Source organism: Zalophus californianus, chromosome 15, assembly GCF_009762305.2.
Source record: "Zalophus californianus isolate mZalCal1 chromosome 15, mZalCal1.pri.v2, whole genome shotgun sequence".
In the NCBI taxonomy this organism is placed as follows: Eukaryota; Metazoa; Chordata; class Mammalia; order Carnivora; family Otariidae; genus Zalophus; species Zalophus californianus.
Window position 1 is genome coordinate 69,995,769 of NC_045609.1, and position 72,089 is coordinate 70,067,857.

At 40.4% G+C, this 72,089-nt stretch overlaps 1 long non-coding RNA gene and 1 pseudogene across 1 annotated transcript; one reads left to right on the forward strand and one right to left on the reverse strand.

Annotated features, from left to right (window-relative positions):
• The first annotated feature begins 15,003 nt into the window (after nt 1-15,003).
• LOC113918792 lies at nt 15,004-44,908 on the forward strand. The gene is made up of 3 exons (XR_003518685.1): nt 15,004-15,095; nt 43,231-43,334; nt 44,570-44,908. It is a non-coding gene; the product is annotated as an uncharacterized LOC113918792 (long non-coding RNA).
• Nucleotides 44,909-71,416: 26,508 nt separating this feature from the next.
• LOC113923774 lies at nt 71,417-71,883 on the reverse strand (annotated as a pseudogene).
• Between the last annotated feature and the right edge of the window lie 206 nt (nt 71,884-72,089).

Here is a 72,089-nt window from a genome sequence, read left to right on the forward strand (position 1 = left end):
TTTATCAGAATAACATTGGTTATCAGGGCAGGTGTAGTCTTATGGAAATCAATCTTCAAATTGAAGATGGTCTGATAAAATGGCTGAGAGAGTGGTGATGTTTCTTTCTCCCCCAACTTGACAAAAGAAAAACACATCTCACACTATTCTAACTCTTACCAAGAACCATTGCCCCAGGGAGTAGAAACCTCTAGGGCACTAAACAAAGACACATTTTGAAACGCTGTTATTGGTGTGGAGAAAGTGAATGACTAATAATTTAGAAATCCATCCTTTTATAAGATAGTTTCTAATAAACTTTGTTTTCAATAAAATTAAGGGACAGTTCAACCTGATCTATCAATAAATAGATCATTAATAATTATTGTTAATGATAAATCCCTGTGATTTTTTGTATGTAACTCAGAAAGAGGGCAAAGAATTGAGTGGCATTGTTCTAACAAATCTTAAATATGGCTTGTCATTATTAACATTTTAAAGACAAAGAGAGAGAAATAGAATGTTGAATCCTGCTTCATTCAAACAATGTTATTTGTTTAAAAATATTTTTCAGAATTTACAATATATTTGTTGTTTTGATTAATGTACAAAATAATAGTTTTAATGATATCTCACACACACACAAAAGTTAATGCTTACAACCTTATGCTCACAGGCAATAAAAAGTTACATATCCATTTATATGTAATACTTTTGATGCAGAAAAGCATAATAGGGTTTTCTATAAAACAGTTTCAGGCTTAAAATACATTACATTAGGATAAAATTCTGGTGGGAAGTGGAATGAAATTTAAATTCAAGGAGAAAATGAACTGATGTAAAATTTTCAACTGTTAAAGAACTTATTCTTGTGTGTATGTGTGTGTTTTACACTGAGGATAGTGAATATCACATTGCTAAAGTAATAAGAGTCCTCTGGATACATTTAAGATAACAGGGTAACAATTTTATTTTAAACTGTTAATACTGACCACACATGGGAAATGATATCTTTGTCAGTTTGGTGAGTGAGATGGCAGATGGGCATGTCTGCCCCCGTTTTGTAATAAATCACACAGCGCAGGGGACCATGATGAAAGCCATCCCTACCAACTTAGCAACACTTCTATGTGTTTGTACCTCACTTGGTGCAAAGGAGCCTCTCAGTAAGTCCTGGCTTGATGGATCAGTCTAGCTAAGGACCTCAGAGAGATGGAGTCCTTAGTTCAAAACACAATTGGAATACTCAGCGGCTGCAGCCAAAAATGTTGTCAGCCAGCCAAGGGGTTCTTGTCTTCTTTCCTCTCTGCTGCAGCCTGGCAGGAAAAAGGCTTGAATGACACAGGAAGCAACAATTCAGATAATGCAGTATGAGAAAGCCTCAGAGTTTTTCTGAATCCTGAACCTACGAGAATGAGATTCAACGCAGGGACTGGTATATTTGGTGTAGCTGGGGCTACTTAAGTGGCACTGGTATTTCTTCTGGAGACCTCGGAATGAGAGACCTGGATTTTCCAAGGCAAACCTTAGAAAACATATGGTGGGTTCAAGGTGTGGGGATGAGGGAAATCTCTTTGACTTGTTTCTCTTAATTTCCACTCTTATCCTAACTTCTCTCTGTAAAAAATAAAAAGAAAGGGTCATTTGCAGAAAAGAAGAGGAGCATTCTTGGTTTAACTTCTCTCTTCTTTCTGTTGGAAACTAGAATTCTGGTTTGCTCATCCTGGCCTTAATGTTTAGAGCAAGTTCCCACGAGGAGAAGACTGTGATTGTACAGGGCATCCTGCAACCAGATGGGGAGTCTAATTCTGGGGGTTTGGTATCCATAAGTCTATGTGGCTACCTATCTGAGCCATGTCCTGCAATGCAGATTCATTGGCAATACAGCTGAGAGTTTGCTTTCCAACTATCTGCTTTTGTCACCTCTGACAGGGAAAGGGGGTCCCTAAAACCTCCAAATAAGGGTTCACCTATGGAATCAAAGTAAGAGGTAAACGTGGCTGGTCCAAAGATCATTTTTATCAGGACCTGGAAAGGATGCAGTTATCATCAAGATTTCCATACAAGAGAGGTCAATAAGATGAGAATGGGGAGAAAGAATGGAAAAATTTTGAAATGCTAAGCAGTGGAAGGCTTTCCCCCCACCTGTCTCTTTGTTTATCCACATGTTCCCCATCTCTGTAGGCCGGCAGTGTGGCATATGTTTTAAAACCTGACCTGACCTATCATGAGTCTTCCACTGTGAAATGGGACAAGATGACTGAGATCACAGGGTTGTTGGAATATAGTGGGGATTCCTCTCATCTGTTTATATACAAATAGATGGCTTTAAGGACATAAATACAAATTACTGCTGATTGAGAAAACCTGGCCCATTGGCAACTGACTTTTTGAATTCACTGTTGTTCATCTCCCAGACTGGTAGGTTTATGCCTCTAGTGATGTGGTCCAAAGCATGCATGTCTATCATCCTCTTTGAAGTGTGTCCACCACTGTGGATACAGGAACTCTTATGAGCACACACCCCAGAGGATAAGTTCTAGCAGAACTTTAGACAGCTTTAGATCATGAACTCTTTAGAGGCAGAAGCCATGACCTGATAAACGTGATACTTAGTGTCAGGAATCAGAACTCATGTGAGGGACTTGAGATTACTCCTGGTAGATTTGGATTGTTCATTTTTCATTTGTTCATTCACTCATTCAATCAACAAGTATTTACTGAGTGCCCACCATGCACCATGTGCTTATTGTAAATTGTGGAAATAGTCAAAAATTTCTCCCATCTTTGTATCTGCTTTCCCATCCTATAGCCCCTTTGCAATGTGACTTTGAAGCTTCCTCCATGAAAAGAAAAGACAGTATTTCTCCACTCCTTTAATCTGGGCTTGGGTATTAGGCTTGATTTGGCCAATGGGGATATTAGCATGCAATGATGCAATCAGGGCCTTGAAAAGTGCTTGACCATTGGAGTTTACCCTCCCTGGTTGCTCTTGGGAACTCTTTGACCATCACCCTATGAATGAGTCCAGGCTTATCTGCCAGATGAAGAGCACACAGCTATCTCCATTCCTCTTGCTGACAATGAGCCAACCCCCAGATCTATGAGTGGACAAGTGACCATATGCTGACAGCAAACGCATAAATGAATCCAGTGGACACCATGATGAGCAGAGAAAAACTGTCTCATCAAAGTCGCTTCCAAATTGTTGTCCCACAGAATCATAAGTAAATAAATACATGGTTTGTTGTTTTAGGTCACTAAGTTTCAGAGATGGTTTGTTACACAGCAAGAGCTAACTGACCCAGTGCTGGAAATTCAACAGTAAATAAAGCAGAAAATGTCCTTGCTTTCATAAAATAACCTTTCTCTTGGGGGGGGGAATGATAGATGATAGATAGATAAATAGATAGATAGATAGATAGATAGATAGATAGATAGATAGATAGATAGAGAGTGGGAGGGAGGGAGGGAGGGAAGGAGGGAGGGAGGGAGGGAGGGAAGGAAGGAAGGAAGGAAGGAAGGAAGGAAGGAAGGAAGGAAGGAAGGAAGGAAGGAAGGAAGGAAGGAAGGAAGGAAATATCAGATATGGTAAGACAGAGAATTGAAACGGGGCAACGTAACAGCAAATGTCTGGAGAACTGCTTAAGATTGAGTAGTCAGGAAGGCATTTCTGAAAAAGTGATATTTAAGCTGAGATCTAAATGGCACAAAGGAGCAAGTCAAGACTCGAGGTAAGATATTTCTAGTCTGGTTTCTTTGAACAATCATGTTAGACAGAGACCTGATTTCTGGCATATATTGGGATGGTTTCTAGGTGAGTATAAGGCAATGGCTTTCAAGACAACTTCCTGGGACATTTTAGAATTTTCAAATCTGAAAATGCATGGTATCTTCAGTCTGCTGGGACAGAAGGGTCAGAGATGAGCAGAGAGGACACAATTCTCTCAGATGTGAGTGAATATCTTGCAAGAGAAGTCCCCAAAATCTTTGTGAAAAGTTTGTGCACTTGTTACTGGGACCTGGGGAATTTTCAAACTGACAAGTTTTTCCTGGCTGTAAAAGAAACTCCAAATATATACAGGAGGGGGGCCAAAGCATGTCATGAAAAGACAGCAAGATGGATGATGTGGACACTGCACAAGGTTCCTTTGCTCAGCATATGTGTTTTGAGAACTAAATTGAAACAGTTTGTTTCCTATAGCTCCAACATGCAGGATTTCAACCAAGTGCCCATTAATTCTCAGTCTGCCTCATAACAGTGGCCCAGGCTATGAAGATGATACCCACCCTGTGTCCATGGACCTAAGGGAAAAGGTTAAAAGGAAAAATATGCAAGGAGAAATAGGGGTGCAGTGGAAAGAGTGTTGGGGTGCCTACCATATAGCTCCACACCAAGAAAGCAGATCAGGAAGCTTGTTCTAAAGAACAAGAATAATATTTATTAAAACGAATGACACCGACCTTCAGGTAGAATCCCAAATTGTAGCCTAGTTAATATATAGAACCCTCTGTGTGCCACTGATAAAAGAGAATCATGGAATAATGGTGGGAAATACTGAAAAAGCAAATACATGTATACATACAAATGCACAAATGAATTTTTTAGCAAGTCGATCAGTCTCTTCAGACATCTGTTGTATAGGACAAAATTAGAGTAAAATTTGCCATAATATAAAGGAAGGAGGAAAAGAAGGAAGAAAACGGAAACACAGAGAAGGAAGAGAAAGGGAAGGGAAGGGTAAGAAGCTACCAAGTTCAAGTTAAATGAGTATGCATGCGTGTTTTAAGGTTGGAGTGAAAAATAAAGACAGCAAACCATCAAGTTCTATTGGAGACAGACTGCTGTTCCAGGCTGGAAGACTTTTTGGATAATAATATCCAAAAGTTTTAGTAGTAAGCCCTTGCTTCTCCAGCAAGGGAAGGGTGGGCATGTGGGACTGTTGCCCTTTGATGCTGATGTCACCTTTACTTGACTGCAATTCCTGCTCATTCTTAAATGCCTAGAAAGGTCAGCCTTGAGAAGAAAACAAAATCAGCACTTTACCCCCATCAATTGTTTTAGGTTATTTTCACCTAAATTTTTTTAAAGTTAAAGTTGCTTTAATTTGAAAGGCTTGGCAGTGATGTGAACTTTAACATTCCTTGTTGTTAACTAGAGAGCCCTGCCAAAGTCAAACTTTTTTTCAAAGCAAAAGTCAAAGCGGTCAGTGTAAGAATATAGACAGACTAGGCACATAGTCTAGTCTTACTGAGAAATCTTTAAAATTGCTTCATGGTTTTGGCTGAGATGTACTGTCATGTGGAATCTGTGCAGTTAAAAACCTGAAAAGGGACAAAAAAACAAAAAAACAAAAAACAACAACAACAAAAACCACCATTCCTTCCTGCAGTTGGTTTTGAAGGATGTCAGGAAAGACAAGGGAGCAATGTCAGCTCTTACCACCATCAGTACAGAGAAGTGAAGAAAGCTCGTCAAGGTCAGCAGCAGCTGAGTGGTGAGGAGGACACTGCACCAAGGCTTCCTGCCTTGAGTGTAAGCTCTTTCCAGTAGGCCCCTGCCCCCACCATGAGGAGGAAAGCTCTCTATATCCATGGCCTCAAGAAGAAGGCACTACCATGTGAATATCTAAGGACAAATTTCTTTTAAGGGTGATGGTTGCCTGTGGTCATGACAATGCTTTTCCAAGTTGAAAAAATGATGTCACCGCAAGAAACAGCTCTTGTTTTCTTACCATTTGGAAGTCATGCTTGCTTAGGACTGATTTTTTAATGACCACATTAGCCTCTTATAACCATGATCATCAGACTCATTCTGCCCATGGAGTGGAGGCTCTGGCCAGCTGGGTGCCCTGAGTGAATACCAAGGACCCCAGGCCCACTGTGCAGTGTGGGGCCGTCTCTATGCAGACAGCATTAGCATGGACTAATGATCCTTCCCTGATACCCATCCACTGCCACATCCTCCTCCCTTCTCTTCTGTGGGAGACATGCAAATAACAACAGGCTATACTGAGATGGAGTGGAATTAGCAGGAGAGACTCAGCTTCCCTAAAAAGATGACAGTTCTACCAAGCCGCCCATCATACCAGCTTCAAAAGGTGCTGAGAAAGTCCCCTTTCCCCCAGTGATACAGGGGCTTGCACAGAGTGGGAGCTCAGTTATTATCTGTTGACTGAAGAGCTGGCTGGGAGGACTAAGAGCTTACAAACTAGGTAACTTCCCAGAGGGTCATGGAAAGGGGCTGGTTTGATGGATTCTGCAGGCAGGAATGAGGCACTGGCCCTGCATGCAAGTGGGTGTTATATCCAGAGTAATGTACCGTGTATTTACTTCAATAAGACTCATTTGTTCAACAGTAAAATGGGAATACTGATATAACTACTTTACATGGGAATTTGGGGGGAGTAAGGGTTTAATGAGACAATGGGTATGAAAATATCTTGCATATTTTCAGCACTCAGTGAGTGTTATTTCCAATTAATCAATGGCAAATTGAGGCTCAGAACTGTGAATTAAGTTCCCCAGGATCACACAGCTAGCAAGAGGCACAGTCAAAATGGAATCCAGTTCTTCTGAATCCAGCACCCTTTCCACTAAAGCTCATTCCTTCTACCCCTCCAAGAACAGAAAGTATCAGAAATCTCCTGGGTACTTGTTTCTTTTGTAACTGGACACAGGGATATAGCTATTTCAAGATTAGGAGATAAAATACCTAAATGCTCTGAGATGGGAGGTTTGAGAAGAGGTAGAGTGGGGGTGGTGATGAGCCCAAGTTCTAGAGCTTGACTGAGTGGACACATGGGCCCTACCACTTCCAGCTCCGTGTGATATTCAGCAAATCACTTAATGTCTCTAAATCTCATTGTCCTTGAGGCTTTTTCTGTAAAATGGGGATGATGATAATAGTATTTACCTTATCATTGTAAAGATTAAAATATAAGATCTGTATGAAACACTTAGCATAGCACCTAGTTCACAGCAATAAGTCAGTAAATGCTATCTGTCATTACAGTCAAGGCTATGATTTCCAGCATATTCCAGCTGTGGGATGGGGCTGGTGATCGAATTCCGCTGATTACAGCAAGGTCTGGGATCAACCCAACTTTGCCTCTCATCCCTCCACTCAAGGCACACACACTATTATTTTTGTTTTTATCAAACTTGCAGAGCCAGTATCGGGGGATCCAATAACCAGGCCAGTGGGAAAGGGGTCATGAGTGAGGATAGGACCATGATAGGCAGTCACCTGGAACTATGGCCAGGAACACATACTCACGCATGCATGTGCGCGCACACACGCACGCACACACACACACACACACACACACACACACACACAGGAGTCTGGGCTGAAGAAGACAAGGAACGTCTGAAATCAAAAAGTATGTATGGGAGTTAAGGTCAAGGTGGGGGAAAGACTCCACATATTTTTCTAGCTATCACCCTACTCCCTTCTGCCCATTAGAGCCAAACTTTTCAAAATTGTTGTCTACATTTGCTGTCTTTATTTCCTTATCTCCCAGCCACTCCTCCATCCACTTCAATCTGACCCCATCTGATACCAGTGCATCTCAGGCAATCTCCTTGTTTATGGTTTTAATTATGTTCTCTATACCAATGACTCAAATTTATCTTTCTGATTCAGAGTTCTCTCCTAAACTGAAGACCTATATATCTGACTGACTACCTAATGCCTTTATTTCAAACTCAAAGTTGCTCCAATTTAAAAAAGGGTCTGAAACTGAACATGATTTTCTTCCCCAAACCTGGCCTTCTTTTGATGTTCCCCGTAACACTGAAAGGTACTATAATTCATCCAGTTGTGCAAACCCGAAATTCAGGGTCATTCTTCACTCTTCCACATCAATCTATCAACAATTCCTATGGAATTTATATTCCAATATCTTTCTAATCTAAACATTTATCTCTACCTCCAATGTCAATATTCAGTCTAAGTCTTTTTGCCTGAACATCTTTAATAGCCTTTTTTGAAATTTACTTTTTAAAAAATTTTTTATTTAAATTTAATTTAGTTAACATATAGTGTATCATTAGTTTCAGGGGTAGAATCTATTAATGGCCTTTTATTGATTTCCCTTAATCCCCTCTTGCCCTCCTTCTAATTCATTCTCCCCTTCCCTGAGACCAGAGTACTCTCTCCAGACCATCACTCTGATTACATGAGCCACTCAGCTCCTTCCCGCAACACTCAACACTTCAGTGGCTTCCCATGCTTCTAGGATAAAGTCATACACATGACCCAGAAGACTCTGCATGATCTTGCCCAACTCTGCGGTCTCATACTCTATCACCTTTCTTTGTAGTCTCTGCATTCTGGCCTCAAAGGTATTCTGTGCTGTTCTCTTTCCTGGAATGCTCTGTCCTCCCTCTACCTTCCCCCAGTTTACATCTGTTCATTCTTCAGGTTTTGCGGGATTCTTTTCCAACTCTCTCAGGCAAGGTCAAGTGTGCCTGCTAAATGTTCTCATATGCCATTACATACATCTTCTTTAGTGTACTTAGCCAGTTTAAGTTTTCAGATATTTGTATGATTTATTAACTGGGTCTGCCTTTCTTCCAGATAATGGGAGCATATTTGTTCTGCTTATGATCTTCTCTCCAGTTCCCATCCCAGGGTTTGCACATCGTAGAGGTTTAATAAATACTGTTGAATGAAGGGAAAATGAGGTAGGATGATGAGAAGCTCCATGACTGTTAGAGAATCAGAGCTGAGAGAACCAAAGCTCCCTTTTGGGGTGTTGGCAGTATGGTACCAGACATCTCCATGTTCAAGGGTATAAAGTTGGGGAAAATTATAGTCGTTTCTAGGAAGAAGTGGATCAAAGTGATAGCACCATCTTTGTTCCCAGCGGCCAAAACATCCTTACATGACACAAGCCAGGAAGCATGGCTGAGCATCTGAAGGGGTTAAAAAAAGAAAATTTGGAAGGGAATGCACGCAGATAGACGAAGCACAGGGGGAAGGCAAGAAAACACCAGAATGCATCTTGAGACATTCTCTTCCCAAAAGCCTTTTCCATACTGATTGAGTCTTCTCCCTGCAGCTTCTCTCTGACCTCACCCTTGTCAGTTTGAGTTTCTCCAGGGTTAGTTCCCTACAGTATCTGAGTCACTGCATTTTCATTTTGGTTTGATTTGGTTTTTGTCTTTGATACAAATGTCTTCCTTTTTCTTAAAAATACAAAAGATATCAGAAAATGGTCAAGGAGTTCTTTTGTTCTTTTCTTTCCTGGAGGGACAGACAAGAAACAACAATTGTCTTGTGGAACACAAGTTATGGGATTTGCCCCTAGATCTGCCTCTTGGGGAGGGAGGTATATCAACTGAAGGAGCAAATATTTGCCAAGAACTGGAAGAAACTCATACAGAAAAGCCAGAAAGTGTGGTGGTTCTGAGACACACAGCCTGGGTCTCATCCCAACCCTCACCTCCAGCCCTTTACTTGTTATGTGACCTTGGGCAGGTAAGTGAACTGCTTTGTGGTTCCGATTCATCTTTGTAAATGGAGCTGATACTGTTCTTATTGTATAGCATTGTGAGGATGAAGTGAGATTATGCATAAGACAATAAATGTTAGTTTTTAATCTTGTACAACATTATATTATAACATGCATTTGGGGAAGGTGTTATTCCTTAATGGGGCAGAATGTAATTTTAATATCTTTGAGGGAGATCAAATATTGGCAGTTACTGAATTCATCCTTTGGTGACTTTATGGTTTTCGGGGACAAGCTGGGAAGATCAATATCCATCTCTATGGGGTGTGTAAAGCCATACTTCTTTAATCATGAATGTTTTTTACAATGCCAAAAAGGATAGGTGGCAGTATCATTGGGATATAGATGATGTCATAGGATAAACATGGCAGCCCTTCCTGCAGAATCAACTTTAGTTCATGGTATGTAATTTGAAACACTTTAAATAAAATGCATAGATTCGAGAATTAAATGTGAAATTCTCATTTTTAAAAAAAGACAAAGGCTTCAAGGAAATTTCAAGGTAACTGGGGAGAACTTAGAGTTATGTTTCCAGACCTCCAGAGGTACAGGCTCATTCTTCTTTACTATTGAGGATATTTGGTGGAAAATTTTAGTTGGATCTACTTAAAAAATAGAAAGAGGATCATTAGGAATAAGAAAACCATCATCTGAGAAAGGAATTCAAGATGTTCAATTCTTTCAAAAATTGCTTTTCTCTTTGTGTTTTCATTTGGAGTCTTCCAAAGGAATTGAGAAAGAACAAGAGAAAAAAGTAAAGAAAAAAAATCAATTGCTTTAAATGATCCAACTAACTAGGGCTCAGTGCGTCTGGGCAACTTTACAGAAAATATTTAAAAAATGGGTTTCTGGCCCAAGAACGACTTAAACAAATCCAACAAATGCAAATGAGGAGCACAAGTTCTCTTCTGCTCTGTAGCACTTAGATTCAAGAAATGTGAAGAATCCAAGACAGTGGTTCTCTTATAGGTGAGACACAACAAAGACAGTGCAGGGAACGAACACAGAACAGGGACTGAAGACCCAGTTTTACATTTTAACCTCAAGGACAATGGGATGGAGGCAATTTGTTTAACTTCTTTTGGCTGCGTCATCTGTAAATTGAGAGGTTACACTCACTGTCTCTGAATCTCAGGGTTAGAAAGAACCTCAGGGGTCATTTAACCCAATCTTTCCTTGATGTGATACTTGAATAGTTTCAGAGATGAGAAGACATCTGCTATCTCTAAATGTCATCACTGGATGAAGAGCTCAGAGCTTGGAGTCAGAAGACTTGATAGTCCAGGCTCTATTAAGAAATTGACTATATATCTAGGTATAGACTCCCTCACTTGGCTGAATTTCATGCTCCTATTCCACAAAGCAAGAAAGATGAATTAAATAATTTCTGATATGGCATTTATGAAATTTCAGTGACATCAAATCCCTAATATGCAAAGATTATTCCTTTTTTTCTCCACTCTGCTCAGGACTATGTAAGAGAATACAACTACTGTGTCACTCTGCCACCCACCTTAACTGGGGGACTAGCCAAGAGGTGCTTGTCTGGGAATAAAGAGGTGAAGCCTAAATCTTGCAAGAAAGGAGTGGGAAGAGAGGACCAAGTAAGAGGAAAAAAGACAGAATAGACTCTCTGCTAGCTGGAAGAGTAGTAAGTTAGGACAGGAGGATGAAGCCAACTCTGTCTAGATTGGGAAAGAAGAAGTAGAGAGGGGCTAGGAATGGTGCATCTAGGAGTATGCCAAGGGTGAAGGTCCCTGTATAGAGTGGGGAGGAAGATTGAGAGATAATAAATCAGAATGTATAATCAACTCTCTTCCTCAATATTGTGGACCCAGATACCCTGCACAGCTTTTCTCCCATATATCATTTGGGCTAAAATCCATAACTTCAGATTTCCTGAATATTTTATGGTGACACATCATGAAGATCACTGACACCAGGAATGTGACCTTGAAGGTCCCTCCGTGCTTTGATCACTGTCCCTCAAACATAGAGTCTTGGGGGAACCTCCAAGGTAGTCTGGTTCTCACTCCAATTTCCACTTACTATTCCTGTGATGGCTGATTTTATGTATTAACTTTATTAGGCCACAAGATACCCAGATATTTGGTTAAACATTATTTCTGAGTGTGTCTGTGAGGGTGTTTCTGGGTGAGATTAGCATTTGAATCAGTGCCCTGAGTAAAGTGTCTTGTCCTCTCCAGGGTTGGTGGGTATCATCCTATCCAGTGAGGGCCTAAATAGAACAAAAAGGTGGAGAAAAAATGGATATGCTCTCTCTGCCTGCCTGCTGAGCTGGACTTTCTCCTGCCCTCAGACTGGTGTTTACACCATCAGGTCCGCTGATTCTCAGGTCTTCTGACGCAGCCTGGAACTAGACCATCAGGAAACCTGATTGTCTAGTCTCCAGCTGGCAGATGGTGGTTTGTGGAATTTCTTAGACTCCATAATCACATAAGTCAATCAAATCTTTTTTATAAAATGATTTATTGTAAGGATGTATATATCCACCCTCCCTCTCAGATTATATAATACATGTGATATAACATTACATATAATATATCCTATTGGTTCTGCTTCTTGGGAGGACCCTGACTAATAAAGTTCTCTTCATCCTTGGGCTTCTCTGAACATTCATCTCCCTCAAACCCACAGAAAGGAAGCTAAAGTTGCACAAAGAGATAAAGGGCTCTTGCTTTGGGCTCTGACTGTAGAGTGGCTGCTCCAGCAATCAGGTGCTGCTGTTAGGACTAAAAGTCAATTAGAGTCAGATTGGGAGGAAAGAGTGGTCAGGAACCAAAGCTCTCTTGGGAAAACTAGCCTTACAATCAATATTCAATGCAGTGGAGACCAAATTACCCATGGGTGCAATCTGTCTAAATGTCATCAGTATCCTAAAACTGGTAAGGATTTGGCAGTATCAGTACAGATCAAGCTGGATTTTCCCATGATATTGTAGAATGGCTGCATTAATTGCTATGATTAATAGCCTTCATGTTTCATGCCTTTGGAAATGCCCTCATACACTGACTCTCAGTTTGGCCATGTCACTTGCTTTGACTGACAAAACTGTAGCAAACAAAGCAAAGCAGAAATTTGTGGAAGCACTTGCACAGTTTTTGCTTTCACCTTTGATTCTCCACAGTTTCTATAAGGACGTGCCTGAGCCAGCCAGCTGGAGGGACACATGGAGAGAGGCCCCAGTCACCACAGCCATCTACAATGAGGCTATCTAAGATCCACCATAGCCAATCAAGCCCAGACATGTGAGGGAGCCTCACTGAGACCAGAAGGGCAGTCTAACCCAGCATAAACTAAATTGCTATCCAATGAACTCACCTTCTCTTCCCACAGCTGATTTCCTCACACATAACCAATAGATGATTATTTTTTAAGCCACCGAGTATTAAAATGTACTATTATAGTAATAGATAATCAACATAGGACTATTTATTTTATTCGATATGTGAGAAATAAAACTGATTCTTCAATTAGGCCAAATCTGAAATAAGATGCTTTAGAAAACACCACCAGCATTCAGCATTAAAAAGGTACTTCCTGCCTCCCTCCTTCATGCCTTTTTTTAAAAGATTTTTTTAATGTATTTTAGGGAGAAAGGAGGGGGCAAGGGGCAGAGGGAGAGGAAGAGAGATAATCTCAAGCAGGCTCCCCATTGAGCATGGAGGTGAATGCGGGGCTTGATCTCAAGACCCTGAGATGACCTGAGCCAAAATCAAGAATCGGATGCTCAACAGTCTGAGACCCCCTCCCCCCACCCCCGATGTCCCCCTCATGCTTTTGAAGTCAAACTTTGAATCCCTTGCCATGGACTTAATGTTCATATGTTGAAGCCCTAATTCTCAATGTGATGATATTTGGAGGTAATTAAGTTTAGAGGAGGTCATATGGGTGGAGTCCCCACAATGGGATTAGTGCCCTTATGGGAGGAGAAGGAAACCAGAACTCTCTCTCCACCATGTTGAGGATACAGCAAGGAGGTGGCCCTCTGCAAACCAGGAAGAGAGTCCTCACCAATCACTATGCTGCCTGCACCTAGATCTTAGACTTCATAGACTCTGGAACTGTGAAAAATATTTATTGTCCAAGACACCCAGACAATGATATTTTGCTGTGCCAGCCCAAAGTGACTAAGACACCCCTTTTGCATTTGTTCTGTCCTTCACAAAATATAAAAAACCACACTGAAAGGTCAGTAATAGGGCAGTGAGGGTGTTTCTTGCTTGCCTGGTATCTTATCTCAAGATCCTTAGGTGGCCAGACTGTCAGACTGTCAGTCAAATTATATAAACTTCTGGAGTATGTCAAAGTGAGCCTTTAGCTCTCAACATTAAATAATAACAATAATCTCTCCAAATAGATGGTCTTTCCTGTCAGCACAAAACCTAGCCTAAGCTAGAAACAAGGAGTGCCAAAAAAAAAAAAAAAATACATTTCTACAGAAAAATTAAGCTATAATCAGCTGTCCCAAGACTGATTTCAGATATTCTTTCTTCTTTTATCTACCCATTTTACATGGTAGGTCATTGGCATCTCATAAGTCAGCCTCCTCACTAGTCCTAGAAATAGAGGAGATGGCTGGAAAAGACCCCACGGCTCTCCTGCTAAAGACAACCTCTGGGTCCTCTGTCCTTCAGCATAGACTTCAAAGATATATTTTTATATTTCCCTTTGGTAGTTGCCCAACATGCTCTGAGTTTCCTGGCCTTGGATGGCCAAGGACATTTGACATGAAAATCTGTCTTCTACCTCCCTGCATGGGACTTCCTGGCTGCTCAGCTTCTTGCCTCCTCCAGCTCCATCCACCTTGGCCATCTGTCTTTCAAGCTGTGGGTGGACTTGGCCAGGTAGACAGGCACGCCCAGTTCTCTAGCCACAGAGTTTCCTGTAGAGGGAAATCCTGAGTGAGGCAGAGCCCTGAATTTGAACTCTTTCAGAGGAAGTTGCAACTATCTCATTGTTCTCCATCCATCAGTCAGAGATTTGGTCACTGTAAATGTCTTTCAAGTTGGGCACAAGTTCAGTATGGGTCCAGCAGCTGGGCTGATGAAGTGCTGAGCTGCTGAGTTTCTCCCAAACATCCCTTATCAAGATCAGAATTAAATACAAGTTAGGGGGAAGACCTGATTTACAAAGAAGAGAAATCAAGAACAGGTTATTAGGGAGGCAAAGGGGTCATCACACAGGAAAAAGTCCAAAAGGAAGGGGTTGCTCAAAAGTGTCAAATGCTACAGGAATGAAGGAAGACTCCCAGATGAGCAAAGGGAAGCACTAGGCAAGGGCACAGCTCCCAGGGTTTGGTTTATTCTCTTGGCATTAGTCTCAGAGTTTGGGATGAGTCCAACTTCAACAGAAGTTAGAGAGGTTCCACATTACTTTTTGGCTGAGCTGTCATTGGTTATTTCCCAGATAAAGAAACTCTTGTTAACTGCTTAAGTGGAAGGACAAGACATTCAAATTTCTCTCTTCCAAGCAGCCTTTTCTTTTTAACAGGTCCTGTATGGAAACTGACACCCTAAACCAAAAGAACCCATATAAAGGGTGGTGGAGGGAGTCCCATCCCTTAGAAGACTGGTATGTGAACTTTTTCTTTTGTTCCAACTTAAGATTAATTGTGTGGCCCCAGGCAAGACATGTTCCTGCTCTTGGATCAACTTTCCCAACTGTAACATAAAAAGATTGCACCTTTTTACTGTCCTTTCCTTCGCTGGTGGTCAGTGGTTCTTATTCTTTCCTGATTCAAATCTAATTACTCTTGTAGAAGGGATTTTGCAGGGGGCCACGCATAGACAGTTGAATGCTATTCTCTCTCTGTCACAGTTCTGTCTACACTCAAAGAGTGCAGTCCTACCAGGTCAATCCTAGGAGACCAACTGGTTCCTGAGTTAAAAATGTTCTGACTTCAGTGTGACTTCCGCACCAGTAACAAGGAAAGAATACTGAAGCGGGAGGGTGCTAGCTGCTTGCCAGGCAAACAAAAGAGGTTGTATTTTATTTTATCTGGCAAGGTTCAGTAACAGAAAATGCTAAGTGGGGGTTCCAAATGAAAACTGCCTCCTTCATTTATGTGAATTTATAACTGTCTATATCAGCAAAGAAAATTACTGAATAGGATTATTTATCTGCTAACTTGTTAATGACATGAAACACGCAGGTCTTTAACCATTTACCTTGAAAGGCACACTTAGTCAAAAAGCAGCTATTTATCCTGGGGAAACATTGGCGATGATTCTTATAATGGTGATTTGATGTGATAAAACTATTGTCTGGGGGTAGCTAGCAGGCAAGAAGCCATTCAGCAGAGTTACAAAACTAATCTTTACTGGATTTATCATAAACAAAGGATGAGATGTTCATGCAAGAAGTCATGATCCATCCTGGGCTATAAGCCACTGTTACCCCCTCCCAGCCTGCTGAGGAAATTCAATACATTTAAACTAGTCGGTGAACAGACCAGAGTCTCTGAAATTGATTAAATCTAAGATTTGTTTATTATGCTCCCTGTGACTTAGACAGGACCTCATAGAGGAAGGAAAAGAAAAAAAAAGCTAAAACAAAAACAAAAACAAAAAAACTATTTGGTATTCCAAGTGGATGTGCTGGTTTCTGCTTCTTGGTCTCTGTGGATTTCAATGAACCATCCTGGGCCAACTATTTTGCACCTGGGATCTGGGCTGAGTTGCAAAGGAGGTTATGGGCTCTCTTGGCACTGAAGGATAAACCTAGAATAGATCCACTTGATAACTGGTTGGGAGTGAAGGGTCTCTGAGTCCTTCTCCCCAGGGATAAGTTGCAAACTGCGTGAACTCTTTATTTCTCTAATTGAGACCCAAGCAACAGATCTGTATCTCTGTTGATTGGTTCAATTATAGAAACACACACGCATGTAGACAAGCCCATGTGGACATTTTCAATTGAATTTAATTAGCAGTTTCAGGAAAGAGACTTTAAAATTTTAATTAGGAAGTCCAATCCAAAACTGTTTACGTTGTTTTTGAGCAGATACAGGTTAGCCCTGTGGATGTTATTGGTTGCAGCAGGCCTGGGAAACCTCTCCAAAGAAAAAATTTCCTCACGTGTGGGTTCTAACCATATGTGTTGTCTACATTTGCATACCTTCATCCATGTCCAGCACCCTACGTGCTCCCTTTTTTATTCACAAATGCACACACAGACACACATATACACACACACACTCTATCCTCTCAACTTTTCTCCCTTTTCCACTGAACATGTGGTTTCTTTGTTGCTTCTTCTTTTTTTTTTTTTTTAAGATTTATTGACTGATTTGAGAGAGAGCGTGAGCGTGAGTGGGAGGGAGGGGCAGAGGGAGAAGGAGAGAGGGAATCTCAAATAGATGTGGGCTTGATCTCATGACCCTGAGATCATGACCTGAGCTGAAATCAAGAGTCAGACCTCAACTGACTGAGCCACCCAGGTGCCCCTCTTTGGTGCTTCTTAACTAGAGAAAATGTTAATGGTAGCTCTTGCCTGTTCTTTCTCCCCTCACACATTGCTACACACCATAACCCAACCACACCTAATTTTCAAGGTGGCTTTTTAAATGCAATCTATTGTTCATGAAAACATTAAAAGTCGTTTTCTCTAGATGGTACAATCTTATGTGTTTATTTTTGCTTTCTTTGTGTACTTTTTTTGCATGGTGTACACTCTTATAATTGCATGTGACATTTTTACAATAAGAATGAACTTCTATTGGGGCACCTGGGTGGCTCAGTCGTTAAGCGTCTGCCTTCGGCTCAGGTCATGATCCCAGGGTCCTGGGATCGAGCCCTGCATCGGGCTCCCTGCTCGGCGGGAAGCCTGCTTCTCCCTCTCCCACTCCCCCTGCTTTTGTTCCCTCTCTTGCTGTGTCTCTCTCTGTCAAATAAATAAAATCTTAAAAAAAAAATGAACTTCTATTTTAAAAGAGGAAACAAAGGCAATGTGTACACAAGAGTGTGTAATGATTGCAGCTTTTGTAAGAATTATCTGTTCAACAATAAGAATCAAAAGGAGGAATGCACTTGAAAATAATTCTGTTGTTTACTTTCTGATTATAACATGATTTAATAGTCAATACAAAAAAAAAACCTCTCAGACACATGTATTTAGAGGCCATTGGAACCTTGGAGCCTTCGGCAAGAAGAGTGGAGAGGGTCCTATGGCCACAGGGATGGGTTAAGCATGGCAAGTCACTAGAGAGAATGTGGTTTGCCCTCTTTCAGGGCATTGCTTCTAAAGGCTTCTCAGGACATGACATATAGTTCATGTCAAGAATATGGCCATGGCTATTAAACTGAGTAAATAGACTTTCTGTACTTCCAAAAGCATGAGCACAATGCCGCTCTACCCAGTCACATGATTCAAACCTGGGTTGCATTTTATCTTTGGCATCGTACGAACTGATGCTAACCCTCAATCTGGGATAAAGATGTCCTAGATAGAATCTGCACTGGAGATTTTAGAAAAGCAGAAGCTTTAGAAAAGCAGAAGTTTTCTCTCCCCATATTGTCTAATCTTTCTCTAAAGAACAGAATAGCAAGCACATGCCCAAGGATTAATTGTTGTAAATCTCCATCACAGTGAAAAAGAGGAATCCTGAGACTTGGCCAGCTGTTAAAAAGACATTAACAGTAACTTCTCAAAACTGCTTTTGATTTAGGGCTGTACTCATTTCTAACACATTCATAAAGGGCAGGAGAAGGAAAGGAAATCAAGAAAAGAAGAAAGGAAGGGAGGGGCGTCTGGGTGGCTCAGTCGTTAAGCATCTGCCTTTGGCTCAGATCATGATCCCAGAGTCCTGGAATCTAGACCCGCATCTGGCTCCCTCCTCAGTGGGAAGCCTGCTTCTCCCTCTCCCACTCCCCCTGCTTGTGTTCCCTCTCTCGCTGTCTCTCCCTCTGTCAAATAAATAAATAAAATCTTAAAAAAAAAAAAAAAGAAAGGAAGGGAAGGGGATGGGAAGAAAATATACACAGGGTTTTTTCAAATTGCAACTGACACTCTGTCAATGAGTTTGCTAAAGCTACCTTATACTTTATCTTCCTTTCTTATTAGGGTTATCTAGGCCCATTAAATAGTTACAATGTACAAATTAATCTGAGAGGGAGACATAAAATTAAATATGTAACCTAAGGGGATATTTGAGTACCAGGATTCTTTTTCCAGCTATGACACAGATCCCTGAATGTGCTGGAAGACACTAGAAGGCCAGAATGTGGGCAGCAGAGAAAAAACCCTAAGCCCTGTGGACTGTTTACTTAGAATGAAAACATTTGTAGCTTCATTATGTTGTACATAAAAGTGAGAAGAATGATACAGACATTCTATGAGTTGAGAAAGAAATTTTTAATACTGGCACACTTGAGATGCTATTGCAATTTGATGATTCTGCTCTATGGGGTAGTATGTTTCAGATTGAAACTGGAAAGTTACTTTTTCAGGAAAAAGACATTAGAACCACATATGCATTTACTCCAACTCTGCAGCAAGCACTGAAATAAGAAGGTAAACCTCCCCTCAGAGCACTCAGAGTGCTCTCAGCAAAGCAGAGAGAGACACACAGTTCCCAGTGCCTTGCAAAGAGCAGGAGAAGACATCTCCAGGATGACAAGTGTTTTTATCAAGCATGTTGTAGGGAATAAAAACCTCTTAACAATAGCACTGAAAAAGGCCATACTCAAATTTTGGGCAAGTGTATAAATATAAACAAGTAAATGAAATTGATCAAACAACAACAGCTTTCCTTCCCCAATTTGAAAACCCTTTCCTTTTGTATCACCAGTATTGATGAATGACACTATAATCCAGAAGACCGGGAATAATTTTGATGCCCATTTTCATAATATACACAGCACCTAGAGAGAATATCAATAAGGAAATAGCAGACCTAAACAATACTGAGACATATACAGAACACACCACCTAACAACAGCAAAATTCATGTTCTTCTCAAGCACACATGGAACATTCTACAGGATAGGTCACACATGAGGTCACAAAACTAATCTTAACAAATTTAATAAAATTAAAATCTTCCCAAGTTCTTCTTTTTTGACCATAACAGAATAAAACTAAAACCACCATAAGAAAAACAGGAACATTTGCAAACACATGGAAATTAAACAACACACTTTTCAATAACCATTGGGTTAAAGAAGAAACAAAAAGGGAAAAATATCTTGAGACAAACAAAAACAAAAAAATTGAGGACAGAAAACAGTAGAAAAATTGATGAAACTGAGATGGTTTTTTGAAAAGATAAGCAAAATTGAAAAACTCTTAGCTATACTAACCAAGAAAAAAGAGAGAAGACTCAAATAAATAAAAGCATAAATGAAAGAAGAAATATTACAGCTGATACCATGAAGCAGGGGGGGTTGGGAGCCATAAGAGACTATCATGAACAATTATACACCAATGAATTGAACAACCTAGAAGGGACAAACTTCTAGAAACATACAACCTACCAAGACTGAATCAAAAGAAAGAAAAAGCCTGAACAGACCAATTGCAAATAAGGAGATAAAATCAGTAATCAAAAACTTCCTAAGAAAGAAAAGCCCAGAATCAGATGGCCTCACATATGAATTCTGTGAAACATTCAAAGAAGAAATACCAGTAATTCTTAAATTCTTCCAAAATATGAAAGAAGAAGGAATACTTCCAAACTCACTTTATGAGGCTAGCATCAGGCCGATACCAAAGCCAGAAAAAGGCACCAGAAGAAAGAAAATTACAGGCCATTATCCTTGACTAACATAGAAGCAAAGATCCTCAATAAAACCAAATTCAACAGCACATTAAAAGGATCATATACCATGACCAAATGGGATTTATCACTGGGATACAAGAATGATTCAACATACACCATACCAATCAATCAATGTGACATTAACATAATGGAAGACAAAAAATTATATGATCATCTCAATAAATGCAGAAAAAACATTTGACAATATTCAACATCCATTCATGATAAAAACTTTCAACAAAATAAGCTTAATAGGAAATTTCCTCAACACAAATAAGATCATTGGATGGAACTGGAGGGGATTATGCTAAGTGAAATAAGTCAAGCAGAGAAAGACAGTCATAATATGGTCTCAAATCATATGTGGAGCATAAGAAATAGCACAGAGGACCACAGGGGAAGGGAGGGAAAACTGAATGGGAAGAAATCGGAGAGGGAGACAACCATGAGAGACTCTGGACTTGGGGAAACAAACTGAGGGTTACAGAAGGAAGGGGTGTGGGAGGATGGGGTAGCCGGATGATGAGTATTAAGGAGGGCATGTGTTGTGATGAGCACTGGGTGTTACACATAGCTAATGAATCGTGGAACACTACATCAAATCTAATGATGTACTGTATGTTGGCTAACTGAACATAATAATAATAAAAAAAGATCATATATGAAAAGCCCACAGCTAACATCATACTCAATGGTGAAAAACTGAAAGCTTTTCCTCTATGATCTGGAACAAGAGAAGGATGTCTACTTCCACCACTTCTATTCAACGTAGTACTGGAAGTCCCAGACAGAGAAATTAGATGAGAAAAAGAAATGAAAGGTATATAAGACAGGGGTGCCTGGGTGGCTCAGTCGTTAAGCGTCTGCCTTCGGCTCAGGTCATGATCCTGGGGTCCTGGGATGGAGCCCCGCATCGGGCTCCCTGCTCCGCGGGAAGCCTGCTTCTCCCTCTCTCACTCCCCCTGCTTGTGTTCCCTCTCTCACTGTGTCTCTCTCTGTCAAATAAATTAAAAAAAAAAAAAACCTTAAAAAAAAAAAAAAGAAATGAAAGGTATATAAGCCAGAAAGAAGTGAAATTATTTTTCTTAGGCCATGACATGATCTTGTATGTAGAAATCCCCAAAGACTCCCCCAAAATTGTTGGAATGAATTCAGTAAATTTGCAGCCTACAAAATTAACATGCAAATCAGCTGTATTTTTATATACTAACAGTAAACTATCTGAAAAGGAAATCAAGAAAATAACCCCCAAAATAATAAAATACATAGGAATAAACTTAACCAAGATGGTGAAAGATTTGTACACTGAAACCTATAAAACACTGATGAAAGAAATTTTAAGAGACATACATAAATAGAAATATACCCTATGCTCATGGATAGAAAGAATTAATATTATTAAAAGTCATACTACCCAAAGCAATCTACAGATTCAATGAAATCCCTATAAAAATCCCAATGGCATTTTTTTTAAGAAATAGGAAAAAACAATCCTACAATTCATATGAAACACAAATGATCCTGAATAGACAAACCAATTTTGAGTAAGAAGGACAAAGCTGGAGGCATTATACGTCCTGATTTCTGTATTTATTACAAAGCGACAGTAATTAAAACAATATGGTACTGACATAAACTCAGACATCGAGATCAATGGAACAGAATAGAGCGCCCAGAAATAAACTTAGACATATATTGTCAACTTATCTTTGACAAAGGTGCCAAGAATACACAATAGGGAATGAATGGGCTCTTTAATAAATGGTGTTGAGAAAACTGGATATCCATATTCAAAAAAATGAAATTTAACCCTTATACCATATACAAAAATAAATTCAAATGGACTAAAGACTTAAATGTAAGACAGAAACTGTAAAATTTCTAGAAGGAAACAGAAAAAAAAGCTTCTGAACGTTGGCCTTGTCAATGATTTCTTTGATAATGACACAAAATCACAGGAAATAAAAGCAAAAATAGACATGTGGGACTACATCACAGGTATTTGAAAAAGTGCTCAACAATTCTAATCATCAGGGAAATGCCAATCAAAACCACAATGAGATATTACATCATACATGTTAGGCAGGCTATTATCAAAATAAACAAAGCAAACAACAACAGCAAAAACAAATGATGGTGCTCATTGGTGAGGAGAAAAAGGAACCCTTGTATAGAGTTAGTAGGAAATTGGTGTAGCCACTATAGAAAACAGTATGGAGGTTCATCAAAAAATTAACATTTTTAAAAATAATAGAACATATGTTCTAGCAATCTCATTTATGGGTAGCTATCCAAAGAAATTGAAATCAGGATCTGGAAGAGATATCTGCTTTTCTACATTCACTGCAGTACTATTCAAACTAGCCAAGACATGGAAGCATCTACATGTCCGTTAATGGATAAATGGATAATGTGGTGTTTACACACAATGGAATAGTATTAAGCCTTTTAAAAGAAGCAAATCTATTTGGGGCACTATGGATGAACGTGGAGGACATTGTTAAAGGAAATAAACCAGACAGAAAGACAAAGACTACATGATACCACGTACGTGAGGAATCTAAAATTGTCCAAGTCATAGGAGCAGACAGCAGAAGGGTGCTTGCCATGGGGTGCTAGAAGGGGGCAATGAGGAGGTCCTCATCAGAGAACACAAAGTTTCAGTTATACAAGTAAGTCCTAGAAATCTACTATACCTCCTAGTGCCAATAGTTAACAATACTGTATTACATACTTAAAATTTTGCGAAGATTGGCACATGGGTGGCTCAGTTAAGTGACCGACCCTTGATTTTGGCTCAGCTCATGATCTCAGGGTCGTGAGACGGAGCCCCGTGTCGGGCTCCACGCTCGGCAGGAAGTCTGCTCGAGATCCTCTCTCCCTCTGCCCCTCCCCCTGCTCTCCCTCCTCTCTCTCTCTCTCAGGTAAATAATCTTTAAAAAAAATTTTTTTTGATGAGAGTAGAACTTAAGTGTTCTTATCACACATACAAAAATGAAAAAATAGAGTGCGAGGAAAACTTTTATAGTTTTATAGGATATGTTTGGGACACTGATGATGGTGATGGTTTTACTAATGTATACTGACTCCAAATTCATCAAATCATATACATTGACTATAGACAGCTTTTTACTACTGCACAGCTATGTTTCCCTGACTTAATCCGCATCCATAGTTATGTGAACTCCCAGATTCCGTAAAAGCCCTATCAATTCCTTCTGGGTGTTTTGACAGTGGTGAGTTGCTACCATGTAGTGGCCACTATGTTCTCCTCACTCCTGAGATCATGCCTATTGTTGCTTCCAAAGCTCCAATGTTAGAACAGGTATACAAGGCAGAGCAGCTTACTCTTTAAAGGCACCGTCCATTCCTGGCTCCTGTTCCCTCCGAAGGTCCTCTCAAGGGTTTTGTGAATTACCTCCTGAGCTAGGCAGTGGGATCATTCACCAACTCCTCTGCTTAAGATTGCCTAAGGAGAAAAAAAGCATTTGCGACTAAGGAAGCTCCAGCAAACTCTTAAAAACTTCTTTTATTGCAGGTAATTGTGTTTGCTTCCTTGTCATTCTCTGACAGAAAAATAAATAGAAGTGTTATTATCCCCAAAGGACCTGCTCAAATCTTCCCAACTAGTAGTGAGGTAGTGAATTCTCTGCACTATGATTTAAAGGCGAAAGGAAGAAAGTTCCTTGCAGGAAGATGAAAAGGAAATTGGTGAGACAGGACCACATTCAGGAATGGGGAAAGCTAAACATAAGTGCTGGAGGACATTACGGAACTGAAGAAAACAAGAAGCATGTGAGATTCCTGCCCACCTTTGGCTGCACTGTTACAGATCTGATGAGAGAATGACCTGTGGCTCATTGGGAAAGTACGCCTGCCACACTTTCTGTGTAGGCTCTCGGTAGTAGGCATCTGAGTTAGCTAGAATTTTGTACTTTATTTTCAGCTGTGGTCTTGATAGCTGGGGAAGACCTGGTCTTAAGAAGAAAGGAATTTTAAACCTGAACTGGGATATACGGTCAACAAGCCTGGAGGTGTCTTCCTGGCTCGTAACAATTCCTCCTTTTCTGGAAACTGCTTGAATATACAAGGAAAGGTACCATGGCCATGTCTATCATGGAATGGTCCCTGTATAGAACAATGATGAAGAGGACAGGGTCTGTACTCTGACTTTTTGAGTTCAAAACCGGGCTCTTCTCACCAGCTCTGACCTTGGCAAGTGTCTCATCTGTCTCTGTCTTACTTTCTCCTATGTGAAATGGAGATTTTGGTAATACCTGTTTTTGAGCTACTTTGAGGATTAAATGAGATATATTTCTGAAGCACTAAGAGCACTGCCTTGTCCACAGTAGACATTCCTTCTATGTGTTGTTACCTCCTGCCATGGAGACTGATCCAGGGGCACATAGCTCACCCAAGGCAGCCCACTCAAAAATCTAACTACTTAGAACTGTAAACCAGAAATGGAAATCAAATCATGAACTCTGAGCCACATTCATGGTAGCTTGAGAAAATGCCCCTGAACCCCTGCTCCTGGGTTCCTGGTCTTTCCAATCTTGCCTGTTCATCCCCAGTTTTCTGTGAAATGATTCAATATGTGTTCAATAAAAGGACTCAGTTTGCATCCCAGGAAAGGAGTGCAGGATGTCTGAAAAATGGTGGGTACTGATGCCTGAGCTGGTAATTGGAGACAGGATGACAAGGAGACAAGAAAATAAGATGAATCTAGAATCAGAAAGACGAGGACACATTTGTGAGGCTTTTGCTCCTATATAGCAAGGTACCTTTTAGTTCTTCTAACAATCCCTACTCTCCCATTCCTCAGTGTCTTTGCACACACGCTGTCCCTTCTTCTGCTCATCCCATTCTCTCCCTTCTACCCATCCTAAAGATGCCAGCCTGGGTGTTATTTCCTAGGGGAAGACTTTAAACCACTGTGCTAGGTCAGTTTCCATCCCTTGACCACCATGCTAACTGAACTCTTGCAAAACTATCCTGTACTACTACTGTGCACCTATTATATTTATAATTGTATAATTGTAAGATGCTCGGTTAATCTCTGAACTATCCCACTACCCTGTAAGCTGCTGAGAACAAGAAAACATCTGACCTGCTCATTGCTATTCCCAGCATTCGGCACAGAGCCTGAAACAAAACCAAGGCTCAAAAGAGATTTGTTGAATGAATAAATGAGTGAACAAAGTAAAACCCAGTACAAAATCTTCCTACAATCATTCTGGTTTCCAGAAAGATTGTGTTGTTCCCTCATTCATACTCCCAAAGTGCTTTGCAGATATGTTGATTGTTCTAACCATATCATGTCCTAGTTAGGGTGGGTTGTGACTAAGTTGTGAGCTCTTGGATGGCAGGGTTTATAACCAAGTTCTCATTTTATTCCTACTGCCACTGTGCCTGGCACATGACAGGTACTCGATTCAGATTTGTTAAAATGAAAGAAAATTTAATTCCCTCACACAAGGCCAAAACAACCAGCAGTCAATCCATGACTTGTTCCATTAGAAAAAAAAACTGGCTGTTTTCCTGAATTGCATGCTCATTTGAGTCAAGGTGATGTATCTGCTGTAACCTTAGAGTAGACTTACAGCAGCCTTTTAACCCTTCAATAAACCTTTAAGTCTATCAGTTCCTTGGGCCTCAGCCAGAGTCCTGTGAGTTAGCCGGGTAGGTATTATGAGGTCTATTTCACATAAGGAGATTGAGCATTAGGACGGTGACATTTGCCTGAAATCAACACTTGGGAAAGAGTAAGGTAGGGTGCCATGCAGGTCTCTAGACTCTTTCTGAGTCAAGAACTCCTACTCCAAAATCAGGATCTCTGATACTGTGGTTATCGATTTTTAGGGAGGAGTAGCTCCTGATTTCTTTGAAGACTCAAAATTACTGAGTGCCTGTACCCAAAGGGGCTAAGCACAGGTAAAGGTGACAGAGATGTCCCTGGAAGGGAATAAAGAGGTAAGAAAGCTGAGAGTGGGGGGTTGAAGAGAAAGCCTTTGGAGGGGGGTGGGCAACTGAGAAGGGCAGAAAAGGAGGTGTCTCCAACCCCTGATGTAATCCTGCCAGCCTCAGAAGGAGGAAGTGGGGACCCACAATGGGGATGAGGGACCTTGATCACAGCTTGATCATCCAGGCAGCTAAGGTAGTGAGAATGCACTCAATCAGCATTTTCCTGATCTATTTCCTCTAGGACATGCTTTATGTTATAATGCATTGTTGAGGGGATACCAATGGGCCTCATGAGATATAATTCATGCTTAGATCAAAGTAGACATCAAAAGATGATCGTGCAAATGAATTGCTGCACACATTTAACGGAAATTATCTTTGATTTATGTTTCAATTTAAAATTTTATTATTAAACAAAAAATTGACAAATTGAAGAAATCAAATGCTTTTTATTTTATTAAAAACACAAAGAACTGCATCTGACAAATACATGCTGAAATGATAAATCAAGAGACATGGCAAAGATTACTGATCACCCATCACCTCAGTGGTTCTTGAAATTGGCCTAAGCATCATGAGCTAATGGAAACTCGGTCCCTCCTACCTCAGGGGATTTCATCAGCTTCCTTGGTTTGCTTCACTGTTCCTTCATAGCAGATTTGGTAGATTATCACAGAGGAAGAATAGCTTTATTTTTTTAAAGATTATTTTTTTTAGAATATGTATTATATATGTATGCATGCATATGCGTGTGTGCATGTGTGTACACATCTACACAGACACATCCAGACACTAACATGTCTTATATTTCGGGAACCCAGTCTGAGATGTAGCCTAGAAAACCCTTTCTGTCAATCATTTCCATCCATATTCTATTCAAATTCCAGTCTTCACAGTAGATGTTGATGTGCTGGTGACTGACCACTGGACCCACTCACTTGGCCTGCTGCCATGGAGAATGACACAGTGCGAAGCTTCCAGCTAGGAGTGCCCTGTCCTGACATACCAGGGGCCTGACAAAGGCCTATAACAGGGGTGGCCCTTGTATCAGACAGGAAGCAAATGGTCTATACCAAAGGAATTTATTGAACTGAACTTTTTAAAGGGATTGTTTCCAGCAAGGGAGGGTGAGGTTCTCAGATACTGAAAATAGTGGGAGGCTTGAAGGGGAGGGGACTGGGTTTCCATCCCAGTGAAAATTGGAGCCATAAAAGAAGGGTCTCAACAAGAGCTGTTGTCAAAGGAACATGGTCATTATAAAACCTCAGCTAGGCTTCAGCAGGAATAGGAATAAGCACCCCAGCCTCTCTAGGATTGCCAGATAAAATACAGGATTCACAGTTAGATATGAGTTGCAGATAAATAACAAATAATTCTGTAGTATAAGTATGTCCTAAATACTTCAAAGTCTTTCATGGCTACCTACAACTTAAATTTTCCTAGGATCCTATATTCCCCCCGCCACCGGCTTTATTGAGATAGAATTGACAAATAAAAGTACATATATTTAAAGCATACAACATGCTGATTATACACACACACACGTATATATACAAAATATAAATTTTTTAAAGCTTTTTTTATTTATTTGACAGAGAGAGAGACAGTGAGAGAGGGAACACAAGCAGGGGGAGTGGGAGAGGGAGAAGCAGGCTTCCCGCTGAGCAGGGAGCCCGATCTGGGACTCGATCCCAAGACCCTGGGATCATGACCTGAGCCGAAGGCAGACGCTTAACAACTGAGCCACCCAGGTGCCCCAAAATATAAATTTTTATATTTAGATATTTATCTATCTACATATATAGAGAAATGATTACCACAATCAGGTTAATTAACACATCCATCACTTCACACGGTTTCCTTTTGGATGCGTGATAAGAAGGCCTAAGATCTGCTCTCTTAGCAAATTTCAAGTATGTAATACATTACCATGAACTATAGTCATCATGATGTACCTAATATCCTCAGAACTTATTTATGTGATATGATCCAATAATCCCACTTCTGGATATATATCCAAAGGAAAGAAAATCAATTTCTCAAAGAGATATCTCTCGAAGAGATATGCACGACCATGTTTATTGTGGCATTATTCACAATAGTTAAGATGTGGAAACAAACCAAGTGTCTGCTAATAAATGAAAGGATAGAGAAGATATGGTACATACAGTGGTATATATGTACAACAGAATGTTATTCAACCATGAGAAAGAAGGAAATCCTGCCATTTGCCACAACATGGATGGAACTGGAGGAAATTATGCTACGTGGCATAAGCCAGACAGAGAAAGACAAATACTACATGATCTCACCATATGTAGAATCTAAAAAACAAACAAGCAAATAATAATTTTTTAAGGCATCTTAAAAACCTTTCAGAATGGCTGAAATTAACAACACAAGAAACAGCAGATGAGGTAGGGATGCAGAGAAAGGGGAACCCTCTTACACTGTTGGTGGGAATGCAAACTGGTGCAGCCACTCTGCAAAACAGTTTGGAGGTTCCTCAAACAGTTGAAAATAGAATTGTCCATGACTCAGCAATGACACTACTAGGAATTAACCCAAAGAATACAAATATACTGATTTGAAGAGGCACATGCACCCTGATGTTTATAGCAGCATTATCAACTATAGTCAAATTATGGAAAGATCCCAAATGTCCATCAACTGATGAATGGATAAAAAAAGAAGTGGTTAGGGGCGCCTGGGTGGCTCAGTTAGTTAAGCGACTGCCTTCGGCTCAGGTCATGATCCTGGAGTCCCGAGATTGAGTCCCACATCGGGCTCCCTGCTCAGCAGGGAGTCTGCTTCTCCCTCTGACCCTCTTCCCTCTCGCGCTCTCTCTCATTCTCTCTCTCTCAAATAAATAAATAAAATCTTTAAAAAAAAAAGAAGTGGTTATATATATATATAACTCAGCCCCCAAAAAGAATGAAATCTTGCCATTTGCAGCAACATGGATGGAACTACAGTGTATTATGCCAAGCGAAACAAATCAGTCAGAGAAAGACTGATACCATATGATTTCACTTATATGTGGAATTTAAGAAACAAGACAGATGACCATAGGGAAGGGGAAAAATAAGAGAGGGAAGCAAACCACAAGAGACTCTTACCTATAAAGAACAAACTGAGGGTTGCTGGAGGGAAGGTGGGTGGGGGATGGGCTAAATTGGTGATGGGGCACTTTGTGATGAGCACTGGGTGTTACATGTAAGTGATGAATCCCTATATTCTATATCTGAAACCAATATTTCACTATATGTTAACTAGAATTTAAATAAAAATCTGCAATAAAAATAAAATAAAAGAGTCAAACTCATAGAAAGAGATAGTAGAATGATAGTTACCAGGAGCTGGGGGTTGGGGGAAATGGGGAGATGCTGTGATCCTGTATTTTTATTTGCAAAATCTGGCAACCCCACACCTCTTACTGTCCTTTCTCACCCCCACAATCTAGGGCCAGTGGCTTCTACTGTCTGTACTCAGTTAGAAGCCAGAGAGCAAGGGAATCCTTGTGGCCCAGTCGCCATAGGTCAGCCTCACTGAGGCCACAGGGTGAGGCAGAGAAGAAAGACAAGATCTGGGGGTTGGATGGCAAATGAAGAATAGCCAGAAATAACCAATGGCTACCTTCTGTCATTCTAAACTCCTCCTTTGTGGTGGAGTGGGGTTTTCTCTGGAAAAACGAAGAATGTGCTCCTTATTTTCTCGCTTTGGGTACTTGCAAGCCATTGGTTTCCAATCTTTTACTCTAAAAAAAAAAAATATTCCAGGGGTGCCTGGGTGGCTCAGTCGGTTAAGCAGCCGACTCTTGATTTCAGCTCAGGTCATGATCTCAGGGTCCTGAGATTGAGCCTCCCCCCGACTCCTCCTGGGCTCTGTGCTGGGCATGGAGCCTGCCTAGGATTCTCTTCCTCTCCCTCTGCCCCTCCCCCAACTTGCATTGCTCTCTCTCTCTCTCTCTCTCTCTCTCTCTCAAATAAATAAATAAATCTTAAAAAAAAAATTCCATAGAATCTCCATGCACAAAACACATGGAAAGTGGGCAGCTAAGGCAGCAGCAGAGGTGATAAGCCTGACACCCTGCCTGCCCCCACCCGGTGCCTTTACCACGACCCCCACTCACACAAACGCAGCTATCTCTAGGTCCTGAGGTACAGCTATGGGGCCTTAAGCCTGACCGAAGCCTGTCGGAGAACTCCTGCTGGAAAGCTGCAAAAAAGCAAATACAGGACTATCTTTTGTGTAAAAAAGAAGTAAGGAAAGAGGGTGGCAACACTGAGGAAAGGACAAAAGTGCAAATAAAAGAGCTATAGAGAAGGCAGAATCCACTGCGCTCAGTGACCCATCAGAGATGTGGACGATGAGAGGAGGTATTAGGTGAATTGGAAAGTGTTTTCACACCAAAGGCCAATTCTGGGCGTGGGCAGTGTTGGGCTAGAGTTCTGGATGAAAAGCACCTAAGGTCACATCCAAGGTCAGGGGGAAATGGTGGCAGGAGAAGTGATTTCTGCTTCGGTTGAGAAGGGGGGATGGGAGGACTCTCAGGGTAAATGGTGGTGCCACTGCCCGAGATTAAAAGCACAGGCGGAGGAACAGGTGTAGGACTGGAAAGACTAGTGTGTTATTTCAACTATGCTGAATTGCAAAAGGTTACCAGTTACTTTGGAATTCCTAGTACCTAGTCCCCACTAGTATAGATGCTGGAGGAGTCTTTTTGAATTCTAATGATAACTTAAGGGCTACTTAATATATAGATTATTTACCCAGTAGACCTCAGGGACTCCCTCAATATATGCACTAGGGGGCATCTTCTGGATTTAAGCATGGAGCTTTAATCAGAAGAGCCCCATTAGGTTTAATGGGATTTACATAGCTAGAAGGCCTGTGGATACTACAATGGAAAAGGCTCTCAACCTTCTTTTGCATTTAATAATAAGCAATAACGAATATGCTCTTCCCCATGGGAGTCAAGCACAGGCACGAATACCTGCTGCAAAGCCCAATTCTGTGCTTTGGGTGTCAGTCCCATGCTATCGCTGGCGCCCTAATTCGTCAGTGCCTGAGAGCCTGTCTAGCTCAGGACCCACACTGGGTGACTTATAATTAAAACAATTGCAATTTCTTTTCAAAATTTAATTCCAAATATAATTTCTCATTTGCTTCACAAGGGTATGGCACTCACAGCAGCCTATCTGTGGGGAAATTAAAGAAAAGCAGGGGAATATGCACCACACGGTGCTTATATTAAAATAATCATTCATACTTTTCTGGCAACACTTTTTAATAAGTGTCAAATCTTTATTACTTTCTTTGGCATTTGCATCCACATTAATCACGTCACGTTCATACGGTATTTTTTTCTGGAGGATGTAAAAATCAACAGAGGGGCTTCCCCAAGCTAATCAATTAGTCCAAATCCACTCCCGGGTTTCTGACTTGAGGAAGTTATACTGGCTCACGAGGTATGTGAGAAAGCCAACTTATGATGGTCTCAGGGGCAAGGAAGAGCTAGAGTGGCCACAGGTTTTCCTAATGCCTTGGCTGCTGGGATCAGGCCCTTCCTGGGGCCAGCTTTCCGACATAGGAAATCCACACGTCAGCCCTTCTCCACAGCCACAAAGTGGTGCTGGGTGGATGGGCTAGAGCTCTCTGAGCCCTCCTTTTAGAGTACAGAAGGTCTAATAGTGGGATGATATAGACCCTTGCTGGTCCTTCTTCCTATAAATTTTAGAAAGAGCACTCCTAATAAAGGCAAGGCTGGAAAGATAAAAGCTGCTGGTATGGCAGAAAGCATAAGCCTGGGAGAGAAGTGATGAGAATTCTAGTCTGAGCTCTTCTAGAAATGATTGTGAAATTCCCCTCTCTCAGTCTGAGTCTTCGGGCCGTAAAGATGGGCTCACCTGCATGGTGTCTGAGGCTCTACCAACTGTCAAGGTGATGAGTGACATCATCAAACATCTTCAACCCAGGAGGAAACTCCTAGCATGGAATTTGGAGGATATGGTGGCCTCAGCCTTAAGCTTGACCCAGAGAGGAAGTGACAGGGGCTTAAATTTAGCAATGCTATCCCTACCTTTAGGGTTGAGACCTCTAATACTAACACTGTTGATATAGCAGCAGTGAGGAGTCTGGGGTTCCTTTGGCTTTCACTCATTAAAGAAGAAAGACATACAACAGGAAACTAGCCTGGATTTTAACTCACGAGTCTGGAGCGCCCAGCATCTGGTGTGGAAATTTTACTCACTCCTGTGGAAAAGATAGAGGCTGGTTCAACTGACATATTACTATTGTACCCACACTGATCCTTGAAATCACAGAACAGAAAGAACCTGAGGAATGGAACTGATATTTGCAAAATTGTGAAACTGGCACACCTTGTCTTTTCTTCCTCCAGCTTCCTTTTCTGTATGAAGTTCCCCCTGGGGGTTCCCCCAATTATCTCTCCCAGTGCTCAGTGTTCTCCTCCTTTTTGTTCTCCTGTATCCTCTGTCTACAGGATCTCCTCTCAAGCAGCATCCATTGCCAGTCATTTGTATCTTAGTGTGAATTTGCATAATCACTTCCTTCTTCAAATGGGGAGAGGAGACAACCTGGATTTTGAGGAAACAGGCACAGAGGCAGAGACTTCTAATTGTCACCCCAAATCCATTAGCTCCTGAGTCTCCTCCACACCAGTAGTACCCCAATGATCAGTTGAGGGCATGGCTACTGAGAATAAAGATTATATTTTCCAGCCTCCCTTGCTGTTAGATGTGTTAGGTAATTACATCATGGCCAGTGGAATGTGATGGGGTTATATGTGTACCTTACAGGGCATCCTTAAAGGGAGGAGGTAGGCCTCGTCCCTGCATCTACTTTTTTGGTCCTGCTTGCTGGAACATGGTCATGGAGGTAAGCCATCTCAGACCAGGAGGCAAGGGCAACTGTGGGTGGCAGAACAACAGGACAGAGGAGCCTGGGTCTCTGGATAACCGCAGGAGACAAAATCATCCTACCAGCTCTGAACTACCTACTCAGGAATGATTATGTCATGGAGAAATATTGTCTCAGCCACTTATTTATTTATTTTTTTACCTTATAACATGTAACCAAACCTATATGGTAACTAAAACCAAGGGCAAATGATTAGCTATCATGGAAATGGCAGTATCCTCTCTTGAATTTCAAATTCACCACTGATCACCTGTGTGACCTTGGACAATTTTCTTCCCCTCTCTGAAACATATTTTTTCCTGGGGCCCTTTCTGCAAAATAAAATAAGAATTCCTATCTCATTTGTAGTGAAGAATAAATTAAATGCATATAAAAGTGCTTTTGTATACTCTAAGGCACTTGTAGCCCTATAATATTGATCAGTGGTAGGCAGGGCTCTTTAGTTTATGACAGGAACCCATCCCCACCAACTCAATGAGGGGTTTACCTTAACGACATAATAGGAGAGAACATAGACATCCAAGAAAGGGCAATGAAGGGTGGCTGAATTTTCAGGATAGTTGGAACTGCAAAAGTCAGAAATAGATACTACACTCAATGTCTCCCAGGAACCACTTGATCTCCCCCATACCTCAGCTTCCTCAACACCTCAACATATTGTGACCCTTCATCTTCGGTATCCACCACCATCTGACTAGAGTCAGATGGGTCCTTGACTCTTAAATTCAGATTCCCCACTGGGCATCTGACTGGTTGAAGCCATTGGCTGGGTTTAGGTCAGATGTGCACTTTGATCCAATCACTTGCCAGGGGTGCAAGGTCATGCAGTATGGAGGGCTAACCTTTCTAGAAGCCGCGATGGATTAACTTCTCTAGAGTGATAATAGGTAGAGCTATCAGGATGCCTTCTGGCACACGATGGAGATAATGATAAAAATTATGTTAACTATTCCGGCAGGAGGAAGGGTATAAACAAAAGTTTAATTTTTATTTGAAAAAAGTTGTGAGTTCTCCAGGTATTTCACCCTTCCTGTCAAAGATGGCATAACATCAGTTTCGCACGGACCAACACAGTTGAAAACTCATCTCCTTAGCAGTCAGCATCCCCTTGCTCACCCACATCATGGACTGTCTGGACATTCACATTACCATCACAGAGTCCTTTATTTTTAATGACCTAAAATTGAAGGTTCCTTTCAAATGGGACACTGATGGATGTAAAGGGCATGGCATCTTGCCAGCACAATCTGGTAGCCAGAGCCCTGGACACATTTTTGTCCTCACAGAGGCTCTAGCTTCCTTGTAACTTCCATCTCTTTCGTGTGGCCTGCCTTCTAAGTAATTGACCTACACCTTTCCATTTGCAAAATCAAGAGCAAAGAAAAAGCTTACCCAAAGACCTTAATGAGAGCAAGAAAAGACATTCTTTCAAGCTTTACAGTCCTGCCCTTCTGCTGGAGGAAATAGCATCTGATACCCAGCCAAGATCTTGTGCTCTCTTTGTGCTTCTGAGCTTTGAGCAGAAAAAATACTTTTAGAAAGTAAATGTGCAAGCGAGTCCATTTATTTCTGATTGAGCCAGATGGAGAGGAAGAGTTAAATATAAAATGTTCTAAGTTCTAGCTTCCTTAATTTCACTTTTATTCCTCCTAATGAGGCAAACATCTTCTAGAGCACTCAGATTCACCTAAGCCAATTTGCATTCAATTTTCTATCACTTACAACAGAAAAAAGTCTTAACAGAAACAACAACAAAAAATCACAGAACTAATTTTTTGTTGTCCATTTTTCCTTTCCTTTTCAAACTGTTTTATTTAGGAATGATTGCAAATAATAAGCTGCATATATGGAAAGTATAAAATTTGATAAGGTTTGCTGTATGTGTACACCCAGGGAGCCATGTATACAATTAAAATAATGAATACATTCACTCAAAAGTTTACTCCTATCTCTTCATAATCCCTTCCTCTCATTTCTTCCCCCTTCCACCCTATCCCTGGCAACCACTGATCTACTTTCTATCATAGCTTGCATTTTTTTAGGATTTTATAGAAATGCAATCATACAGTATGTACTTTTTATGCCTGGCTTCTCTCACTTAGCATAATTATCTTGAAATTCATCCATACTGAGCATCTATCCATAGTTCATTCATATTAATTACTGAGTAGGACTCCACTGCATGTATATGACACAGTTTGTTTACCTGTTAGCCTGTTGATAGGTATTTGGATTGTTTCCAATTTGAGGCTATTGCAAATAAAGTTGCTATGAGCATTCAGGTGCAAGCCTTTAAATGGACATATACTTTCATTACTCTTGGGTTAAATATCCAGAAGCAGAATGGATTGGATTCTGTGGTACAGGATTAATCATCTGAAATGTTGCAATGCTGTTTGTCAAAGCGGTTGTACCATTTTAATTCCCATCAGCGGCGTATGAGAGTTTCTCTTCCTCTCCATCCTCACCGACATCTGATGTGCTTAGTGTTTTCAATTTTGGACAATCTAATAAACCTGTAGTGCTATTACAAAGTAGTTGCAATTTGCATTTCCCTAATGACTACAGATAGTGAGATTCTTTTTACATGCTTATTTTCCCAACCTGTTATCCTCTAAGGTGAAGAAGTGTCTATTCAAATTTTTTGCTCATTTTTTTGAAGATTTTATTTTTAAGTACTCTCTCCACCCAACGTGGGGCTTGAACTTACAACCCCAAGATCAAGAGCCACATGCTCTACTGTCTGAGCCAGCCAGGTGCCCCCCCTTTTCTTTGTCTATTTTTAACCTGAGTGTGTTTCTCCCTGAAATTGGAATATTCTAGAATTCTATATACATGCCAGATATAAGTACTTACTCAAATATAGGATTTGCAAATAGTTTCTCCATATCAACAGTAATGTGTCTAAGAGCCGAAGTTCCTATGACAAAGTCCAGATGATCATTTATTTTCTTTTGTAAATTACTCTCTTGGTGGTTTATCTAGGACAACTTTACCTACCTCAGTATCACAAAGAATTGCTCCTATATTTTCCTATTTTTCTTTCTTTTTTAGACCTTGAAAAAACCATGAAATGACTCTTCACCAGGCCTCTCGGCCACTTCTACAATGGTGAGGTGGAGTGAGTTGAATCAGAGTCAGGAAAAACTCTAGTGGCCTTTCCTCTGATGAGTTTCCATTTTCACCATTTTGTCATAGGGGAACAGCTTTTCTGAAAGTCCAAATGGCACCCAGTAGGCAGAAAAGGGGAGAATTAGCTCTGATCAAGAAATGTTCCTGGCACTTACATTTCAAACCAAGATGTCAACAGCTCATCCCTCAGAGCTCAGCTATTCACTGCAGTCAGGTTGAAAAAACAGGGGAGAAGCCATGAGCAGAATTCACCTAAAATGCCACACCGGTTTTCAGAAATAATGCCTCGTCAGCTCTCAGGCAACATTCACCTCATAATTATCCTGACTCTCCTTGTTTATGACACAAGATGGTTGATTTTCTTGAGCTTACCTTGAGTTCCAACCTGTCAGGGGCAGGATACAGAGAGCACTGAGCAATTATCCCACTCAGGCTCTGGACAACCTGCACCAAAACTACTGGGAAAAATGCAAACCTTGGCACAACCCTCCCCCTACTACCAACCCTGCTCCTGACCTTGACCTCAAGGTCAAATTACCAGGTACATTAAACAAAGTAGTCACAGATGAGCCCTCAAATACCTGAGAATGTGCTGGGATCCTCTCTTGAGGCAGCTTCTGGAAAGTTCTCAGGGTGAACCAGTGGTTCTCAACCCTCTGTTGGCATAGAATCACCTGGAGAGCTTAAAAAATGCAAATGTCTGAGCCCCACCGCTGAGATCCTGTAGCAATCATCTGTGGTAAAGCCAGTCTTTTTTTTTTTTTTTTTTTTGCTTTGCTTTGCTTTCTTCTTCTCCTTAGCTCCTTCTTTTTCCCGTCTCCTTTCTTTTTTTTAAGCTCCCAAGGTAAGTCTAATATGCAGCCAAGAACAAGAGCCACCTGGTCACAGAGCAGGGGCAGCAACATCCCAGCCATTGTGCTGGGCAGGCAATGGAAATGAAGGAAGCAGGCTAGTTGAGGGCTCTAGAAGCAAAACCTCAGCGTCATCTAAAGAGTGGGACTGCTACCCAGCTAGTCAACTCCTGCCATATGGGAACAAAATCCATATTTGCCAGTTCCTCTGATAGTTCACAAAAAGTTAGAAATAATTCTTTGGATATGACATCTCCTGATTTTTAAGTGTTTGAAAATGACACAAAATGAGTAAATCACTGTGCACAGAACAGAACACAGCTATGGGTGGCTACGGGACAGAGACTGTCAGTTTGTGACTTCTGCTCACAAAGTTTCTCAGCCATGTGGACTATATAAGGATGTCTTCCCATGGTTACCACTCCTCAGGGGCCAGTTCAGAAGGAGCGCACAGGTTTGTGGGTAGTCCACACTTTCCTTCATAGAATTTCTATGCAGGGATGAACGCAACTGTGTTCCTTGACTTGGGTATGCCGGATTTCCTGACTTGCTTGAGGCCAGTTGGAGAAGTCAGTCTCATAATTAATATTTGCATGTTTATCTCCCAGTAAATTTGTTTTTGTCTTAGACAAATGATGTGTGTAGGGAATATGATTTTTATAAATGACACTTGAGTGGTTTTTTTCCCATCAAGTTCACTAACAGTCATATCCAATCCAATCCAATCCCTCTACCACATGTACAATGGTGGTTCTCAAACTTTAATAAGCATAAAAATCACCTGGGGCCCATGTTAAAATGCAGAGCTTCAGGCCTAGAGTGTCCATTTAGTTTATTGTCAAAGCAGAAACGCTTCTGAGAATAAAAGTAACTTTGAGCTAGTGGGTATAAACCAGTTTACACAATCAGTAGCCCCCAGACCTCACTTGTGCAAATTCTGATTCAGTGGTCAGTGCAGGAGCTGGGGACTCACCAACTTTAATAAAGCAGCCCCAGATAAACTGGATGCAGGTGGTTTGGACTATACTTTGAACAACACTTAGTAGTAGGAAGGAAAGATGGTAGAAAAATACTCATTTGGGAGATGGAAACACCAAGTCTAGAGGAGGCCTCATGGAGACCCAGTTGTGTGATGCTCAATACATTATAAGGTAAGCAATCAGCCAGCAAGGAAAGTAGGAGACACATACTAATTGCTAATCTCACATTTTCCTTTTTCGAGATTCTCCACAAAAGTAATTTGTTAGCTCTACTTGATTACATAGTACTTGACTGTCTTCAAGTAAATGCCTAAAGGCAACTGGTAATTAATGAGTGCGTATAAGCATTGTGATGAGCAATAAACACATGCCGCAGACACACATTTTTATGAAGATATGCTAATGAATCTTCGTACCCTAGACTGAAAGCATAACCCCAGGAGGGTTTTCTTTTTATTTATTTCTTTTAGCCAACAACCAAGTGATAGGTAATGAGCTCACTCGGGTCTGGCTTTTCATGCAGTGGAGCTGTCCAATCACTTGGGAACCTCAATGAGTGATGCTGTTTCCAGTAGCAAGGAATTGCTAATTCCAGTAGCAAGCAGAGGATTTGCATTTTATTTCTGTGAGCCACAACTGTGTATCTGTGCAACCTGAACTGGTCAGGAAGTGCCTTTCTTGTTTGATTTTGTTTTTAATGGACACTCATCTGATGAATTTAAGTCCAAGAATTCCAGGGTGTAGAAGGCCATTGGGCCTCTAAGGTACACAAACATGTTCTACTCCATTTTTGGATGAGGCAGCATAGTGTGTTTATTGTTTAGAGCATGCTGCCTGGGTTTGAGTCCTGGCTCAGCCAGTTATGGTTTCTGTGTCCTAGAGTTTAATGGCTCTGGCCTCAGTTTCTCCATTTCTCAAGTGAGGATAATAATAATACCTATTTCCCAGGGTTATTCATGACTAATAAAGGAGCTAATATTTGTGAAGCACCTAGCAGGGTGCCTGGCCTGCAGCAAGAGCTAGGAAGCTGAACACTGAGGTTCAGTGGGCCTAGCTGCCCTTGGAGCATAGCCCCAACATGGGAAAGTTGCATTCAGGGGCCTGTTGGTCAACCTTGGCCCTGAAGTTTCCATCTGTGAACCAACCTGCTTTGTCTCCACATGTTTCATCAAAACTGCCCTGTAGGAGGCTGAACATGTAACCATGACCATGCTCTGGACTTCCAGAGGTCCATGACTTGTCCTTACTAGAGGGAACTTTGATCTCTCTCCCTCTCCTATACCAGACTTCAACCACATACCTTCTTCCCTACATCTCCACCCTTATCTTCGGGAGAGATAAAAAATCTGTGCAAGGTTCTTTTATCTCCCCTCCAGACATTCTGTGCTTAAAATCCTAGCCACTTTTATTTTCAGCTTCAAGTAGATATTTGAGGCAGAAAATGCCCCAGCCAAGTGTTTCAGATTACATTTAGGAGGTAATTTGTACTCATGCTTTTGTGAACAAAAATCTGTGCCAACATTCTAGAAAACATGTGAAAGTGTACTCCTGAGAGAGGCTCAAAGCTCCAGAGAAATCATTATGGTGCCTTCTACATGACAGGACTTCCCAGTTTACCAAGTTCTTATACATCTGTGATTTCATTCGCATCTTTTAACAACCCTGAGAAGTAGTCATGACTAAGAGGAGGACTGTTACTCTGCAGATAACAAGGCTACAGAGAAGAGAGATGCAAGCATGTGACATTCTTGCAAGAGCATGGTCTCTCACCTCCTAAACCTGTGCACTTTCCACAAATAACCACATGCTACGTTTACATCTTGCTTTCGTATACACTTTACAAAGTACTAGTATGAGGACAGTATCATTGTATCTACAGAAAAGTCCCATGAATCGGATAGGGAAGCACTTTAGTCAGCGTAGAGTGGGCTATGCTTTGGTAACAAGTAAGCCCTGATATCTCAGACACTTAACCCAACAAAGATTGATTATATGTTCACATCATGATCTGATGTGGGTCCAGGTGGCTCTCTTTGGTGATTTGCCTCCAAATGGTAACCAGTACCCTTTCCTATTATCATTCTCCATTTAAATAATATGGCCCTTAGAAGTCACCAGAGAAGGGTAACATAATGTCATCAGTTTCCTGGAGGGCTTTGTCGCTAGGCCATCACTTCTACCCACATCCTGTTTGCCTGAACCCAGTCATGACCTCAGCCTAACTAACTGCAAAGGAAAGCTAGTCTTCTTGTATACCCAGGAAGGATAAATGAGATGGGTTTTGATAAATACAAAGCATCCTTTTGGCCATTCCAAAATACGCCAGCCCTTATCCTAGGCTGTCTACGAGGGGTTGGCAAGTAAAACGTCATGGTCAAAATCTTTGACAGTGTGCCAACTGTATGGCAGCAATGAAAAATCTGCAGATAAAAGGCTGAATTATTTCAGAGGTGAAGCTTTCCACAAGCTGAAGAATGTGGCTCTCTATCACAACAGGTTACCAGACCAGAGGAGAGGAGGGAAGAATGATTTGTGCATCAGTGGGACTCCGATGGAAATATTACTATTTATTCCCTCATTCTTCTTGTATCCCCATGTCTGTCTGCAAATGATTTCAGCAGGTTTCTAATGTTAAAGCACATCAAAAAAGAAACAAGAACAAAGCTGCACACATAGAATGAAAAGTAGTTAAATATTTAGAGCAGAATTCTAACTATACCAAATACTTTGGATTGATTAATCATTACAAGTGAATAATAATTTTCTCTCTGAGCACTAGAAGCTAAAGTAGAAAGAATAGAGAGGTTAGGAAAATAGCATTTTGAGCACATTCAATGTCCCAGTGATTGTGTGAAGCCTTGTACACACACATCAGCTTATTTGACCACACATTAGCTTGTGATCATCAGCAGCCACCACATCTTGAATTCCTTTTCAGTGAGATGACAGAGAACGTCTCAAGTACAGTCAGTGGTCAAGGCTAGGCTGCAACTCAGCTCTGATGGCAAAGTCTGTGCTCTTACCATAACCTAACATTTCTCTTTGTCACATAAAAAAAGCATGTAATTAAATACACACACACACACACACACACACACACACACACACACACACACACACACACCAGAAGATGTGTCTACTCTATATTTCCTAAAAGAAAAAGGTGGCATCTGAACGAGCTCCAAGTCAGGAAATACAAACGTTTCCTCCCTGTTTCAAGTCACTTTGAGGTTAGGGTAGAGCTCACCTCTGACCATATCAAAGGGGCCTGCACCATGCCTATGGCAAGGAGAGGATTTGAAAGCAAGGGATGGACCCAGGGCAGGTAAACAAAGGTTCCAATATCTGTGTAAGTTCACACAGCAAAGGCAGTGCCAGAGTCTTCCATCCAATCTGTTTATTAGATTGGATTACGTTAGGTTCTGAAGGCCAAAGCACTAAAAGAGAGTGAGTTTTCATTTTTGCTAAAGGACCAGAAACAAAGAGAGAGGAGAACCTGTAGGCTACCTATTTGTTCTCTTCACCATCTCTGATTGACCCATGGGCAGTTATTTGGCTTATTAAACTTGCTAATGGCATTCCCGCTTCTCAGCAGAGCTACACTATGTGTCACCTCCCTAGTTAACCGCTGTTTCCATCCATGCCTGCTGCATACACCCAAGGCTAACAGTATATCCTTTCCTAAAGCCAGAGACCAGGCCTACGGTCTGGGGTTTGGCATTTGATGAAACCATGCTCTGCCTACTTTGCAGCCACCTGGAAGTAAGGGGCTGGCCTAGAATGTCTGGGAAGTATAGAGCTGAAAGAAACACTCACCACAAGTGGCCACTGAGTGGCTCTGCCCTGAATAACAACATAAGCAGCCTTCACCCTTCATGGTATACAGATTTCAGCCACTGAGGTTTAGTTCAATAGGCATCCATTCCCTAACCGCACAGATCAATTTCCGGTTACCACAGTGTAGTAATTAGGAGTCATTGAATACAGTAGAAACTTTGCTGTCGGCTCTTTTAGTCCACAAATCACCTTGAAAATAACAGATATGCCCCATGGTCAGTGACCAATCAAGTCATGTCTTTCAAAGTCTGGTGGTAACTGGTCACTGTGCATGGGTTTTCAGTTTGTACACAGTCAGCAAACCTTGGAATTGTGTTGCCTCCTGGTCTCTCTTGGTGATAAACTCATGGGACATTTTACAGAACTGGGTCATCAAAAGAGGGGGATGGCCAACAAAGAAGAAGGAAAGGAAACAAAAAGTGAAAATAAAATTCAAATCAGAAGCAAAATTCCAGGGCGCCTGGGTGGCTCAGTCGGGTGAGCATCTAACTCTTGATTTCCACTCAGGTCAAGATCTCAGGGTCCTGAGATTGAGCCCCGTGTGGGGCTCCACACTCAGCATGGAGTCTGCTTGAGATTCTCTCCCTCTTCCTCTCCCCCTGCTTGCACTCTCTCTCTCTCAAACCAGTAAGTATCTTAAAAAAAAAAAGAAGAAGAAGAAGCAAAATTCTAACTGAATGTAAACGAGTAACAGCAGCTGACCCTGGAATGCTGAGTGCCGTCCCTGGGAGCCTCCAGCCAGCCAGTCAGAAGAACTTAGGGAAGGTGACTTAGCCACATAAATGAGGAAAAGGAGGAAAATATCCCAGAGAAATTGACACCTTCAAAAAACTTCACATGAAAAGAACTCTTAGAGCTATTTCACAACCTTTTTCCTTTCACAAGGTGCAAAGGAAAAAAAAAAAAACAGAAGCAAATCCAAACTTAGAAAGAAGCATGACAATTCGCCAAAGCACAGAGAGGATGTTCATTTGGGTATTATAAGTGATGTGATGAGAAGGCAGGCATGGTTCAAACTACTCTTTATCACTTTTTTATAAGAAATAAAACACTTTGATTCTCCCTGTTTTTAATGGTTTAAATAACACTGCATTAATATCAGTTTCACTCTTTTTTTCCCTTTCCCCATACATTTATAAGTGACAGTAAGAGCGCTTTCTAATGTTTTGATAGAAATTTTTAAAGGTCACAGAACAATAGTAAACGTTCCTATTGACTGAGATCATTTTGCACGGTCATTTTTACAGATGCACGCTACCAAGCAAAGCGAGGACTTCCTGTATTCCCCGGATCTTTCAGTGAGGAGTTCTGCTCAAATAAGGCATAATACAAAAATAATGGCGACTGACAGGTGCTCATAGCATGCAAGAGAAAGTGTGATCTTTCTTCATTCAACTAACCTCCAATGAGGGTTCCAGGGGCCCGTACACAGTCCTAGAAATGAAGGAAGCAGATTAAAAAGGCATCTGGTATTTTCCCGGAAAGAGCTTCTGGGATGTCTAAGTGGCATATAACTGGAAGGACAGAGGTTATTCAAAAGGAAGACCTATATATCTAAATGGAATAGCTAAGCAGGTATTTGGAGTCTCCTCTCTGAGTCTCAGAAGAAATCCAGCCTAAAGATAAATAAGTAGGAGTCATTGCCCTACTGGTTATAGTGAAGGTCATAAGCCCTACCTGGGAGTCTACCCAAGAGTGAGGCAGACACTACCTGTTGAATCCTCATTTCTTTTTAGCAATAGAACCCAGATTTTTTTGTCTGTCTTCTCAGTCCCTGTAGTTAGGTGTTAAAGGTGGGGCCTCGTCCCAGCTACAGAGTATAAATCTGATTAGTCTAAGTCTGTGAAGGTTATTCCATTCTGCAAGGTTTGGGCCTGGGCCTGGGATGCAGTTCTGGCCGTTAAGAAGTGAGGGCTGGGGGGCTTCTGGGACAGTGCCCCTCAGTGGGGAAAAGAGAGTGAGACACAAAAGTGTCTATCTCTGTTAGCCAGCTTGTATGGTGTGATACCTGGGACTCAAAGCCAACTGCAACAACAAGAGGACAAGCCTAAGAATCAAGCCAGCCTGCTGAGGAGCACAGGAAAAAGAGGGGGGTGACCTGAGCTGTTGAATTAACCAAGAACTGACTGATATAGGAATTCCTTGACATGGGAGACAAATGTCCTTAAGATGTCAGCTATCGCTCACAGCTGAAACATCTTAATATGTCAGACAAGAACCTGAGAAATGACAGAGTTGAGGGGAGTAAGGGAAGGAGACAGAAGGAGCTGGGGAGGAGAGAGTAGACATGTGAAGTTCTAAGTAAGGACCGAGGACAGGGACTCTTGGTTCCCTTTGAACTCTCTGATCCAAAGATGTTTTTTTCAACTTTACTGAAGTATAATTGACACATAAAATTATAAGATATTTCCTGTGTACATCTGATCCAAGATTTTAAAGCAGACAATCTGCCTTCTCTTACAGGTGTTAATTCATTTCCAAATATATATGTGAGACAAAGAGGACTTAAGAGTCAAGTGGGTGGGGGAAGAAAAATCACTATTACTGTCTTAACCAGAGGGAATTTGATACTTATTTTTTCTTTAGAAACCTTGGTTACATCTTTCAAGGCTCTCAAGCTGGTGACACGTATAAAATGAAGATGAGCATCTTAGCAGGTGGTAGAACGTGAACGAGCATGGGCAACCGGCAACCACAGAAGCGAGACAACCTAGAGCTTCAGTAATGCTAAAATTATCCACCACCCGGGAGATTATTATTAACAGAAAGGTACCAACAAAGGGCCAAATGGAACTGTTGAAAACAAGCCCAATCTTGTTTCTGCTTTTCAAATGAAATAGGATGTGGCATCTATATTTAAGCAAGAAATGTCTATGGGGAGATTTTGTTGTATGTTATTGGATTGGGCTGTCAAGGAAGCATCCTCAACTCAATAGTCTTAAAAATTAAATAAAGGGTCTTTGTATAATGAATGCTTTGTAATCATGATGAGGCAGATACCTAAAGGCCCGGATGGTATGAATTACTGTTAGGGACTTGGAATTAGAGTTCGGTCAAGAAAGTCAATTTTCTTCTCTCATCTTCCAACTACCAGAGATTGAATTCATTACATAGAGATCAAGAGCTTCAGCTTTAGGGCGCCTGGGTGGCTCAGTCGTTAAGCGTCTGCCTTCGGCTCAGGTCATGATCCCAGGGTCCTGGGATCGAGTCCCACATCAGGCTCCCTGCTCTGCGGGAAGCCTGCTTCTTCCACTCCCACTCCCCTGCTTGTGTTCCTGCTCTCGCTATGTCTCTCTCTGTCAAATAAATAAATAAAATCTTTAAAAAAAAAAAAAAAGAGCTTCGGCTTTGGAGTCAGACAAACCTGGATAATATCAGCCCTGCCCATTACTAATCGTATGAGCTTAAGAATGCCACAAAGTCTGTGAGCTTCAGTTTCCTCATGGGAAAAAAAAGGAGCTATAATAATATAAGGTTATTATATGTAAGGCTATTATAAATATTTAATGAGATAGTTCTTATAATAACCTAAGTCAAAATGGTGGCTATAACTAATATGCATTAAACATTTACTTTGTGGTAGACATTTCATTAAAAGAAATGACAGAGACAAGAGTTGGGTTCATCAGCAATGCCAAGTTGTGATGAGAAAATTCATGCTTCTGTTGAAAATATGGGAAATATGATTTTAATCTTAGATCAAAGTGAGTTTTAATATAATAAAGAGAGGTTTTAATAAGAAAGACTAGTCAATTCCTTAGACAAGGTGTTTACCTTATATTGGGTAATTTGAGTAACCTTCATAAGACCTGCCTGCCTAAACTTACTCCCTTATTTTTTGTTTGAAGTTCCATTATGTCTTTCTGTTAAGTTTTACCCTCTCCCTCCAATATTCCATAACTTCTGTAAATCAGCCTAACATCTCTTCCTTCCTTTGAAGAACTAAATGTTTTCTGACTCCGGGTAGTTCTGGTGGGGCTTCAGTTCACAATTCTCTAATATCCTGGCTATAAAGGGAGAGGGAAGATGGGCAGGAGTGTCACATACCCAGCTTTGGTGGATTAATATAACTAGTTACAGTTAACTATAACTAGATGGGCAGGTGACTGTGGGATTTTATGATTGGATGTTCAGAAATGACAGCTTTCTGTCCCCTGGATTACAGGCTATGAGCATGTGACCCCCTCCCCCCAGAACTGTTGGCATCCAAGTTACATCTACTGGGAGGAAATAAATCTGCGGAAGAAAACAAAATCAATAAAGAGAAGCAGAAGGAAAAGCAGAGCTGAGAGACAGGAAGCCCCGAGGATATTGTTTGGGTCCCCAGATTCAGTCACACCTCAAGTTAGCATCTCCTCCATCCCTCCCAGCCATGGAAATCAACGAATTCTCCTTTTTGTTCAAGCTACTTTGATTAGAGTTATGTCACCTTTAATCAAAAGAGCCCTGATTAATATAGAGCTCATCTAAAGCAAGTACGCAGTCATTTAACTAAAAGAAAAAACCTAAAATTTTGTAGTGGAAAAACATGATGGGAAGTTGTACAATGAAGATGCTTGAAAGCTGCTGATTTCAAACACAGTTCTACCTCCACATATCCTCTGAGGGTACCTTTGAGATTTCATAGGGAAACTACCCTATGTGTGTGTATCTCTCTCTGCTGCCAAAGACTTGTGACTTCCTGAAAACAACTTTCTTCTACTCCAGGCCAGTTGGCCCCTACAGAATCATTTGCTGTGGCCACAGCTCCAAAAGTCCTGTTGGGGGTTCAGAGTGATTCAAGAAAAGTGTAGGAGGAGGGTCTAAATGGGGGAGGATAGGAGTTGCAGCCAGTTGGAGACAACTCAGAAGAAACAGTCACTCATGCTCAAGACTGTCCAGGGGAGGAAAATAGAAGATATAAGATACCAGGGACAGTTTTGAGTCTACTGATGTCCAGACAGCTGGTTCCAAAGTAAAATCTGCCTTTAGGCTTTCCATGCATTTATTGAACTCAACGTTTGATGGCTTTGGAGAACCAAAAATAAAATAGCTCTGGTCTCAAAGAGTCAGAAAGATGGCAGACATCTGGGATGAATTCCTTCTGTCCCCCAGAGCTCAATCAGTTTTCTAAACTTACTTGACCACTGAACCCTTTGTTTCCTGAACATGTTTTGTTTTTGTCACTTCGGACAACAGCGTTAATATTGTATGGTGGTATTAGGATTATATTATCTGGTTTAGTAATAGCTCTCATTTATTGAACACCTGATACACACCAGGCATTACACTAAGCACTTAGCCTGACAGACTTCATTCTATTCTCACTTAGTAGGAATCCTTATTCTACCCATAAGGTAACTGAGCCTCACAATGGGTAAGTAACTTGCCCTAAGGTTCTTGCTATTCAAAATGCTTCTCTGTGAGCTCTTTGTTATCAGTCAGCAAAGGAAGAAGCAAATTACATTAGAATGAAATCAACTCATTGGGAAAGTCTTACTTTGGCAAAACAAAGAGTCAGCAGAACTAACTGGCGTGCCTAGTGGGGTAGCTGATTTACATTCTGACCCAAGCTCCTAACCTCCTCACCATAGGTAACAGTCTGTGCACTGATGGTGGTCTGTAAAGTACGCTTTGTGTAGCACTGCTCCAGGTCACAGAACTGTGTGGGGAGAGAAACCAGGATTCCAACAGAGCATGTCTGACTTCAAAGCCTCTTCTCTAAAAACTGCTGAGATCCACTGTCTCCTGTAATGCAGTTCTGCTGCCATCAACCAAATTACCCAGGTTCCAGGCCATACTGGTTGGATTTCCCACGCTACTGGATAAATGTACTCCCTTCCCACCCCCCCAAAATTTTAAGATTTATTTATTCATTTTAAGAGAGAATGCACATTGGGTGGGGGGAGAGGTAGAAAGGCAGAGAGAGAGAGGAGAGAGAGAATCTCAAGCAGACCTCCCCACTAAGCGTGGAACCCGACTCAGGGCTTGATCCCACAATGCTGAGATCATGATCTGAGCCAAAATCAAGAGTCAGATGCTTAACCAACTGAGCCACCCAAGCATCACTTAAAAAATGTTTATATTTTCTTCCAGAGCTGAACAAACCCATTAATCCAAACAGGAACCATACAGCCTTCAGGACAAGTACATTATGACCTGGTAGCTGGGCTGATGCATTTGGGAAGCAGGGAGCATCTAAGCCACATGCTGACTTATGCCACTCTTGCCACAGAGTCCCTTTCTAGACTTGATTCACTGTAGCTTATAATTAGGAATTGTCACTTTCATGACTGAATGAGTGAAAGTTACGTAGGGACCCAGCAAAGGCTGAAATAAAGAGATTTCACAAAAAGACATATGGCATGCTATGATGATTTAAGTGACAAAATGCCAGGGGTGTCTGTTTTTCTCTCCATCCCTGGGTCTTGTCTGTGTTTGTATTTCTTTTTGAAGCGGACATTTTCCCTTCTCTGACTCCACAGAGACAGCTATTGTGTCTAATAGAGAAATAGTTCATTTTATTTTTTAAAGATTTATTTATTTATTTGAGAGAGACAGTGCACACAAGCAGGGGGAGAGCCAGAGGGAGAGGGAGGAGCAGACTCTCCACTGAACTGGAAGCCCAACGTGGGGCTTGATCACAGAACCCAGAGATCATGACCTGAGCTGAAGGCAGATGTTTAACCATCTGAGCCACCCACGCACCCCAAGAAGTAGTTCATTTTAGTCCAGCTCATCCACTTGTTCTTTTCATCTGAACATTTATTGAATCCTTGTGTGTGTCAGGCACTATAGTGAGTACTAAAAAAAGGAGGGGGGATTCTGAAGCATCACAGAATTTCAAATAAAGCAATTTTGCTGTCTTAGATCCAATCCATGGAAAATGAGAAGGAAATACAGATATCATGATCCCACCAGGCCTACAGCTGAAGTCTGAGGCAGTTTGGAGTAAGTCTCTAGCATAATAATAGTAACAGGTAACATTTATTGATGTGCCAAGTATTGTGTGACATACTTCACTCATGTTATTATATTTGATCCTTATAACAACTTCAAAAGGTAGAGCTTATGATTAGATTAGCTCCCTTTTAGAGATGGGGAAACTGAGGCACAGAGGAGTTGAATAACTTGTCCAAGGTTACATAGTTAGTGAATGTTCTGTCATGGCCCAAACCAATGAAGCCTGGCTTTAGAGTCTTTGTTCTTCATTTCAAACCTCTTTGAGATGGCCTGGTGGGGATTCCTTTCTACCAGATCAGTTTCTATTTCAATTAGTTCATCAAGGGCAAGCACCTGCTGAATTCAAGCCATGTATCTTTCTAGGCTCAGAAATGGGGAAAACAAGGAGGTCTAGGCCCCAGTTATCTCTGTTGGCCTTTACATTCTGGCTAGGCTGATGGGACACAGGCAAAATACCATCTATAGACAAGATGGTGTTTGCTACAACAGTACTGTATCATACTGCTGGGCCAAACTCCATGATTCATGCCATTTGCAAACAGACTAGAAAGCAAATCTAGAGTACTGGTTCCCAAACTTGGGAGCACCTGGTCAATTTTTAAAATATTGATATCTACCCCCCAGAAATCCTAATTTCATTGGTCTGAAAAGCTGCATGGGCATCAGGGTCTTAAAATCTACCTAGGTGATTTTCATGTGCAGCAAAGTGTGAGAATGATTGATCTCCTATTTATTTTGTGGTTAGAGTAAAAACCAGAGGGATCACTTCTCATTTTATACACAGATGCCATGTTATCACCTATTTCCACACAATGTGCTTTCATAGAACTCATTTAAACCTCACAAAAACATAGCTGTTATTATGCCCATTTTACAGGTGAGGAAACTGAGGAGCAGAGAGGAAGGCACCTTGCCTGAGGTGTAAGTCACAAATCAAGCCTTCCACCTGGGACTCTCTGCTTCTGAAGACTGTTCTCTTAACCACTAGTCTAGTATGCTTCCTTCTAAGAAGTGAGAACAACTCTTGAAAGAGGTCCATAGGAGCTCTACTCTGAAGGACAGAAGCAAGGACAAGAAGAACAAGGGGGAGCTATGTGGGAGATGGGCAGTCAGCAAAGCCTGATGCCTCTGGGCATTTAGGACAATAGACTAGAAGAGTTAACTTAGGAAAGTCGGCTTTTCCGCACGAAGACTCACTGTAAACACATTGTTCTCAGGCTTGAGCAGGCATTTAGGATCTCCTGGGGAGCTTGTTAAAAAGAGATGATTGGACTCCACTCTCCAAGTTTTTGATTCAGGAGGTCTAAGGTGGGTCTTGAAGATGTTCATTTCTAACAAATTGCCAGGGGAAGCTGATTATGCTGGGCCAGGGACCACACTTTGAGAACTATAGAATGCTATAAAATGGGCCCTTCTGTAAAATGGGACAGACTTGCATTTGAAGATTTCCAGCAATTACCTTCTGGAAATAGAGTCTGGATTTTAAGGTCACAGAACCTGGAAAAGAACATTCTGGGTGTCACAAGCAGTTTCTTCACTTTAGGGTAGAAGATGGAATTTGGGGAAGATCTTCTCTTTCTTTGTGGAGGAACCGGTTTAGTGGGCCTTTTTACTCATGTGTCCACCCATTTTTTTTTTCCCCCTGGGGAAAAGCAGCATCCGAAGAGTAATCCAAATGCAGATACTTCTGGGGTGTTATTCTTAACATTTCAGTCAACAGGGTAATAGGCTATCTTCACTGTGGACCAGGCACATCTTGGTTCTCACAGTTTCTGTTCTTCCTCTGATAAGGTCAGAAAGGAGAGGTAGGGGACCTAGCATTTGTGAAAGGCTCGGTAGAGTAAAGGTGAGGAATTCTTACATGGTGGTAAGTAAAGTACAAAAATGGAGGTCCCTGGGGACTCAAGGGGCAGCACTATCTGATATCTAGTACTGGGTTTTCGGGATAACCCTACTGCTACATCTCTGGCATGTACTATATGTCAGGAAATGTTCTGTCTTCTCTATACATATCAATCCACTTAAGTCTCATAGCAGCCCTACGAGGCAAATTCTATTATCATCCCCATTTTACAGATGAGGAACTGAGGCAGGGGATGTAACTTACCCAAGATCACACAGTTATTACATAGCAGAGCTGGAACTTGAACCCAGTGATCTGGTTCCAGAGTCTGTACTCTTAACCAGCCCCTCTAGATGATAAATGACAATGGCTAACTTTTACTACATGCTTACTCTGGGGCAGCCTGATATTTCAGGGGCATTATCTCATGTCCTCCTGATAATTACTATGAAATAAGTTATATTGTTATTGTGCTCATTATACAGAAGAGGATACTTAGTACTAAATGCCACAGTCTGCCATTACCTGAGCTTTGGAAGAATTAAGGCTGGAGCTGGGCCCATCCTTCCAGATGAGTGGTAAAGGGAGAGCAGAGTGGATGGAAGGAACAATTTTCAGGTACCATTTTGAGATCCACCAGGAGACCTAAAGCAGCCTCTTGAAGGGAGTTGCAATTAGACTGAGTCTGTGGGCATCAGCAGCATTCCCTGAGGCTCTCTGGGAGGGCTCCATCCTGGAAGTCAAAGTGGTTTGAGACTGGACCGTGTTCATTGTGTATTATAGGTAAGGTCTGAAAAGCTGCATGGGCATCAGGGTCTTAATTTGGGATCTGGGGAATTTGGACTCATTCATTCAGCAAATATTTTTTGAAACTCCCCTAGGTCCCAAGCACTGTACTAGGAATTTGGGATTTGTTAAGGAACTAAACAGACAAAGGGGAGGCATCCTAAAGAATTATGTGTTTTAATGAGCAGCTTCTTGGCAGCAAAGCAGAGATGAAAGATCCCTACCAGCAGGAATATTAAAAGAAGGGTTAGGAGACCTGATTTCTCATGTGCCCTACACTAAAACTCTCCACCATTCACTCTCTGGGCCTCAGTTTGTCTCTTCTTTATACTGGAGAGCATGCCTTCTTCACCCATGTAGTGGGAATAGAGTAAGATACCAAACAGATGATCAGAAAGAAATCATGCTGTACCTACAAACTGCAAACTCTCCTTCTGGTTTAAACCCACTTTCCTGAAAACTTTTATATAATTGTCAATAGCACATTGCTCAAGAGCGGGTGAGGACATGCTGTCTGCTATTCTTTATTTGAGCTCCAGGACTCCTGCTCTCCAGAGGGGCTTGGCAGATGATTAACAAGTCATCTGATGAATATGCAACATTATTCTGTCTTAATAAGTCCCGCAGCTGCTGCGAACTTGACAAGGAAAACAAAGCCATAGAAATACATGATGGTTAAAAAACTGCCTTCCCACTTCCCACAGCCTCCCCAGACAGGATCTCCCAGCACAAATGGGCCTGGGTTTTTCCAGAGATACACAGTTTCCTGCTGGTGGGGTGCCCCCACCCAGTCAGGGGTGCCCATTCTGAAAGCATCCTCTTGCCCCTCATCATTTACCTCCTCTTCCATCAGTTTCACAATTCTCGATATCAGTAGATACATGCACATGCATGCAGGCACCATTTTTTCCATCAGATCAGAAGTAGAGTACGCTTACTTAGGGACAGGCACAATGGACGGAGCTGGGATCCTAAGATAGACCTGAGTGAAAATCCTGACTTCCCCACTTACTAGTTAGACAGTCTTCGCCATTCCTTTAAGCTTTTAGAGTTCCAGTCTCTTCATTAGTAAGATGGGCATAATAGCATCTACCTCATGGTGTTGTAATAAGGATTATTAGCAGAGAACTCAAAATACAGTAGGTATTTAATAAGCAATAGTGATTATGTTAATATCATCATATCAGCACTTCACATGGGATTAAAGCCCCCCCCAGAGTTTTTGCAGACATGTTTTGATTTTCTCATCCAGCATCCATTCCTCCCCTTTCTGGTACTAGCTTTCCTATGATCGTGTTCCCTGGTATGGGGTGTGAGGATGGAACTGACTAGCTCCTGGCCGTAGTAATTAGGTTTTGGAAAGGTATATGACCCAGGCCAAGCCAAAGAGCTGCAATCCTCTGGCTTTAATTGGAACTGTTAGAAAAAAAAAAAAAAGGAGTTCTCACTTTGTCTGGACCTAAACTCAGGAAAACAGAAACCTGGAATTGCTAGAGGCATGAGACAGGATGGCAGAGACCAATGAAACACACTCTGCTGACAACATGTTGGGACCCTGCAACCAGCTCTATTAGAAGCCCTAGAACTCTCAGTTACACGAAGCAACACACTTGCGGTGATTAAGCCGCTTTGACTTACGATTTTGGCAGGTTTGGTCACATGCAAACTAAATAGTTCTGACTTTGTGCATTTTACTGTATGTAAACGATAACACTAAAAATTGGTTTTAGTGAGACAGGAGTCCATCAAAATCCTAAAGGAGAACACAGGCAGCAACCTCTTCGACCTCAGCCGCAACAACTTCTTCCTAGAAACATTGCCAAAAGCAAGGGAAGCAAGGGCAAAAATGAACTATTGGGATTTCATCAAGATAAAAAGCTTTTGCACAGCAAAAGAAACAGTCCACAAAACCAAAAGACAACCCACAGAATGGGAGAAAATATTTGCAAATGACATATCAGATAAAGGGCTAGTATCCAAAATCTATAAAGAACTTCTCAAACTCAACACCCAAAGAACAAATAATCCAATCAAGAAATGGGCAGAAGACATGAACAGACATTTTTCCAAAGAAGACATCCAAATGGCCAACAGGCACATGAAAAAGTGCTCAGCATCGCTCGGCATCAGGGAAATCCAAATCAAAACCTCAATGAGATACCACCTCACACCCGTCAGAATGGCTAAAATTAACAAGTCAGGAAACGACAGATGTTGGCGGGGATGCGGAGAAAGGGGCACCCTCCTACACTGTTGGTGGGAATGCAAGCTGGTGCAGGCACTCTGGAAAACAGTATGGAGGTTCCTCAAACAGTTGAAAATAGAGCTACCCTACGATCCAGCAATTGCACTACTGGGTATTTACCCCAAAGATACAAATGTAGGGATCTGAAGGGGTACGTGCACCCCAATGTTTATAGCAGCAATGTCCACAATAGCCAAACTGTGGAAAGAGCCAAGATGTCCATCGACAGATGAATGGATAAAGAAGAGGTGGTATATATACGCAATGGAATATTATGCAGCCATCCAAAGGAGTGAGATCTTGCCATTTGCAACGACGTGGATGGAACTGGAGGGTGTTATGCTGAGTGAAATAAGTCAATCAGAGAAAGACATGTATCATATGACCTCACTGATATGAGGAATTCTTAATCTCAGGAAACAAACTGAGGGTTGCTGGAGTGGTGGGGGGTGGGAGGGATGGGGTGGCTGGGTGATAGACATTGGGTAGGGCATGTGCTATGGTGAGCTCTGTGAATTGTGCAAGACTGTTGAATCACAGATCTGTACTTCTGAAACAAATAATGCAACATACGTTAAGAAAAAAGAAAAAGAAGAAGATAGCAGGAGGGGAAGAATGACGGGGAGTAAATCGGAGGGGGAGACGAACCATGAGAGACCATGGACTCTGAAAAACAAACTGAGGGTTCTAGAGGGGAGGGGGTGGGGGGATGGGTTAGCCTGGTGATGGGTATTAAAGAGGGCACATTCTGCGTGGAGCACTGGGTGTTATGCACAAACAATGAATCATGGAACAGTACATCAAAAACTAATGATGTAATGTATGGTGATTAACATAACAATAAAAAATTTAAAAAAATAAAAATGTGGTTTTACATCAACATTTTTTCTGAGTTCCATATAGCTCAACATATCTTCCCAGGAACAATTCTCATTGCCATTTCTATCAGGACATCTCTATGTAAATCATTTTTGGCCTATAAATGTGGTCCAAGTGCTAAAAGCACCAGGTTCACACTACCTCCTACACAGTAGCTGTGGTTTGACACAGTCTTGCATATTCAGTAAAGATGTTAATTGATGCATGTTCTTCTAACAAAGCGAGGAGGTTTTTAATGTCTTAAGATACATAGATTACAATTCACAGCATTTGTAGGCACTGATGTTTGGTTTCTGTTTTCAAGATTGTTATTTTAAAATATGGGCATCTTCCAGGAAACATTAAGGTCTTGTTTACATGCAAACTATAGTTTAATTCTGCAAATCGAAAGAGTTTTATGGAACTCTTTGAGGGGAACGTAGATGGTAATAACCATAGTCAGCCTCTTCCCTTTAAACTTGCTGACATATGGCCAAATGTGCTTCATCATTATTCTTCAGTGAAGTGCTATTTGTGCTTTGCATCTCTCATTAGCGATTGGTTTCATTTCAGCTTATTCAAGCTTGGGCGAAGTCAGTGGAAAGCGGTTACGTCCAAGGAGTTTCTAGCTGCCTGGGGCTGTTGCAGGTGGGTGTAGACAGAGAAGAACCGCAAAGGTCATGACCACAGTGAGGCCTCCCTACTTCTACAGTCCTGACTGGGGTAGGAGAAATGGGGTGGCATCATGCTCTTTACTTAGAGTCGGGTTCTGATGGTAGTCCACATTATTCAAGGCACGTAGTGACTGTTCACCATTATAGCTAATTAACGTCCTTATGTCCTATTCTGTGTTGTGCTACTTATATTTTAACTCCTTCATGAGGAGAAATGCATGTTGCAATTTGGCTATCCATGTGCTTTTGTGTTGGACATGCCAAAATCAAGTCCTGTGAAGAGTCAATGGCCTAATACCTGTGAGCACCTAGCACAGGGTCTGATCCTTAGGAGATTCTCCCAAATACTCACGTCCTGGTTCTTCTGCTCCTTCTAAGTTCTTCAGGGACACTGCCCATGCATGTTTCACCTTTGCATGCTGCCAGCCCTTAGGAAAAGAGCACATGCCAAATGTTCTGGAATGAATGCCTGAATAAGGGTGAGTTTTTATTCATTAGTACAATTATTTGATTGTTTGTTTCTCCTGCTGCACTAGGCTATAATAAACTCCAGGAGCTGGAGGATTGGATTTGCCCGTGTTCATTATTCTTTCTTAAGTACCAGCATAGTTCTGGCACAAAGTGGGTATTAAATAAACACTGGCTGAATGAGTGCATTAACAAAAGACACTACCCTCACTATTGGAAGCAATGCTAAGAAATAGAGCTATATAAGTGGTATGTATATGTGTGAGTGCAATGTGTTATGCGAGTGTACATATGTGCGACGGTGATGTGTGTGTGTGTCCATAGCTTTCTGAGAGGGGCAGAGGAAGAGACCGTGTTGAACAAAGGGATAAGGAAGTAGGCAGAAAATACGTTTGGGAGAAGTTGGACAAGGGATGAAAGAGGAGAATCAAAGTCTGTCTTAGAGTTGACTCCATAATAGCCATCTTCAAAACACAAAAGCAATTCAGTCCCAGAACTCAAATTCTTAACATGCAAATACAAACAAATATAGGTATACAGACAACACTCAATGCTATCTTCAGAGTGCAAGCGCCAAACTTATGGTTTGTTTTATTGTGTCCTTATGACCCACATGTGTGTCCTCCATCACCTTGCTAGGACCAGGGTGCCTGGGTCTGGGCCAGTTTCATCACTACTTTTTTGGTCGACAGACTGCCTTGCCTGCTCTCCTGCCAGGTACCAGCCAAGCTTGAGAGGCATCTAGAACTCAAGGAATTCTGCCACATTCCCAGTCTGACTTGCTATCTGTGTTGCCCTTGGAACTTGCTTATTTCTGAGTCATGAGTCATGGCTCCTGCTTCCTCCACGTGATTTTGGGATCCCTAGCCCTTCACTTGGCTTGTTCAACTTACTCATGGCATATTTATTGTGTTTCTTTTCTAATTATGAAATGTAAAAATTGGGAGAGTAAAATAAACACAAATACAAAGAAGAAAATTAAAATCACCCATGATCTCGTTTCTCAGAAACAATGACTATACAATGACTATACAAGACATACAATGACTATACAAGTACTCTCTGACCACCACACAGTTGAACTTTTACTTTCCATATTTTTGTAATATTTCCAATTCGGCATTTTTTTTTTTTTTTTTACTAGCCATACATCATGAGCATAGTTTCTCAAACACAAATATTTTTTGAGTTTTGATTTTCAGAAGCTAAAAATATTTCATGTATGGACATATCATTATTTGTTTAATAAATCCATATTGTTGGGCACAAGGAATTTTCTTATATTTCACTATGATAAATCAGAATAACGTCTCTATGGGAAAACCCTAGAAAAAAATTACTTGGTTAAAGGCTATGTATTTTTAAAGATTGTTTACACATATTGATAAACTACCTTGCAGAAACATTAGACCCATTTCCTCTGTACACCAACACTGAGTAGTATACTTTTTTTTTTACATTTTTTGTGATAAAAAAAATAATGCTATTTCCTAATAGGATTTGCTGTTACATATTAAAATATAAGAGTTCATTGTATGTTAAATTTATCAATCTTTCAATATGTTGACTAACTGAATTTAAATCAAAAAATTTATCAATTCTTTGTTGTCCATATATATTGCAACTATTTCCCGATTTTACTGTTTTCTTTTCAGTTATGGACAACTGGCTCTTGAACAACACAAGTTTGAACAGCATGGCTCCACTTATACATGGATTTTATCAATAAATACAGTTTTGTACTGTAAATGTATTTCCCTTCCTTACAATTTTAACATTTTTTCTCTAACTTACTTTATTGTAAGAATACAGTCTGTAATATACATAACATAAACATATGTGTTAATTGACTGTTTATGTTATCAGTAAGGCTTGTGGTCAACAGTAGGTTATTAGTAGTTAAGTTTTTGGAGAGTCAAAAATTATACAAGGATTTTCAGCTGTGCAAGGGATTGGCACCCCTAACTTCCACATTGTTCAAAAGTCAACTGTATATGGAGTTTATTAGTACACAGAAGATATACTAATCTTTTCCTGGGCTCCATTTTTCCAATTAACCTGTGGTATGATTTTTTTTCTTACATTTAACTTTAAAAACACTGTATGTGTGTGTTTGTCTTGCTTAGTATATAAAATAAGGAATTGATATATATATATACTGTTCCAAATAATTAACCAGTATCTAAGCATCATTTACCGAACAATCCATTTTGACAGTTGATTTACAATATTACATATATCATGTACAAAATATCTTTTTATCCAAAGTATTTTATTACTTTGTTCACCACCACGCTCATATCATACCATTTGATTTGTTTGTTTGTTTATTTATTGTTATTTGATAAGCCTTATTTAATATGTTATAGAGCAGAACATCCCTAGCCCATTACATTTTTTAATCTTTTTTTTATAACATATACTTAGCTATACTCATTTTTAAAATTCTGTTTTCCCAGATGAATTGGATTACCCTTGTTTCATGTTTAAAAATGTCCCAATGGAATTTTGATATTAATTAAACTTAAATTTAAGATTGTACAGAATAATCATCTTCAATATCTTCAATCTTTCCATCTAGTGAGTTAAACTTTATTTACTTAATTTTTTTGAAATATATTTCTCTGCCTTTAGAACTTTACTTTTTTCCTTTAGACGTTTAAAAAATTATGTGGGTCATACATAAATATGTTTGATAGGGTTATTTATAGATATTTTAGTTTTTTTAGTATTTTCTTATTAGTTTTAAGTAGTATATAGTAAAGTGATATCTGTATATTTATTTTATTACCCATCAACTTACTGCAGTCCTATTAATTTCCTTTTTTTTCAGTTTCAGTTTAATTCTTTTGGGCTTTTTGGGAATACTATCACCATTTACAAAAAAGGGCAATTCTAAATCCCCCTTTATGATGCTGACTATTAGATTCTTCATATCTCATCGCATTAGAATGTCTAGGATTACTTTTATTTTTTGCTTTCTAATGAATAGACTTTATTTTTTTTAATTTTAAAAAGGTTTTATTTATTCATTTAGACAGAGAGAGAAAGCACATGCATGCGAGTGGGGGAGGGGAAGAGGGAGAGGGAGAGAGAATCCCAAGCAGACTCTGTGCTGAGTGCACTACAGAAGCAGGGGCTCGATCCTTGATCCCATCACCCTGAGATCATGACCTGAGCCTAAATCAAGAATGGGATGCTAAACTGACTGAGCCACCCTGGCACTCTTAGACTTTTTTTTTTTTTAAGGCAGTTTTAGATTCACAGAAAAATTTACTAGAAAGTAGAGTTCTCCCATACTCCTCCACCCCACCCTCCTCCACTATCAACATCCTGCATCAGTGTAATACATGTGTTACAATCAATGAACCAACATTAATGCATCATTATCAACTGAAGTCCATGGTTTATATTAAAGTTCACTTTTTGTGCTTGTATTCCAGAATTTTGACAATTGTATAATGCCATGTAACCACCATTATAGTATAATCTAAAATAGTTCCTTTCCCTAAAATTCCCCTGTGCTCTGCCTATTCATTCATTCATCACTCCTTTTCCTAAATCCCCAGCCACCACTGATATTTTTACCAGCTCTACAGTTTTGCTCTTCCTAGAATATCATCCATGAAGCATGTAGCCTTTCAGATTGGCTCCTTTTACTCGGCTATATGGCTTTGATTTTCCTCCATGTTCTTTTATTTGTTTTGTGGCTTGATAGCTTTTATTTTTAGCACTGAATAATATTTCATTGCCTGGATATACTACAGTTTATCCATTCAGCTACTGAAGGATATGTTGGCTGATTCCAAGTTTGGGCAATTATGAATAAAACTGCTATAAATATCTGTGTGTAGGTTGTGTGTGGACATAAGTTTTCAACCCTTTTGGGTAAATACTAAGAATCACGATTGCTAGATTATATGGTAATAGCATGTTTACATTTGTAAGAAACGTCCAAACTGTCTTTCAAAGTGGCTGTACCATTTCGCATTTCTGTCAGCAATGAACAAGGATGCCCATTACTCTACATCATCATAGGCATTTGGTGTTGTCAATATTTTGGATTTTAGTCACTTGACTTGGTATGTAGTAATAGATTGTTCTAATTTGCAATGCCCTAATGATGGATGATGATGAACATCTTTTCATGTGCTTATTATTTACCATCTATATACCATCTTTGGTGAGCTGTCTGTTCAGATCTTTTGCCTGTTTTTAAATTGGATAGTTCATTTGCTTGTTGTTGAGTTTTAAGAGTTCTTTGTATATTTTAAATAAGCTCTTTATCAGATACTTTTGCAAATATTTTCTCCCTAGATCTAAACAGGTGAGACAGGGCATATCCCACCTTATTCATGACTTCAATGGGGATAGCTCTGTCATTCCAACATTAATGTAATGTGAGTTATAGATTTCAGGTGAAAAGTCTGCATGTTACTGTAGAGGAAATCTGGATTTAAATTCCCAAGTTACTAAACATGTCTAACAGATATGAATATTGAATTGCATGTTTTATAACAAGTCATGTTTCTCCTTTGACTATTAATATGAGAGATTTTATTAATAGATTCTTAATAATAAACTACATTTACACTTCTGGAATAAATCACAATAATATCAATTTAATATATATAGAATTTAAATCACTAAAATATTATTTTAATTGATCTATCCTACTCTCAGTTTTTAGTATCAGGTTTAAACCCATAAAATCAACTGAGGAAATTTTGTTCTTTACCTACATTCTATACTAGTTCATATGGTATGATATTTATCACTTTCCTTGAAGTTTGAGATGTCTTATTCTTAATATCAAAATCATTTTTCTTTTATCTACATTAATTTCTACTTCCTGCTTCCTAGTGTTTGTTTTTCTTATCTAATTCATTGTGCTTAATATTTGCCTTATTTTTGTTTGTTTTGTTTTGTTTAAGAATAAAAGCATTTAAGGAAAAGAATTTGTCTCTGAGTTTACGTTAGGCTATAAATTCCCATTCTTAATATTCTTATTGTTAATTTTTAAATTACATATGCATATACATAATTTCTAATATATAGATATATATTAACCTATATATATATGTGCTTTTTTCTTTGACCAAGATTTAATTATATTTGCATTTTACAAATTATTAGATTTGTAAAATACATATTTGTTATTAATTTTTAACATTATTTCTGTTAAGGTATAAAATTATAGCCTGAAGTTAAAGGGTATAATCTATTTGATTTCTGATTTTTTTAGAATCATTTAGAACTTTGTTTATGGCTTAATATATATGGGGGTTTTTTTTGGTATGTGCTTTATTGGAACTTGAATAAAAAAAAGGTATATTCTTTACAGAGTATAAAGTTGGGTATATGTTTACTAAATTAACCTTAAAATTTTATTTTTCAGAATCTCTAATTACTCATTTACTTTTATCTCTGGGCCTATCAAATGCAAAGAAATGTGTGCCAGTCACCTAGCGCCTTTTTGTCTCTCTGTCATTTTTCCGCCTTTTGTTGTTATTAGCCTTTGCTTTATGTATTTTGATGTCATCGTGTTTAACAACAGTCATCCTTTCACCTTCTTCCTATGCATTTTAAAAGAAATTCTTTTTATACCAAGGATGAGTTTTTCAGATATCAAATCAGTCCTTTGGTATTTCTCCTATGGATTCAAATTCTGCCATTGCAATTTTAATTTCAATTTTATTTTTGTTTAAATTCATTCAGTTTCCTTTTATTTTTTGTATATCGTGTATAAATGTGAAAATACCTGTAAAATGTTTTGAATGGCACTTGGCACAAAGTAAGTGCTCAATAAATGTTAACTATTATTGTTATTGATGACCTATCTTTTTTTTTTTTTTTTGCAGGTAACATATTTTACAGAGCTTATTAAGGACTGGCTTGTGTGTAAAATTGACATATTCCTGTATGTTTCAAGAGTGCACTCTTTCTAGGTGGCTAAAGAATAATACTCTCCTTTTTGTCACAGGTTCTACAGAGCTCTGCAGCTTTTTGCTTTCCCATCTTGAATTGCTTCTCTAAGCTAAATGTTTGCCCTTAAGCAAATTGGGTGCAATCTCTTTGGTCTTATATATTGGACTATTATTTGCTTTTAGAAACCTCCACCCAAATCTTAACTTGGAAGACTGGACAACATAAACTTCATTATAAATTCAGCAATCCAGCAACCTGGATGGGAAGGAAATGGGAAGAAGCTACAGTCTTAGGTTGGCCACTGTTGGGAAAACTTGAGGCCATTTCTTCTTTATTATTTAGTGAATCATTTGTGATGGGGACACATTTCTTTTCTATTATCATTAACATATAATGTATTATTTGTTTCAGGTACAGGTCTGTGATTCATCAGTCTTACACAATTCACAGCACTCACCACAGCACATACCCCCCCCCCAATGTCCATCACCTAGCTACCCCATCCCTCCCACCCCCCTCCACTCTGGCAACCCTCGGTTTGTTTCCTGAGATTAAGAGTCTCTTATGGTTTGTCTCCCTCTCTGGTTTCATCTTGTTTCATTTTTCCCTCCCCTCCCCTATGATCCTCTGCCTTGTTTGTCAAATTCCACATATCGGTGAGATCATATGATAATTATCTTTCTCTGATTGACTTATTTCGCTTAGCATAATACCCCCTAGTTCCATCCACATTGTTGCAAATGGTAAGATTTCATTTTTTGATGGCTGCATAATATTCCATTGTATATATATACCACATCTTCTTTATCCATTCATCTGTTGATGGAGATCTAGGCTCTTTCCATGGTTTGGCTATCGTGGACATTGCTGCTATAAACATTGGGGTGCACATGCCCCTTCGGATCATTACATTTGTATCTTTGGGGTAAATACCCAGCAGTGCAATCTTTGGGATGCAGCAAAGTTGGTCCTAAGAGGAAAGTATATAGCGATACAAGCCTTTCTCAAGAAACAAGAAAGGTCTCAAATACACAACCTAACCGTACACCTAAAGGAGTTGGAGAAAGAACAGCAAATAAAGCCTAAACCCAGCAGGAGAAAAGAAATAATAAAGATCAGAGCAGAAATCAATGAAATAGAAAACAAAAGAACAGTAGAACAGATCAACAAAACTAGGAGCTGGTTCTTTGAAAGAATTAATAAGATTGATAAAACCCTGGCCAGACTTATCAAAAAGAAAAGAGAAATGACCCAAATAAATAAAATCATGAATGAAAGAGGAGAGATCACAACCAACAACAAAGACATACAAACAATTATAAGAACATATTATGAGCAACTATATGCCTGCAAATTAGACAATCTGGAAAAAATGGATGCATTCCTAGAGACGTATAAACTACCAAAACTGAACCAGGAAGAAATAGAAACCTGAACAGACCCATAACCACGAAAGAAATTGAAGCAGTCATCAAAAATCTCCCAACAAACAAGAGCCCAGGGCCAGATGTCTTCCCAGGGGAATTCTACCAAACATTTAAAGAAGAATTCATGCCTATTCTTCTGAAACTGTTCCAAAAAATAGAAAGGGAAGGAAAACTTCTAAACTCATTTTATAAGGCCAGCATTACCTTGATCCCAAAACCAAAGACCCCACATTTCTTAACCAGTTTTCTCTTTGGCCTGGTCTCTTCACCAGTGGCAAGCTGCTGCTCTTCAGACCCTCCCACCTGACTCTGTTGCCCACTGTCATCCTTTGTTCTCATCAGACTGCATTGGAAACCATGCATCTCCACAGTGGCACTGACTTGAAGGCTGCTAATCTGCACAGTCAAATGCAGTTCAAGTTCCACATTTTATGCTACACAGCCCCCCTTTACTCTTAAAGCTAGGGGTTGCTAGCAGGAGTTTTCTCCTTGATTCTTACTGGGGGGCAGATATCAATGTGTCCACATGTCATTGTGCTAGTTTGTCCAGGACAGTCCCTGTTTACACATGTTACAGATCAGTTAGTGCCTACTGATTATTTTAGTGCTCCTTTTTATTCTCAAAAAGTGTCCTTGTTTGGGATAGCAATAATATAATTTCCATATGAGTGATCTGTTCAGAACTGTTTGCATAGCAGGTGGCTCTGTAAAGAAAGGGCTGATCTCTCTGAAAGAGACCTAGGTCTGGCACTATAAAGTAACAAACCCTTCAATAAGGGGTTGATAGTCCAATGAGGTTCTGCATGTGAGAGTAAATGCCAAGCACTGTATTTGTGGGAGATCTTTCTCTTTGTTCCATTTGCCTGGAACTTTTTCTCAGAATCAGTGCACCCTCTTGGGCACCTGTATCAGAATTCACACTTGGAGGGGATGGGTTGGCCTGGTGATGGGTATTAAAGAGGGCACATTCTGCGTGGAGCACTGGGTGTTATGCACAAACAATGAATCATGGAACACATCAAAAAGTAATGATGTAATGTATGGTGATTAACATAACAATAAAAATTATTTAAAAAAAAGAATTCACACTTGGAAAGCAACATTTCTAACACATCAAACTTCATAATCAGAGGCCGTGTCTCTCTGCTCAGCCTCACTTATCTCCTGCTCATTACTAATCCCTTGAACTCTAGGAGGCCACAGGTGACACACATCTTTAGTGACAGAAAAGGCTGATGCAACCATAATAAGTTGTCAGCTGGTTCAACCCTGAGCAGTTGGCAGCAACAACAATAATTAGGTTCAGAATAGGTGTAAAAACTGAAAGATAATGAAGTATTCCATATTGCATTAGGTTACTGGGTAGGCAGGGGTACTGTAACAGCCCCTTCTGTAGCCCTGATTTATCCAGGCTGACAAATTAGATGCAGAAGTCATTTCGCTCACCAAGTAATGAGCAGGTATCTTTGCCAAATGGATGGCTCGGCTACTCCCCAGATAGATTCCCTTCCTCCATGAATCCCTAAGACTCCTGCAGAGGCAGGCTACATAGAGCCTTGAAACAGATCCTGCTCCCCTTCCAAACACAGCTAGAGGCCCAACTAGGAAGCCAACGTGGCAGGTGGAAACAAAGTCTAGGGAAGATGTTGGGTGAGATGCTGTGGTGGGAGCTGGGAGAAAAGAATTGGGCCACATGGCTCTATGACCCTGTCAGCTCACCTACATTTAAATTCATCAGTGGGGACAGTAGCTATAATACATATTTTGCTTTCCACCAACAAGATGAGGAAAGAGGTGACTACTGACTTCAGTCTTAACCCTTTACCACCAGGAGATCTTGCTTCTGCCACTCCTTGTGAGAGCAGATCAAGAACATGAGACTTGAATCCAGACAGACCTGGGTTCAAATCCTCGCTCTGCCACTTACTAAATGTGTGTCCTTAAAAAACACACTTGCTTTCTCTGTGCCTTCTCTCATTCATGAAATGAGGAAGGATATTATTACATACCTTCCTCATGGTGTTAGCATGAGGAATTAATGAGATGGCATTTACAAAGTGCTTAGCGCAGGCTTGGAACATAATGGGGTTTAATTAATGGTAGCCTATATTGTGATTAATATTTATTGAATAAGAAAATAACTGAACAAATGAATGAATGGATGAAATGCGACTAGAGTGGAGGGTGGAATGAATGAATAATAATTGAGTGACTCTGCATTAGGCCCTGGGATGGCAGTGGAGGGAAAAAGGTGAGCAAAATTCAGATGCCATCCCTGATGTACATAGAGTACTGCGGCCAGACTTTATTTTTAAAAGGAAATACAGCATTGATAAATGTCCTTTTAAAAATGGAGTTAAATGCTCCATGAGAACATAAAGCAAGAAAACTTGATCTTAGGGGAGGTTTTTCTGAGAATGAGACGTTTCTTGAGACATGATCATCTCAGATCTGAGGGATGAGAAGGAATTAAGGAAGGGGAGTGGAGAGCATTCCAGAAGAGGAAACAGCATACGTGGAGGTCCTGCGGTGGTGTATGTTTCATAACCTCGGGACCCTATAAGGATTTGCTTTCTGCTCTAGTTCTCATGGTGTCTCACACAGAAAACCTGAGCTAAGGTAATGTCTTAATAAAGATGCTACTTATTAATATATTTGGGTCACAGACTTGGAAATCCTCAAGGGCAGAGGCTGGGTCATCACCCTCTATATCTTCCAGTGCCTGGAATAGCAGCTGGGCCATATGGGTACTCAACACCCATTTAACAAACCAAACCAAATTGAACCAAGAGACAAAACTTCTCCAGTGGAATGATTTTTGAGAGAATGGACAATTACCACACCAACCTCAAAAGTTCTCATTTTGAGGAATTTTCAGACAGATCTGCTAAATGTTGAAGCTACCCCATCCCTGGCCAAGTGGGACTATTCTCTAGAGATGATGGTCAGATCCAGATTTCATTCAGTATTTATTGAGAACCTACAACATGCCAGACACCTTGGCCTGGGGGAAACCCATTCCTCACATTTGACAGATTCTGGAGGCAGTAGCTGTTGGCTTCCTTATTATACATCCTAAATGCCAAATTTCTAGAGTGTGCCAGAGCAGGCTGATTTATTTAGACAGCAAACAAGCCTTTTGGTTAGAGGTTTTGAAAATAATGCAATCTATTTTCCTTCCTCCTAGCAATTTTCCATTCTTATGTAATATGTGTTCTATAAAGCTCTGGCCAAGCCAGGAAGTAGAAAGTAGCAGCCAGCACATATCAAATGTACTCAGGACCAGGGGGCCAAGACTCTGTGCCAGATGAGTCTGAACTTGCTGGATGCCTTGGCTTGACAAATTTACAGTAAAACAGGGAGTGCAGGTGAGTTCAAAACCCCTCAAACACAGTGATGAACAGAGAGTGTAAGTGGAAGCCTAAACCATGGGCAGCACTGATGATTTGGAGAATGGACTTCATTGGCTCATGTTTCCTAGAAGAGGAAAAAGAATGAACCTAGGAAATCTGCTCTCAATTAGGAATCTTTCATTCTGGTCTCTATTTCTGGTTCTCTCCTTCAGCCCATCACTGTCTTCTTGAAGCAAGTGTCTGCAGGTGGCTTTCGGAGTGGATGATTGACCTTTTCTGCAAGTTCATTAACTAATTTAAGAAAGTATTAGAAATCTAGAGGGCTGGGGCACCCGGATGTCTCAGTTGGTTGAGCATCTGACTCTTGATTTTGGCTCAGGTCATGATCTCGGGGTCATGGGATCCAGCCCTGCATCCGGCTCTAAGCTCAGTGTGGGGTCTGCTTCAGATTCTCTCTCCGCCCCTCTCAGTCTCTCTCTCAAATAAAGAAATAAAATCTTAAAAAAAAAATTCTAAAGGGATTCTTACCTAACTAGAATTATTTTTACCTATCAGGAAATGGGGAGACAGATGAGCTCAGAATTTTTCTACCACCTTTTGTTAGTCTAAGGGAGGAAATGTTTTCCTTGAGCCTCTTAGAGTCCTTGGCTGAATATAAAAATTAAACTAACAAAGATTAACAGGAGAAAAGCATACAAGTTTATTTAATATAAGTCTTACATGACATGAGGTCTTCATAAGGAAATGAAGACCCAGAGAAACAGACCTGTGTATCATTATGCTAGATTAGATAGTCAATAGTCATGGAGAAATATTATTGGTTAAGGAATATGAGGTAAGTATAGTAAATTGGGGGAAACTTAAAAAGGCCTGTTTGTTAGAATTTTTCTTGCCTGGTATCCCTTCACCTTTGGAGATAAAGATGCTCCTTTCCTCCTGGTATAGGGAGGGTGCCTCTCACATGAGTTTTAATGCCCTGGTTGAAGGAAGAGAATGAGGAGGTCAGAGTGACCTTCCTGCTTCTGTAGTTTTTTTCAAACACCTTCAGCTTAAATTATTCAATATGCTAAGGCCATATTTGGGGGGAGTGTGTCCTGAACTCCATCATTAGTCTCTCTATACTTCTTGTCCACTTGTCCAGCTTCACATAAAATATAATATGCCACAACTGTCAGATTTAATGGACCAGTTCTAACTGGCATCACTTTTGCCTCTACTCCCAACTTTTGGAAATAGATATAGATTTCCATGTTTAATTGAATAATACATTTTAATAATTGTTCTTTTCTGAGCAGGAGCCTTGAAACACCCAGTCCAATAGTTTTTAATTCAGTATAAAGTGTCTCTTGATACTTTTATGAATCTTTCCATACAAATGAGAGGCTGCAATTAACATAAATGGCTGGAGAACACACAGTAAGCTTAATCTTTTACATAGCACCAACTTGAATATTAATCACTTCAGCTGGAATGAGAAGGGATAAATGGTAGCCTTTGATACTGAAGAATATTTTGAAACAAAATTACTCTTTCCTTAATTTATTTGAGAAGAATTAGAAAATTTGGCATATGCTTGTCCTCTAGGATGAAAAAGAGAAGTAGAAACTCTCCCATTCTGTTCCTCAGAAGCCCTGGAATGTTAAGGGGTGTCTCCTGTACACTGACAGTGAACCCTACTCCTCGCACTTCCTAGCTATCTGTGTAATGAACATCAGAGTCAGCAGCGGGGGTGGAAGGAGTACTACATGTGCCATTGGTCAAATGAAGACCTTACAATGGCTAAATATCACTGGTCCATGCTGCCTCTCCCTTAGAAATAGATGCCTTGGTACTCACTGGCTTTAGGACCAACCATCTTTTGAACCACTTATTGCCCAAAAGTATTTTCACATCTCTGGAGGGCCCCGTAAAAAAAACAGTTTAGTGTGAAATAGGTTGCAGTATTTTATGGTAGTTATGGATCTCTATTGCCAGTCAATCCCCAGGTAGCACCTTAGTTTCTTTACAAGTCTTCCAATTCCTTCCCTTCTAGTCCATCCCAATATCCACCACACCAGTGTAGGCTCTCAGGACCCTTGCCTGTCCCCTAGCAATAACCACTCCTGGTCCTCCAGGGCCCCTCCCATTACTTGTCATGACCTCCCTTACCACTCTGCACATGAGAGATTAGGTGAAGGGAGAGATGAACTTGGGAGAGATGAACTTGCGCCCCAGATTCAAACCTAGGTTTGAACACACTTTGTAGCTATGTGAACTTAGACAAGCCCCTTCACTTCTCTGAGCCCCTATTAACTCACCCATAACATGTGAATAACTGCCTTTCTTTCACAGTTCTTAACGAAAATTATACAGGGAAACACATATGACACCCAAGTAAAGTACCCTTACTGTTGGATGCTCATGCATGATGATACAATCTGGAAGAATGCCCCAAACAGTCTTTTACTTGAGCTTAGGGTTTTATCTTCTAAGCTTTGTGGAGTTTAAAGAAAAGTAGCATTTCAGGAGTGGTTCCTCTTCTTTCAACTCATCACTAGCTCCTTACTCAGCCTGGGCCTTCAATCTCAGCTTTTGTAGCCATTTTACATAACTACTCCTTCAAAGTTACAAAAGAGCAATGTAGGGGAGAAAGAAAACTCTTCCTCTGGCCTCCTAGGTTCAATGGCTGGGACCCATGAATCAAAATGATAAGAAACAGATTAACAGGAGAAAAAACAAACTCAATTACTTGTGTAGGCATGGGAGTTCACAAAGAAATGTAACTCAAAGAAGCAATTAGAATTTGAGGCTTTGCACATTGATCTTTCAGTTGGTTCCAGTGCTCCTCTGACATGCCCCATTGTGTTGTTTTATTGTTTTTTTTAAAAAACACTTTCTTACTTTCAAAGGCACTATAAGATGTTTCAGGATCCTCTTGCATATTTCCTGTCCCAGTCCTCATAACAGCAATTTCTCTGAGAAATCCTGGTTCTTTTATTGGAAAATGGTATTAGAAACCAAGAGCTGGGTATGAGGTATACTCATTACTACTGAGTGTCATTTCTTTTAGGCCCTATCAAATGATGGAGCAAATATATGAGCGTATACTAACCTGTAATATATACACATATCTAAAAATATTTCTATGTGCAACCATCTGTATGTATATCAAGGTACCATGAGTTCTTACTGATGTCTCCAACTCTCATCTATCATCACTGAATCATTCTATTCACCTCCCCTTGCTTATCTGCAAATTACTACTCCAACAGTGACAAATATGGTTCCCACTATCCACTACCCATTTACTTAATTGTTCAAGTATGTATGTAGAGCAGTATCAGAATTTATAACCTGTATTTTCATGGGAAATAACTTTATCAACTAGAGTGCAGATCTCATGTGCAGTTCCTTTTGCTTTTAGACTTACAGATGCTACTTATTTCCAAAGTTACTTAGATCAGCGCCTTTTCCCCTTACTTCCTTCAGTACCATTGTTTCACACATTTGTAATACATTTATATTCTCTTTCCACAGTCTGTAGTCCTTTCTGGGACCTGGGAGTTGTTTTTAACCATACTGATACAATGTTCTAGTCCAACTTTTTATACATTTATTCATAAAAGTGGTCACTATATATCCATTAAAAAGGGTAGACTTCAGAGTTTGCTTGGAAGGTATCCTCATTCTGCCTCATCCATCATTCTGAGGTCAGAGAAAATTTAACTTTACAATGGGAATTTTCTCCTTATTCTATACTTAATCATCAGCTTCCTCAAAACTATGGAAGGTTATATGGACTTTAGGCACTAATGCCCATTGTGTCTATATCATGTGACCCTTTTAATAAAATTTTGTCCTGATCTTTTCTCCCTGTGCCCACAAAACAATTTCCACAGCCTGCATAAATGTTGGGTATTGATCATGTCCTTGAGGTTTAAGGTTTGGCAAATTTGAACACATTCAGGTAGCAGAGAGGCCAACAAGAACCAGTGACAGACATAGTGTTAGCCTTCTGTATGCCTATACCCTAGCCCAGGCTTCCTCCCAGCTCCCAAGTCCTGCCTCTTACCCCTTAGAAACTCTATAATTACGTTTTTTCAGTCATGTTTTTCCTAGAAGAGGATCTTAATAGGATTCTGTCTGTGACTTTGCATAATCCAGTTTAAAGGAAAGAAACTATAGAAAACTATCTCCTCAAACACTAGAGATACAACTCAATTATTAAAGAACAAGCTTGAGTAACCACTAGGTTGTAGAAGTCTAGGCTGAGCTGGAAAATTTCAGTAGTATAACTTTAAGAACATAATGTTGTATCTTGGTCTTAGCCCCTCAGCATTAAACACGACTTTCATTGTATTTGAGTGCTGCATTCAGGTTCAAGGGTCCTGCCTGCTTCAACCAATCCACATGGCACTCACACAGGGACACTTCTGGTCTGCCTACTAAATGTTGGCACAGAATTATGTTTCTAAGTAGCAGCAAAGTCCTCATCAAAAAAGATTGTTTTAAAACCTGAGGGAGTTGTTGTTTTAAAACCTGAGGGAGTTGTTAGCGCTGAGTAATTAATAATAAGCAAATGCTTGCAGATTAACAGGAATATGCCAACACTAAAATTGCCTGACACTTGGAAAGCAGGTGGGTGAACACACACACACACACACACACACACACACACACACACACACACACACACGGGTTCATACACTATAAAGAAGAAGGCTTCTTTCTTTCTCATGGCAATATTTCTGACTCAGGCTGCATATTTAGACATATTTTTTAAAAATATTAGAAGCAGCTTTAAACTATACAGTGCTCATAAAGATTCACATTTAGGGAGCTCCAGTGAAAATAAACATTAACTAGTTCTTTTTTTTTTTTTTTTTTTGACGGTTGAGAAATGTATGTTTATTCTGATCCAGTTGTACAACTAATCTAGGTGAAATTTCCAAATAAATTTTACATGGGTTTTCCAGGACTGGGGCTTCTCGATGACTTCAAATTTAGGATTTTCAAATGTGAATTCCGGGAACGTATTCATGTCTGATTTACCATACATTTGCTTAAGCTTCAGAAGCTCCCTCCCTAGGTCTTGCTGGTGCTCTGGGCCAGTATCAATGGGTCCTCCAGATGCCCGTAGCTTAGTTCTGTGTTCTCTAATCTTGTCCACAAAGAGTTTCTGTACAGCATCAAGTTCCCTATTAAATGCCACTATGGTAACACCAATGTTGCTCCTCAAATGAACTGAGACTGCAGACTAAATGAGAGAGGAGAACCTGAAGAGCCTCTAAAGAATCATGCTGATTGTGTGACTTGCACTCAGTCTTGAGCTGCCTCCACTAGTCTACTTCTGGCCGTGGCTCCGCCCCCACCCACCTACCCACCATCGCAATGCATTATCGATTTTTTTTAAATTTTATTTTATTATGTCACGTGAATCACCATACAATACATCATTAGTTTTTGATGTGGTGATCCATGATTCATTGTTTTCATGTAACACCCAGTGCTCCATGCAGTACGTGCCCTCCTTAATACCCATCACCAGGCTAACCCATCCCCCCACCCCCTCAAAACCCTGTTTGTTTCTCAGAGTCCATAGC